Genomic DNA, 70578 nt, shown 5'->3' with positions numbered 1-70578 from the left:
TGGTGTTAAGCTGACCACCAGTTTTTAACCCAGAACACAGTGCACCTTCCCATCTTCTGCCCAGACGCACATGTGGTATAGACAGACAAGCAGAATGCCCAGATCCAGTCTAGGCAACAGGTGTCTCTGCGGAGGACCAGAGGAGCCCTCACCTCTGTGGGAGCTCACTGGGAATTGGTACTGCAGGAGAACTCCTCAGTTATCTCCACACATCCTGCTCATTAGCTACTTACGACGCCTCCCCGCCTGATGCTCACCGAGACAAAGCCCTTCATTTCTCCTGAGCAGCTGTGATTGCCTCTGTCCCCTCCTGCTGTAACTTAGTGAAAGCTCCTCAGAGCTCCCACTCTGGAGAGGACCTCACAGCCATTCCCAGGGGAAACATCACGCTGGAGGCCGAGGAGGGTACATGGGAGGCTGGGGCCAGCTGTTCCTGGTTGCTGGGTGACTACAGCTCACACACCTGCAGATGGACAGGACTGAGATCACGAAATGACAGGGCCAGTGCCTTTAGCTAAGGACCATCTAGACACCAGACCTAGTGCAACTCCATCAAGCCCAGAGCTAAGCGTTCTTGTTAGATGGGTTCGCGCCAGGCACAGCTCCTGCCTCTTGGCCTCCACCGAATGTCACCCTCTCGGGATCTGAGGAACTTTCTTCCGGTCAGACTGATTTGCCCTGCACACCAGTAGTGCAGCATTGCTGCTGGTGCACTCCTCAAGTGCAACTTTTCTCTTGTGCACACAGCTGAGCTCTGTGGAGGGCACACGGTGCACACGTGCACCTCCTGAAGAAGCGGGATGTGGTGCTCAGGACACCACTTCTGCCTGATGTGAACGCTCCGTCTTCCCAGCAAGGGATCGCAAAAGGGAGCTGCTCAGGAAAACCTGGGTGGGCAGCTCCCTGCCGGACACTGCAGGGCAGGGACACTTGTACTCCCTCCCTGTCACCGTGGACTGAGCCATCGCTCACGTGGCCGCCCGCCTCCCTTGTAGGAAGCGTCTACTCACCCGCCCACTTCTCAATGGGCATTATGAGAGGGAGTGTTTAAATCTCCACGGTTGCTAAGAGACTGAGGTTTAGTGCTTGAAAATTTTCATCTTTATCAGATGTATCATTTTTCCCATGGCAGACAAGACCCAGAGATCTGCCAAAAGGTGCAAAATATGACTTTTATACAGAGAAGTCGTACAATGCTCCCTCTGCATGGGAGTTCCTCCTTGCTGGATGTATGACTCTAGCAAATCTACCCCACAGCACTGTAGAAAGCACGCTCTCGGTGGTTAATAACAGTTATTAACTGTGTTTACTGACTGAATATTTAACAAAAGGACGAGCTAAGTACTATCCAACACTTCCCACTGACGCTGCACAAAATACTACCTGCAGTATCATGTACGCTCAATCCTTCACAGAACTGAATCACATCTTTATTTCCCTGTGAAGATGACGTAAAACCTTTCCGGCTGCCGCCTATGGGGCGTGCAGATCACTAACGCACTACAACGCATGGTTCAGTCTGCTCACACTGTCCATGGCACAGGGAAGCGGTACAGGAAAGGACCTCTGCCGGCCATGGTGGCTTGTGCTTGTCTCAGTGTTCCGGGAGGCTGGAGGAGGAGGGTCCCAAGTTCAAGCCTAGCCCGAGCAACTTAGCGACTTAGCAAGATCTCATTTCAAAAAAAGAAAAGTACATTGCAAAATGGCTGGGGTGTAGCTCAGGGTGAAGGCCCAGGGTTTAATCTCTGGTGGACGACGGGAAAGAAGGAGGGGAGCACGGAGGGAAGGAGGGAGGAGGAGGCAGCACGGAGGAGGCGGAGACAGCAGCTCCACCCTCTTGCTTATGGTCAGCATGAGCCTAGTCCACCCACTGGAGTTGAGGCCTGCACGGCCACACGGTCTACGTCCAGGGCTTGGTGGCATGTGAACCAGCTGCCAATAGAGAAGCCAGTCAGCCTCGACGGGGGAAGTGCAGAGCTGTGGATGTGCGGGCAGGAGCTGCCGCCAAGTGCATCCTGTCCGGGTCCAGCTGGGCCGCAGCTCCACAGGCCTCCGTGATCTGATGCCCACAACCTCTCCTGGCTCAGCAGCTCCCTAACCCCAATTCAGAAAATGAGACAAGTGAACAAACTCCAAGAATGACAACCATGGCTAAAACCAAGGCAAGAAATATAATAAATATAAAGTGATCTCTGCACTTATCAGTGTAATGGCCAGCACCACTCTGCAGGGTCCTGGTCACTGTCATCAGCACCGTCTTCAGGTGCAGTGCTTCTGGTGGGCAGGGCTGAAGAAGTGACATCTGATAACACAGCCTCCTGCTAACTGCGAACCTCGAAGGACCGCGCCTGCTTTGCCGGCTCAACATCCTGGCGCCGGCCTCCTCAGGAGAGCGTGGCTCGGGCTCCAGTGCCTGCCTCGAGCACTGGACATCACCCGCAGTGGAGATGAGCGTGCCCCGGGCTCACTGCTGTGCACACTAACCCAGGTGCAGCCAGCCACACACGGAGGAGGCTGCCGTGGGGTGCACGCAGAGGATGCAGTCCGGGCCTCCTTGGGCCATGATGAGGGAACAGCATGAGGTCAAGTCAGGAAAATGGGGCAACCCCGAGACGTGCTCCGGGCCAGGTAGAGGACAGCGGCGGGACAGCATGGCAGACTCTTACAGTAAGCGGGTTTTCTCTCCCTTTCTTCCATGCTTTCTTTGTTCTTTGCCCTCCCTCGCCCTCTCCTCCCCCTTCCCCACCCCTCCCCTCCCCGCCCTGCTCCCTTTGGTATCTGTCAAACCCCAGGGCTGGTGCATGCTAAGCCCATGCTCCACCCTGAGCTCCACCACCAGCCCAGAGAATGAAGGAGTGTAAAGCAGCGAGAAAAGTCAGCAAATACACAAACCGGTGACCCAGCGGTCTCTACAGTACTTCGGGATCCCGGACCTGACCGGACACAGCACGTGCGCTGCGTTTCACACACCTGCCGTGCAGAGGGTTGGTTCACACGGTCACCCCCTCGCAGACGAGCACAGGAATGATGCTCTGCCCTGCAGTGTCACGGTGGCGATGACTCCACCAGGCAGTGAAATCCCCAGCTCCACCACAGCTTCATGGACAGCAGTTCCTGTGCAGCCCGCTGCTGACCAGGCTTTACCTGGAATGTGCTAACCCTAGTCACGGACTTGTAAGTTTTCCTTTTGACTTAAGTCATTGGTATCACACCCAATTCTTCGTAGTGTGCTTCTCCTAATATCCAGTAAAATCCACCCAAAGCTTGTAGAGGTTGAAAGTCTCCTGTTTGAGGTGACAGCTTCCTCTGTGGACTCAGCTGACGCAGTGGCTGAGAAAGGGTGACATGGGGGCAGCTAACCTCAGCAGGAAGACCAACGCAAAGACAGAACAAGTGGCGACTTCCTCTGGCGACACTTTAAATGAGAAACACGGGCACCTTTTAGGCCAGGGGTCCTGGGCTGCTCCATCACACAGAGGCGAGGTCAGTAAGGCGCAAAGAGCCAGCGGACAGTGGTGGGGGGCTGCGTTCAGGAAACAGCACATGAGTTAGGGTGCTCTGCCTCACGGTTGGAGCGCCAGGCAGCCACAGAAAGGGCAAACCAGCACCGCACTGCGCAGAGCAGAGCAGAGCAGAGCTGGAGATTTCCTCGCCTAGGAAGTGAGGCACCAGAAAAGCAGCACCTTGGGGTTGCTGGGGAAGTTCCAGAGCAGCCCCCCGCAATCTAAGCACATTTGGAGTCCTCAGAAGAGGTGTAGCTCGGAATAGAGATGAATAAAAACGCTCACTATTCTTCCAAAATGATGAACGCTATGAACACACAGGAAAGAAGTCCCGAAGGTTCAGTCATGGTCTAAGGGAGGGAAGCCAGTGGGCACAGGTCAGCAGGGGCCACGTGCTCAGGACACAGCTCACAGTGACCGCGGCTCCTCCTGGGGTTCCCAGAAGCCAGATGATGGGAAAGCCAGGAAGCGCTGTGGGGGAAGCCAGCTGCAACCCACACCTAGAGAAACACTTCTAAAAAGTAAAACCAAGTAATAGTTTTTCCAGGTAAATCAATCTGACTTCATCTCCAGCACAGACAGACCAAAAGAACGTAATAAGTAAAGGAGCTCTGTGGTTAAAATAAATAAAATTACATGGAAACTTGGCTCTACAACAAGAAAAAATCCAGACATGGTAAATATATAAAATAAATATTAAGGTTATTTTTTCTCAATTTAGATTTTTGAAAAGATAATTAGCTATTAAAAACAGAAATATAACAATATTATGAGGCTTATGGCATGCATATAAATAAAGCTCAAACAACAGGAAATGAGGCACACAGGATTGTAGAGGTCTTCATGTGCAGAGTTACAATATTTAAATGTGTATCTCATTGAGTTAAAAGTGCAAGGACTCTTAAAAGTAATTAAAAAGAGGTACAATAAAATAATAATGGAGATAAAGTGGAATAATAATAAAAAATTCAAAATAAAAAAGATATAAAAATACACAGGGAAAAACATACAAAATATATCAATATGGTAGAGTTAAATCAAGCAATTACAAGAGTTATATTAAGTATAAGTGAATTAGGCAACAAATGTAAAGGCAGAGATTATTATACATGATGAAAAGCAGTTCTCAAGTATAAATTATCTTTAATAAATAGGTTTCCAAAATGAAACAGAGCTAGGTTAAAATGAAATGACAGAAAAGGGTAAACAATGAAAAAAACTAAACACAATAAAGTCAAAGTACAAAGTGGGAATTAGAAATAGAAATGTCATCCATAAAGAAGGAGATGCAAAAGAAGTTTCATAAAGTTGAAAAGGCCAATTAATTGAGAACACACAGCAGTCTTGAATTTGTACATGCACAATAGCAATGTTGAAATAGCTGAGGTGGCCCATGCCAGCTGTGTTTAGAGAACTGTGGAGTTCTAAGCAAGCAGGCGGACACCCACTTTCCCCGGAGCCCAGCTTGTTTGGGACCTTCGTACCATCTGGGTGCAGTGGAACAGTTAGGCGTGTCTGGGACGCCGGCATCCACCTCACCATGTGTTTGGAGGACTGTGGAGTTCTAAGCAAGCAGATGAGCTCTACCAGTTCCAGAGGCCCAGCGTCCTGGGGTAAGTGCCCCATGCACTTTCCCCTGAGCCCAGCTTGTTGGAGACCATTGAGCCTTCCGGGTGCACTGGAAGAGTTAGGTAGGTCTGAGGCACCTGCATCCACCTCCCTGTTCCGGCTGTGTTTGGAGAACTGTGGAGTTCTAAGCAAGCAGGTGGGTGCCCACTTTCCCCAGAGCCCAGCTGATTTGGGACTGTGGAGTTCTAAGCAAGCAGGCAAGTGCCACCGGTTCCATAAGCCCGGCAGCCGGGGGGAACTTGGTGCCAGAGTCCCAGGAGCTGTGGGCATAGAAGTGGATTTCCAAGACCCTGAGGAAGCTTTCAAATAACACTTGAAACACAGAAATATAGGAAAATGACAAAGCAAAAGACAAAATTACAATCTCAAACCTCCAGTCCATCCAAAGAAACCTTAGGAGCGATGTATATAGAAGAAAATATATGCCATACACCTCAAATATCAGACATAATAGCCACTGAAATAAACAAGCAACTCCTGGAAGCTTTAAAGGAATTCAACTAGAAATAATCTCCCAGGTAAAAGAAGAAATGATAAAAGAAATGAAAGAGATGCTGAACATATCTAAAGAAACACAGTTAAAAATTGGAGGAACTAAACAAAAAGAATCCCTAGATGAGCAATATAAGAAACAAACAGAATACATAAAGCAGATGCACAGAGATATACAGGAATTCAAAAATTCCATTGAAAGCTGTAAAAACTGCATCAATGAAAGTGAAGATAGAATTTCAGACCTTGAAGACAGGATTGCAGCTAGTGAACAGGAAAGGAAAGACCTTTTAAAAATAACAAGGAATCAGGAAATAATTCAACAACTGCAAGATGACTCAAAGAAAACAACACAAGATTGATAGGGATTAATGAAAAAGAAGGGGACAACATGAAGGATGTCAAGAGGATATTTAGAGAAATAACAGCTGAAAATTTCCCAAGCATGAGATCAGAAACTGACATCAGGTTCAGTGAAGCATATAGAACTCCAAATAGTCATAAGCAAAATAAAACTATACCCAGACATACAAAAATCACCATCCCAGCAATCCAACACAAGAATAGATTATTAAAAGCTGTCAGAGAGAAAAGACAGATCACTTATAAAGGAAAACCTATCAGAATCACAGAAGACTTCTCAGCACAAATAATAAAGTCAAGAAGAGCATGGAGTGGAGTATTCCAGATACTAAAGGAAAATAATTTCCAACCTAGACTGATGTACACTGAAAAACTATCCTTCAAAATCGATGGTGAAATAAGATACTTCCATAACAAAGAACAGCTGAAGAACTTCATGATCACCAAGCCAACCCTGCAAAATTATTGAAAGACAGTTTAGATACACTTAGGAAAAAACCACTAAGCAAAGCAGATAATTAAACAGAACAGAAAGATAAAGATGCAACAGCAGAAAGATAACATGTCAACAATAAACCAACATATAACAGTTATAACCATTAATGTAAATGGTCTCAATGTACCAATTAAAAGAAACAAATTGGCAGAATGGATCAAGAAACAAAATCCAACCATATGGTGTCTACAAGAAACCCATCTAACCCAGAAGGATACTCACAGACTGAAAGTCAAAGGATGGAAAACAATACTTCATGCAACAGGAACCCCAAAAAAAGCAGGGGTAGCCATTCTGTTTGCAGACAATGTGAATTTAAACCAATAATGACAAGAAGAGACAAAGAAGGTCACTACATACTCGTTAGGGGAAAACTTCAAGAGAAAGAGATAACTATCTTAAATATATATGCACCAAATTCCAGAGCACCCAGTTATATAAAACAAGTATCAACAGAAATTAAAAGTCAAATTATCAGTAACACAATTGTAACAGGAGACCTTAAAACACCATTGACACCAAGGAACAGATCTACCAGACAGAAAATCAGCAAAGAAATAACACAACTGAATCACACATGTGAACAAATGGACTTGATAGACATATACAGAGTATTCCATCCAACAACATTAGAATACACATTCTTCTCAGCAGTACATGGGTCATTCTCTAAAATAGACCATATATTAGCTCAGAGAACATATTTAAATAAATGCAAAAGAGTTGAAATTATCTCTTGCATGTTATCAGATCATAGTGCTTTGAAATTAGAAATTAATGATAAAAGATACTGCAAAAATCCCACAAACACATGGAAACTGAATAACACACTCTTGAGCAATCAGTAGGTCACAAGAGAAATTAAAGAAGAAATTAAACAATACCTACAAGAAAATGAAAATACAGATACAACTTACCAGAATCTGTGGGATGCAATGAAAGGCATCCTCAGAGGAAAATTTATTGCACTGAGTTCCCACATCAGGAAAACAGAATGAATACAAATAAATAACCTGATGCTACACCTCAAACAGCTAGAAAAAGAAGAACAAGTCAAGCCCAAAGCCAAAAGAAGAGAGGAAATTATAAAAATCAGAGCAGAAATCAATGCAATAGAGACTAAGAAAACAATCCAAAGAATCAATGAATCAAAGAGTTGGTTCTTTGAAAGAATAAATAAAATTGATAAGCCTCTAGCCAACCTTATTTTAAAAAGGGAAGAAAAAGCTCAGATTCATGCAATAAGAAGTGAAAAAGGTGAAATCACTACAGACTCTGTAGAAATACAGAAGATCATCACCACCTAATTTGAAAACCCCTACTCTCATAGGTTTGATAACACAGAAGAAATACAGATTCCTAGAAACATATGAAGTACCAAAGCTAGATCAAGAGGATGTAAAACTGCTGAATAACCCAATTTCTATTAATGAAATTGAAAATGTAATTAAGTGCTTACCTACAAAGAAGAGCCCAGGCCCAGACGGATTCACTGCAGAATTCTACAAGAAATACAAAGAAGACCTAATGCCAACGCTCCTCAAACTCTTCAATGAAATTGAAAGGGAAGCAATCCTTCCTAAGTCATTCCTGGAAGCAAATATTATTCTAGTACCAAAACCTGAGAAAGACCCAACTAAAAAAGAGAACTACAGACCAATCTCCCTAATGAACACAGATGCAAAAATCCTCAATAAAATATTGGCAAACAGGATACAGCAAATCATCAAGAAGATTATACACCATGACCAACTGGGATTCATCCCAGGTATGCAGGGATGGTTCAACATGCGTAAATCAATAAACGTAATCCACCATATCAATAAAGCCAAACGTAAGAATCACATTATCATTTCTGTAGATGCAGAAAAAGCTTTCAATAAGGTCCAACATTCATTCATGATAAGAACTTTACAGAAAATTGGAATAGATTGTCTTTACCTCAACATAATAAAGGCCATGTATGACAAACCAACAGCCAGCATCATACTAAAATGGCCAAAAATTGGCCTTTACTTTAAAATCAGGCACAAGACAAGGATGTCCTTTATCACCACTCCTATTTAATATAGTACTGGAAATACTAGCCAGAGCCAACCAAAAAATGAAACATTTAGTAAGTACTCTTATGAAAGAAGTGAAAGACCTACACAGGGAAAATTATAATACACTGAAAAAAGAAATTGAAGATGCTGTCAGAAAATGGAAAGACATTGAAAAAATAAATTGAAGATGATCTCAGAAAATGGAAAGACATCCCTTGCTCATGGATAGGAAAAACAAACATTGTGAAAATGGCCATTCTCCCAAAACTGTTATACAGATTCAATGCAATCCCAATGAAAATACCATCAAAATACCTCATAGATCTAGAGAAATCACTCCTAAAATTCATCTGGAGAGAGAAGAGACCTAGAATAGCAAAGACAGTTCTAAGCTGCAAAGGCAAGGCAGGAGGCATCACAATCCCTGACTTGAAGTTATACTACAAAGCAACCGTAGTAAAATCAACATGGTACTAGAATCAAAACAGAGCCAAAGATCAATGGAATAGATTAGAAGATACAACCACAACTACAAACACACTCAACCACCTTATCTTTGATAAAGGAGCCAAGCAGGTTCACTGGAAGAATGACAGTCTCTTTAATAAATGGTGCTGGAAAAACTGGCTCTCCATTTGCCAAAAACTAAAGCTAGACCCATGTCTATCACCATGTACTAAATTAAAATCTAAATGGGTCAAAGATCTGAATATTAAAACAGAAACACTAAATCTATTGGAAGACAAATTGGGTAGAAACCTTGAAGACGTACGGGTAGGTAGAGAATTCATGAACAGGTCTCAAACCGCACGGGAAATACTTTCCAGAGTCAGTTACTGGGATCGCCTCTTATTAAAAAGTTTCTGCATGTCAAAAGAAATATCCAGCATAGTGAAAAGAAAACCCACAAAATGAGAAAAAAATCTTAGTGAACTGTCCCTCAGACAAAGGACTTCTGTCTAAAACATATAAAGAGTTAAAAAAAATCAGACCCCAAAAATTCAAAGATCCAATTCAAAAATGGACATCTGAGATGGAATACACAGTTCTCAGATGAAGAAATACAAATGGCAAATAAATACATGAAAAAATGTTCATCATCATTAGTCATTAGAGAAATGCAAATTAAAACCACACCGAGATTGCATCTCATTCCTGAAAGAATGGTCAGGATCAAGAAAACCACCACCAACAAATGGTGGAGAGGCTGTGGGGAAAAAGGAACTCTTCTGCACTATTGGTGGGAGTGTAGACTGGTACAACCATTTTGGAGGTCAGTCTGGAGGTTTCTCAAAAAGCTGGGATTGGAAGTCTCATTTGTTCTAGCTATTCCACTTCTAGGCATATCCCCAGAAGAACTGAAAGCATTATACCACAGTGATATATATGGCACCTATGTTTATAGCAGCACAATTTGTAATCACCAGATCTTGGAAACAACCCAAGTGTCCATCAACTTAGGAATGGATAAAAAAGTTGTGGTATTTTTATACAATGGAGTACTACTCAGCTATAAAGAAGGATCACATTGAGATATTTATAAATAAATGGATGCACATACTCATAAGTGAAATAAATCAAACTCACATGTATGAATATTGAATAGTTTCCCTATTGTAAGAAATGATTCAACTATATAAAAGTATGTGGTAATCATGATTTCCTATTATGTGGCCTTGAAGCCTTATAAAGTTTTCACTTATTAATTGGAATGGCTTTATTTTGGGCTGCTTGATGTTATTGCCTGTGATGAAATGAACAGCTATTTTGAAGAAAACAAGACATCATAAGAGCTAGTGCTGATTTAATATCATCGTTTTGAAATCCCATCAAACTATTGCTCTTCTGTCTCCATTGATTTTATCATGTTGTATCTTACTGGATTTTATTATATGTGATAGTATAAACAAAAATTTTTATAGGCAAAGAGATAATATAGAAACCATTGGTCATTTTCCATTAGCTGAATACCTCGTAATACTTTCATCCACTTAAGTGGTTTCACACTGTCTTGGTATGTTTAATGCTATATTATACAAAGTTATATTCAAATATTTCAAGGAAAGAGACACTTTGGTAACTACTATTAAGTCAGGTTATCTTGTGGTGAAGCACTAGGTTGCTGAAATTGTCATACTTTGACCTCTATTGTTATGTTGTTATGTTCTCTTTTATCTCAATCTCCCCCTTATTCATAAAAAATTTATTTATTTATTATTTTATTATTTTTTTAATTAAGGGGAAAAATCAAAAACATTACCAGTATATATTATAGTAACTTTTTTGATTTCCTATTAACTTGATTTGAAATCCTGTATTACTCCCACTATCTTGTTTTGACTGATTAGACTCTGTTCCATTCTGTTTGATAGTATCAAGTTTGAGGGTATAGGCAACTACTTTGAAGGCAATAAGATTCACTGTGATGCCCATTCTGGTTTGACTATTATCTTCTTTTGAAGTCCTATAATGTTTCCAATGTTTAGGTTTTATTGGTCTTGTTCTGTACTGTTTTGTTCAATTTTATTATACCTAATGACATAGGCAATTCTTTTTAAGGAAGCAAGAGGCATTATGGTAACCATTGTTGATAACCTTGTATTCTGTTTTTACATCATGTGCTATGTCTATACTTTGTTTTGACTGACTGCTTTGTTTTGTCATATTTGGTTTTATTCTCTTCCCAAAAAAGTAATAACTACTATGGTAGTAATAAAACCCAAAATATGTAAATTTTGTTGTAAATAAGAGAATTAATTTGATTTTTCCCCATAAAAATGTGCTCTAAAGGATACAACTGCAAGTGTGTTTAGGTGTGTTAAGATAGATGACCATATTACTGAGTTTTTGTTGGATCATTGAACACAACTGTTTTCAGTCTCACTGTTTGAATGTCCACTTTGTGTGCTTTAATCCTGTAACTTGAACAACTATTTCTAAGATGACAATATGTAATCTATTAACTAGTGATTTCTTACCGTTTTTTGGGTTTTTTTTTTTTTTTTTTTTTTGTAATTCTGTATTACTTGTACCCTTACACTATTTTGGGTTTTTTTCCCCTTTAAATAAAAAAAAAAAAAAATAGGTGAGGTGAAAACAGATGGAGCGGAAGGAGGAACAGATATTCCTCAAGTGTAGTTGGTGAAATTGAGGCTACTGTCTCAGTAATTGTCAGAACAGTGAATGGAAAATTAGTAAGGTGCAGAAAACTTAAGTTGTGTCACCAACCAACTCAATAAATGACCTCGATAGAATCCCCAGCTTACAATTCTAGCATGGACGCCCTCTCAAGAGGACCCAAAGGCTCTAAAGTAGAGATGTAGGGAGCCTGGAATACGTTTCCGTGAGTGTGTAAGGGCTGTGATTGTGCAGGGTGTGAACTCTTACAGAAGGCACAAAGTCATAAAAATAGTCAGTCAAGCACCTGAAATTATGTAAAGTGCCCTTGGGTCAGATAAGACAGAAGGAGCAAAGAGACAACAGAAAACATTTCAAATTTGATAAAATTAAAATGCAAAGTACAGCATAGAAAACTGCAGACTCCAATTGAGTTTAGAAAGAAATTTATAGATGCTTATAATTGTATCAGAAAAATTTAAAGTCAGTACTCAAAACTTCCATCTTAAAAGGGAGGAAGACAGTGACCCGGGAAGGAAGGGAGGGAGAGGAAGGAAAAAAAAAATCTCAATAAAATCACAACAGGAGAAAGAAAAAGTGAAAAGTAGACCCGAGATCAATGAAACAAAAAAAAAAAAAAAAAAAATGAAGACGAGAATACAATAACAGAAAAATCAATAAGACCAAACACTCAAAGTTCAATAAAATCTATAAATTTGTGGTTCACTGAAAAAGAAACACCAAGAAAGACAAATTATTGGTATGAGGAACCAAAGAGGAGCATCACTACAGACCCCACAGGCCTCCAGCAAGGCGTGACCTGAAAGGCCTCGCAGTCATTTATTCAAACGTTTACGTAACACGGAGACATTTGAGGGGGGATACCAGATAATATGAATAAAAATCTTAATAGTACTATACCCATAGCAAGATTAAATTCATAATTCATAACATTTCTACCAGGAAATTTCCAGGCCCATGAAACTTCAACAAAAAGGCACTTTAGAAATAAATAATTAATATATAAATCTCTTTCTCCAAAATTAGAGGGAGAAAGTGCTTCTCAATTTATTTTGTGGGGTCAGAATTCTCTTTGTATCCAGTTATCAAATCCAGGCAAACATATCAAGAAAAGAAAACAAGAGGTCAAATCTATCATGAATAAAAAGATAATCCTTTTAAAAATTATTAGACAATTTAATCCAGTAGTATGAAGACAATATACTATCACTGAATAAAATTCACTTCTCAAGTTTAAAATGAACTTAGTTAACATAATTCACCAAGAAAACTAACGCTATTACAGCAGGACCGCATTCAACAAAGAAGCAACAAAATGCAACACGCGCTCAAGATCGCTTGACGCCCTATGCTGAGCTCTCGGAGGGGAGAGAGCAGCCGCAGCCACCCAGGGCCATCTCCAGGGAGCCCACAGGTGACAAGCCGGCCGGGCCAGAGAGGAGGAGCAGCCGCCTCTGCACTCAGAGACAGAGTGGGGCTGAGGGCCCAGGCCCTCCTGGGGAGCAGAGAGCTCGGGGCTCTCTCCAGTGCCGTAGACAGGAGAAGGAGGCAGAGTTAGCACAGTGCAGGGAAGAAGGACAGCTGTCTTTGGAGACAAGGTCCTCTTACAGACCCGAGCCCTGGTGAGTCTGCAGAAGCTGCAAGGGCTCGAAATGAATGTAGTAAGATCAGACGGGAACAAACCAGCACTCGGTAATTGTATTTTTGTCTGCTACCAGTGAGCCACTGGAAAATGAAAATTTTTAAATATTATCAGTAACCTTGACACCAGCAATTACAATAGGAATAAAAATGTCAGAATACACGCCAGGCCGATGCACAGGCCAGGGAACACTGCTGCGGGGAGTCAAGGAGACTTAGAGGAGCGGGAAGACCGGGGTTCCAGGCCAACAGCTCCTCCTGAATAATCAGCGGATTCACTGGGACCAGGTCAGACCCCAGCAGCCCTTTCAGCGGATCATGGCACGCAGACTCTGAAACATGACAAGCGAAGGCTCTGGCGTGAACAGAGCACGGGACTCTTGTCCTGACGTCCAGGTTCGTCACTAGGACACAGTCAAGCCAGGTCAAGGCTGCGTCAGCTGCGAAGCCTGCATGCAGGGTGACAAGACGAAGCCGACAGCCGCGGATGGGGCAGTGCAGGCGGTCGGTGGGTTTGCTGCGGAGATGCCAAGTCCAGAGAGCTGGGCAGGTGACTCCTTAATAAATGAATGAAAACTCAGCAACAGCAATATCAATAGCAAAGCACACAGCCAAGCTGATACACACAAACATACATATACACACACACACACACACACACACACACACACACACACACACACGTGAGTGCACATCCACACACAGAGCTCAAGCCGAAATGGATCTGAAGCCGAAGTGTAGCAGCGCACTTGGAGAAGGCCAGTCAGGCCAGAGTGGCCCACACCTGTCAGGCCGCTCTGGACAAGATGTCAGCTGGAAACCCTGTGCACATATCGACATGGCTCAGAACTCTCCAGGGCAGGGGAGCCTCAGTCAGGACACCACGCAGAAAGAGGAGAGTGTCCAGGCACATGGGAGGCCAGGAGTGGGCTTTGGTGTGGACAGCCGGGCAGCACAGGGCCGTGCAGCGCACGGTGGGGTAACAGGGTCCCCAAAGGCAGGGGGACAAAGCCAGGATGGGGGAGATCCCTCCCCATCAGCGTGGTCCTCGGTCCCATGCGGGCTCTCCCAGGGTTTCCATCGGGGTGTGGCTGCGTGGCCCCACGTGACAGATTCAGCTGGGCACATGTCCTCACAAAACCTCCACACCCCAGGAAGTAAAGGGGTGCTGGACAGTAAGGCCAGCCATGAGGCACTGAGCAGGACACCTCCCAGCATTCCTTGTGTCCTTGGCTTTGACAAGGGATGGGGCCCTGCAGACCTGCATGCAGGCCAGGTCACCACCAGGGCTTTGTGGGTCGGTGTGTGCAGTTCCAGCACCTCCTCTCCGAGAGGAGCCCAGGGCCAGGCCCAATGTCCTTCTTTTGTTTATTCTTCTCCACTCACAACAGTATTTGCAGGTGCAGGCCTGGCAGAGGGCCCTGCAGGGGCTTCTATTCCAGTGCCAGGGCCACCGTGGCACAAGGTCAGGCCCCAGGGGCTCAAGGACAGAAGTCTGCAGCCGCGTGCTCCGGAGCCCGGAGCCTGAGACCAGGTGCAGCTGCAGGGTCCTCCCGGGCCTCTCCTGGGTGCACAGATGCTGCCTCTCCCTGCGCCCCTGCCCTGAGGTCCCCAGTACTTTTCTGTGGCTTCAGCTTCTTTGGTTATGAGGCCCCTGATCAGGTAGGGTCAGACCCCCCTGATCTTCATCAGTCACCCCTTCCTCTGTGGCTTTCCGTGGCCCTCTAGCAGAGGGGACGGTGAGGCTGTGCCCCAGTCCTGGAGGAGGAGGAGGACTGGCTTCCCAGGGTAAGCAGTTCTCAGCCAGGCATGGGACTCCGAGCCAGGGACAGAACAGGTGACGCTGCAGGAGGACGTGGAAATGGGGAGTCAGCCTGGGCAGCCCTGGGTGTGGAAGGTGGGACAGACAAGCCCGCTGCAGGAGAGCAGAGCCACAGATAGAACCCAGGAACAGGACACCTTGCAGAGCAGCCAGAGGGTTAGAATGGGACCAGAGGCACCCAGCAGTGCTGCCAGTCGGGGCTTGGGACCCAGACCAAGGGAAAGCCACACAAAGACAGGCAGAGAAAGGGCGGGAAGCACCACAGAAAGAAGAGACCTGGGCAGCACCTGGGGAGGATGGGGCTGGGCCTGCAACTCCCTGTAGGTGTGTTCCCCGGGGTTTGCTCCTCTGCAAAAGAGAGGAGCTCAGAACTCAGAGTGTGCTGAGTGTGCTGTAATCCCAGCACACAGGAGGCTGAGACAGGAAGATCACTGAGAATCTGAGGCCAGCCTGAGCTGCATAACGAGGCTCTGTTCAAAAGAAAGAAGAAAAACTCTCAGAGCAAACACAGGGCTAGGGTGTCTCTGGCTGGTGGAGCAGCTGGTTGAGGACAGAGTGCCCGTGTCCCCCTTCCAGGTCGTCCACTCCTGCCTGGTGAGGCGATACGTGCTTCTCTCCTAAGTACAGTAGGCGTGAAGTACTGTGCCATTAGACCACGCAAGCAATGCCTGGAAAAGGGGTGAGATTAGACCCAGCTGGGCCTCCTCTGGGCCTAAGGGGAGCCCAAGGCAGGCTTTACTCCGGCCCACGAAAGGGGACCCCGGGCAGGGCAGGAGGAGTGGGGAGGGGATGGTGGGAGCTGCCAGGTCAGGGTGTGGACTGGGACCACCCTGCCCTGTTGACCACACCTGACTGGGGCAGCTGGCCAATGGCACAGAGAGCTCCATGATCTCTGTAGCTTCTGTAAATGTGAAATCATTCCAACATTAAAAGACAATTTTTAAGATTCAGAGGAAAATTTTCATTCTCAAATTCTAGTGCTTGTTAAGTTATCAATGGAATTGCAGGTGAGGATGAGCAAATTATCAGACTCCTGAAAGCTCAAAACCTATTTCCAGGAACTCCACTCTGGAGGCCAGGGGAGGACGGAGAGTGGGGAGCAGGGACGGGGAGACCCAGGGTCCCGGGAGGACGGTCCAGAGCTGAGGAGAGGAGGACCTGGGCTGCCCATCCACCCACTGCCCTGGAGCCCAGCCTGAGCAGGGTGTGTGGGGCTGAGCCGTGGCCGAGGACCCGGGGTGCAGACGAGGGCCCGTTCGGCTAGGTTCAGACAAGTCCTGGGTTTATCAAAGCCAAGCAGATGCAAAGGGACGTTTGCTAACTGCACATGCGGAGGGCTCATGTGGGGGCGACCCCACTTCCTCATCAGCGTAACATGACAGTGGGGTCGCCCCACCCGCTCAGCCCCAGCTCCTGGGGAGGAGGACGTGACGGAGGCAGTGCGGTCACCCCGTGCGGGCCGCAGGCAGTGGGACTCTGGGGTCTCGGCGGGCACTGGCCTCGTGCTCAGCACACGCAGGAGCTGCCGTGGCCGGAGGTGGGAAGGGAAGGACGCTCCTGCCCGTGTGCAAGTCCCAGATGCAGGTGGATGCCCTGGCACAGGGCTGGGGTGCAGTGAGCCCCAGCCGGAGAATGTCACAGGAGCCATGGAGGCCCCTCAGACCTCAGACCTGGGGGAGAAATGTGTTAGCAGCTCGGGAATCGGTGGTGCCTGTGCATTAAGCTAAACCCACATGAATAGCGTGGCTGTAGGAAAGAAAGCCTAAGACAGAGAGGAAAATACGCATTTATTTCACATTCTAAAATCAGTGTCATTAGTCAATCAAAAGGTCGTAACACACCAACAGGTTCTACTATTAAAATAGAGAATTTATTCAAACTCAGAGCTGTTTTAACAGACCTGAAACAACGGGCCGAAGGGAAATTACCCTCGGACGGACGGAGGCAGTCCTCCTCTCAGGACCAGGACGTCTCCATCAACGGCAGAGATGCGGTCCCATGGAGGAACATCGAGGGCCCCAGGCGTGGGCAGCTATGAGATGAGTCTGTGAACTGACACCCAGCCCAAACAGAACAGAAACCAAGGGCCCTACAACAAACCTCCACACAGTCACCGCCTATCAATCTGGAGACCATAAAGTGATTCGTGGCATGGATTTTTGCCAAGGATTTTGTAGATAATCACAGTACCACATATGTAAATTCTTCAATGAGTATTCAACTATTGTTTCAATAAATGCAGAAGAAATATATATTTTATTAACTATGATATAATTTAAATACAAGAAAAACCACTACGCTCAGACATTAAGTGTGGAATTGGTATTTTTTTAAGTCAGTCACAAACCCAGGTGGTCACAACCCCATCGACACACAGCACTGCACCGTCCCTCCTGTCCCCTGTCCCACCCTAGACAACCTCTGTGGCCTTTCCCAGAGCTGCAGCACCGTGTGGGTGGAATCACCCAGCTCACACTCCGGTGTGTCGCTCGCACATTACCTCGATGTTCACCCACGTCCTGCGTGGGGTCAGTGCTTTGGCCCACGTACATGAGAAGACCCCGACTTCAGTGTCCACTCACCTGCTGATGGACATTGGGATGATTTTCAGCCCAGCGTGTCTTTATAAAGTGGCTGTAAACATTTGGGCCAGGCTTGTGTCATGCCCTTTTATTTCTCCTGATGAGTATCTCAGAGAAAAACTTCTCAGACAAGCAGTCGGTGAACATTAGGTTGCTGTTAAGCTGCACAAACAATTTCCCAAAGCGTTGGTGTGATTTTGTGTCTCCAGCAGTGAAGTTTGGGATCTCGGTTGGCCCACTTCACTGTAATGCTTTAACTCAGTCACGTTAATGCATTTGTTCGGCACATAATTGTGCATTGAATTTATATTTTTCTTATTATTGATAATCCTAACAAGTTTAAAGTACTTACTGGTCATTTTGTATTTTTCTTTTTGAGAAGTATCTAAGACTTGCAATTTTTTTGCTAAGCTTATTATGTTCATACCAAGGTTTAAGAAGAGTTCTTATGTTCTTATATATATTACCATACTGTATGATATTAAAATCACATTGTACACTAGAATATTATATTCTTGCATATAGTTATTTGTCTTTATTATAATTTTCATTTCCATTTTATTTTCCACATTAAGAGAATATTTTTAGTCAGTATATGCCTTTTTCCTGTTATAGGACTCTAGTTTGGGTCTCAAGAAAAGCCAGAGAGTGAGCTGGGCGATTCCACCCACACGGCTCTGGCTCAGCTCTGCTCCAGCCTCCTCCTTCCCCAGAATCACACTGGGGAAATCACTGCAACTTCAGAGCAGGCAAGAAACCGAGCCTAAGCGCCCGGATCTGCTCTCTTTTTCTCGGGTTGCTTCAGTAGTCTTCCGTAAACTTCAGAAGTGCCCCACTGGTTCCTACAGAAATGCTGACTGGCCCCTGAGCAGCACCGCAGGATCTGCCTAGCAGCTGGGAGCCACCTCAACCACGCAGCGCCTGAGTCCGGACTGTGCCGTGTCTCACGGTGCAGCGGCTGATCCACTGTGTCAGCTTGAGCGGTTCAGGAGCTTCCCTGAATGGGCTCAGCAATTCTACACCCGGGGTGTAGAAGACCCACCCTAGGGTGGCTCATCGCAGGATGGTGTGAAAGGGAAGGAGCAAGGGTGGACAGGCTTCCGGTCTTCAGAGCAGCTCCAGTCCTGGCCTGCAGCGTGGACACCATCTCCTGGCTTCCAGGGCAGACTCTTGAGCTTCTTCCTTGGATCCTTCAGCTTTCAGGTGTAGACTCCTCAGCCTTCCCTCGCAGACCCAGCAGCCTCCTGCTGGACACTTGCAGGGACCCTGCAGTGCGCTCCAGTCCTTGGGCTGGACCCTTCAGCCTCAGCGTGTGGACATCCTCTGCACGCTCCCTCATCCGACTCTGTGGCTGCCCACCCACCGTCAGCCGATCTTGTCATTTCTTATACATTTGTGTATCTCGTGTTGATCTGTTTCTCTAGAAAACCCTGGCTGATCCGCACGCCACATTTAACTCCTTTAGCTACTCTCCACGTCACTGTGAAGTTTTCCATGTGATTCATGCATCATAATTGACTTCACTTATTCCTGTTAGTTTAATATTTTTTAAAATACTGCAAAACGCATTTAAAAATAAAATGTCCTGTTATGCATTGCCATTTGGTAGAAATATAGTTGAGCTGTTTCATCGCTGGGCTTTGTATCCTATAATCATGGCACATCCACAGGTAATCCTAGCAGACATTTGTAGCCTCAGGATTTTGCATAGATTTTGCATAGGTGATGCTGCTATCTAGGAAACCTCCCTGGACTCCGTCTGGTTTTTCCTGTGCTTACTCTCTGCCTCACTAAGACCTCCGGTCCAATGCTGCTCAGAAGTAGTCATCCTCACTTCTCCCAGCCGTGACCAGCATCCACAATTGCATAATTAACAACGGTGTCAGCCATAGACGTCCCCCTGGCAGCCTCTGAAGTTTGAGAAATTCCATCATATGCAGTTCCCCAAGGTGTTCTCAGTGAAGAAGCTGTCCATCTGGTCAAAAGCATCAGCCGAAATGGTAGGTAGATTTTTCTCCTTTACTCGGCTACCTGGTAAATTACATTGAATGATTTTTCAAAATTCCTCTAAGCCCATGTATGCACTGTGTGCTGTCCTTTGATATATGACTGAACTCAGTTCTCTCCTATAACAGAGAATCTCAGTGTCTGTGTCCATAAGAGAGACTGACCTGTAAAATGGCGATTTAACCAGTCAACAGGAGTTAATTCCAGGAAAGCAAGGCTAACTTAACATTTGAAATCAATTAATGGCACACAGCATGATAGGAGATTTAATTAAGAAAAAGGTTTATCTCAGTAGATACGATTTCCCAGAAAAGTGAAGCTGCATTCGTGACAAGGCTCTTGGGAATCAAGGGTGAAGAGGGCGATGTTGGCGCTCAGCTTGCGCAGCAGAGCAGTGTCTTGGTTACTTTTCTCTCATCGTTGAGATAAAGTATCTGACGTCCAAAATTAGGGCGGGAAGGTTTATTTCATACAATCTTGGCAGTTTTAGTCAGTCCACATTCCGGTGGTTGCACGGCAGGGTGGTGCGGCCGGGCTGCCGTTCATGCCCACCGCAAATAGCCAGAGTGAACAGAGCAAAGCAGAGAGGCCGCACGTCTTCCCGCCGGACACTACGCTGGCTCCGCCCCCGGGCGGGTGCAGCACTCACACCACCAATCCCAGCGTTAGTCAACAAACCAATCACAAGCGCTAGATCCAGCTGCGTTCAGGATGGCATGGGGGACGGGGGGTGCTTCTGAACAAAACCCTAAGCAGACACGGCCCAGGCAGCGACAGAGTCAGGTCGGCCCACAGCATGCTGGCATCCGGCGAGGGTGGTGGGCAGAAAAGGCAGAGGAAAGGAAACAAAACAGAAAAAAGAAAGATGAATTCCCCCATTCACACACAACACCATCACTTAAGTAGACATTTTTGCAGATCTACAGAAAGCACCTTATCTTCAACAAAGGGGCCAAACGTGTTCACTGGAAGAAAGACAGGTGCTGAAAACACTGGCTTTCCACGTGCAGAAAACTAAAACTAGACCCACGCATATCACCATGCACTAAAGTAAAGTCACAGTGAATCAAAGAGCTAAACACTAAAACAGGAACACTAAATCTACTGGAAGAAAAAGCAGGTAGAAATCTGCACGCCAAAACAGTAGACAGAGAGTTCATGAACAAAAGTCAAACTACATGGGAAATACTTCCCAGAATCAACAACTGACATCTCATCTTATTAACAAGTTTTTCATGTGAAAAGAAATCTCTAATAGACTGAAAAGAAAACCTAGGGATTGGGAAAAAAACTTAGCCAAATGTCCCTCAGACAAAGAACTTCTATCTAGTATGTATAAAGAATTTAAAAAATCAGGGCTTCCAAATTCAAAGACCCAATCCAAAAATGGGCTCCTGAGATGAATACATACTTCCCAGATGAAGAAATACAAATGGCAAATAAATATATGAAAAACATTAAAAAATAAATATATGAAAAAATTTTCAGCATCACTGATCACTAGAGAAATGCACATTAAAGCAATGCTGAGATTCCTTCTCACTCCAGAAAGAATAGCCAAGATGAAGCGATCAACCATAACAAATGCTGGGGGGGCTGTGGGCAAAAAGGAACTCTTCTCCACTGTTAGTGGGAGCGTCTTATAACCACTGTAAAAAACAGTGTGGAGGTCCTTCAAAAAGCTAGGATTGGAGGTCCCACTTGACCCAGCTATTCTGCTTCGGGGCATTTTCCCAAAAAATTAAAAACATCATAGCACAGTGATATATGTGCACCCATGTTTATAGAAGCACAATTTGTAATAGCCAGATCTTGGAAACAACCCAAATGCCCATCAACTAAGAAATGGATAACAAAGATGTGGCATTTTTATACAAGAGTACTACTCAGCCATAAAGAAGGATCACATTAAGGTTTTCATAGATAAATGGATACGACTTGAGACCATACTCATAAGTGAAGTAAACCAGACTCACGTGTGTAAATGCCATATTGTCTTCTTGTTGTAAGAAAATTAAAGACTAGATAAGATTCAAAATCGGCAATAAATAATGTATAAGAGCAAGAAATTGCTCAAAGGGGAAAAATAACTGAGATACGTGAAAGGAGAAAAGAAAGAAGGGGAAGGAAACGGGTGGGGATTTGTATTTGTATGCACAGGACAGCCAAGGTGATTACACCACCAATGCTGTTAGTTCTTGGAAAAGAACAGTTAATTCTCATGTGGTTCGATGAATGTAGTGTGTCTGTATCTGGTAACCTGAGCAACTCTTCTGAAGATAACAATATGCAATACAACAACCATCATTAAATTCCTACCATTTTGTTTTGAAAGCCTATATTGTTACTGTTTGGGATTTTTTGTTGTTGTTTGTCTCTTTTGCTTTCTGTTTTCTCTTCTGTGTATTTTTCTCTTTAAAATAAAAAATCTACAGAAAAGCTAATCTAATAAATAACAGAAATTAGCAACATTGTAGAACATATGGTTAATATACAAAAATCACTTGTACATTTATATATTCACAATCAGTAATTTGAAAATTATTACAAACATACATTTTTAAAAGCATAAATAAGTAAATGAAAGGATCACATACGGAGGAATAACTTTAATAACTATGTTCAAAATCCATCTACTAAACCAGAAAGCATTCCTGAGAAAAATGTTAAGAAATAAGAAATGTATACAATCGTTACAGATTACAGAGGTCAGTATTTTTAAGAGAGTATTCTCTACAAAGTGTTATGTTATCAAGTAAATGTCAATCAGACTTTTGAGCAGGCCCATCACAGAAATTGAAAAGCTACTTCAAAGGACTTGGAATTTCCAAAATAATTTTATAAAATAAAAATAAATGATATAATATGGAAAAAGTATAAAGTCTAAACCTGATCACACGCCTTAAACAAAATATTCCAGGGGCTGGGGATTTAGCTCAGCGGCATAAGCGCCTGCCTTGAAAGCAGGCAGTCATGAGTTCGATCCCCGGTACCGATAAAAAGGAAAAAGATTAAAAAAAAAAAATATTCCAAAGTTTTGGATACTCATGGACCTAAGTGTAAGACTTAAACCCAGAATACTCTGCAGGTTACAATCGGGAAAGTCCGTGTGCCTTGGCAAATACTTCTTAAATGGAATACACACATTTACACACGGTGAAAGGAAAGACTTTGTAAACCAGGGTTTGTCAAAATTGGACATTTTGCTTGCTGAAAAACTCCACGGATGAAACTGAAAAGAGATCCTGAATACCAACCAGAGATCAGGAGAAAGTCTGGTAAAGCACGGATCCGAAAGGAACTGAGACCATCGCACAGCAAAGCTCTCCCGAGAGAAACCAGGGAAGGTGCCCGAAAGTCACCAAGTGGCCCAAAGGAGGAGCGGAGTGGGCAGAGCAGGCGCTGGACGGCCAAGGAGCCATGAGAAGGGCAGCATACTCATGGGGTTAGATCAATTTAGCACATCGATATCTGGTAATCCAAGCACCTCTTTTGAACATAACAATATAACGAACATTGCTGAATTTCTACCATCTTGTTTTGAAAGCCTATATTGTTGCTGTTTTGTGAACAGTGGGAGATTTTGTGGGAGCTGTGAGCTCCAGGGTCAGCTGCAGGGTCCGGGGCCAGGTGAAGCAGCGCCCGCCCGCCCGCCCGCCCGGGAGAGCAGTGCCTGGAAGTGCCGCTGCTCGCTCCTCTGGAGGACAGCAGGGTGGCCAGCGGCCCACAGGAGCCCAGTGCTGGCAGGGGCCTAGCAGGGGACGCAGAGACCCAGCCTGCACCAGGATCCCTCAGGACAGGCAGGGCACTTGGCCGCATAGACGGGCTCCCCGGGGTAACAGCTGCTAGTTCTGGGCCCCGGCATGGCCTCTAGATGCCCGGAGCAGGGGTACAGGGGCTGACTCTGGGCTGGGGAACTGAAGGGTTGGAATATGGGGTCAGGTAAGGGGTGGCTGGGGTACAGACTTGGTGTCACCTGGTCTGCCTGTGAATGACAGGCTGCCATCTGAGCCAGTGCTCCCTGTCGCAGTTCCTCGTCCTGGGAGGGCAGCTGTCCCAGGCAATAAAGCCTTCAAACGCCACAGCATCACGGAGACACAGCAGCCTGGGTGGCCCTATGACAAGCGGGGGCCAGACAGGTCCAGGACTAAGGAATCGCAGCCAGATCTGACCCGACGCCCACCAGGACAGCTCGAGCTGAGGAGATCAGCAAGCGGAGAGCAGCAGAGCCCCGCCCCAGTGCAGGGAAGGGGCACCCACGGGCTGCTGGGGACACCACAGGAACTTCTCCAAAGGTGACACCCACAAGGGGGGTGTCAGATGAGTGGGTGGAGAAAGGGCAGCACAGAGGACGGAGCAGGTAGGAGCCGCGTTAAGCAAGGTAAGAGCACGGCTTCACTAACAGGCAGATCAAAAATGCAAGAAGCACAGGAAGAAAGGAGGAAGGAGGGGGGACGTCGTGAGAGCAGAAGCCAGTTACGGGGCTGGAGGCAGGCAGGGGACGGAGGACAGGAGGTGGAGGCCGGAAGCTCGCAGGGGAGGCCTAGTGGTGGAACCTACTACGTAGTTTGCGCCTATGAAACGCCACAGTGAAACCCAGGTTTCAGAAGCTAAATGTACACTTCTCTGATGCTTGGCTGTTCCACTCCTAAGTCCTCCAAATGAGTGAAACGTTGTCAAACAGGGCTGTTCCTCATGGTCAGAAGCAGTAATTTTTTTTCAAAATATCCAGTGGGAACAGCATAAACGTTGACCAAGTGGCCAAAGGACACCCGGAGCACGGCTGGCCCACCGGAAATGCTGCTCCGTCCCACAGTGACAGCCCAGGGCCAGGCTGTGCCACGCGTACCTCCCAGACAGCAGGCGCTCTACAAAGACGCCCAGACCTACGCCTAGCAAAGCCTCTCTGTCCTCGGAACAGGGAACTACACGCTTGAAACTGAGGGACACCTGCGTTCAGTTGCGTGCTTTTTGGTGACTTTAAAACTCACGCGTTTGGGAGTCAGGAAGCTGAGCTTCTAACCTCCTGCTGCGTCCGCTGTGCAGCGCCCCTCTGAACTGGGGTCATGGGCACTGGGCCGCCCAGCTGCTTCAGCAACACAAGGCTGCTTTCCGGGGAAGCACGGGCTCTGAGCTCGGGCCTACACAGGTGTCTCAAGGGCGGCTTCCTTGGCACCAGGGGACCAAAGGCCCACTCTGCTCTGTCAGTGCCGCCGCAGGGGTCTGAGCACGTGTCCTTGGGAGCTGCGGGGCTGATCGCCCGGGCCAACCTCCCCTCTGCTCCCACCGTCCCGCGCCCTAAGCCACCCTGCTCTGCACCTGTCAAAGCCCCCAAAGCCTGTCCTCTCTGTCCCACACCTGGATGTACGAAGAAACTCTTTCTCTTTGACAGACGCCATTGCCTCGGTGTTACCCGGGCGCTCTGGCCCCAGATGCTTTTCCACCATCATCAAAAATGAACGGGGACCACCCTGTGGGCCCAGCAGGCGTGCAGTTCTGGGCTCAAACCCAGACTCTACGAGGCGAGTAATGGGCCCTTGTGAACGCTGGTGACCCTGAGCTGTCCGTCTGTCCTGCTGCCCTGGGTCTCCCTCTCCATAGGGCCCAGGCCTCTACACCCACAGTACACCTCAAAATCAGGTAGCTGAGTCCCCTTACTTCTGCGGCTAAGCCGTCTTCCAGGTCTCTGAGGGCTCTGCTTTCCGGTTCTCACTCCGGAATAAGCTGGTGCGCGCATGCTTGTGGCAACCTGGCTGGGCCCCAAATTACTCTCTAGTTTCTGTACCGCACGCCCACTCTGGAATTTCCTTACGGAAACTAACCTCCAAGTTTGGTTTGCCTTTATTTCAGCTTCCTTTCCCCAAATTTCCAGCCAACACACACTCATGCCCTCCATCACAGCTGTGTGTGGGGCGGGTGGCCACGGGGACCCTCGCTGTCCTCCCAGGACGCAGCTGTGGGCTGATTCCCAAGCTGGAAATTTTGTTCTAGAGTTAAGCGTTACTTTGAATGTATGTATCTCTTGCTCTTGAAACTTCGGGCTGCTGGGGACGATGTGCTTGAACTGGCTTCCGTGAGGTCCACTACAACTGTCTGGGTCACCTTTCTGTCACTGGGACAGAAAATTCCACAGCCACAACAGCGAGGAAAGGGCTATGCTGGTCTACAGTGTGCAGAGGGCCAGTCCACCATCGCTGGCTCCAGGGAAGGGCGCAGGGCAGGGGGCCTGCGGGGGAGCTGCTCACAGTGCGGTGCTGGTGAAGCAGGGTGGGAAGGGTGAAGCCGCAGAGGGCGATGGCCCCTCCAGACCACACCCCACAGACCTGTGTCGCCTTCCAGACCCCTCTCAACAGCAAACCAGCTATCACCCCGTAATCCAGTGGCCTCCCAGAAATCCCACCCAAGCTGCTATGAGACTTTGGGGTCATCTAGAAAACACTTAGAGACCCCAACGAGGCCCAGGTGAGGAGAGGGCTTTGGAGCAGCAGGGACACAGGGACACAAGGACGAAGGGACGCAGGGCAAATGTCCCTGCCGTTGTAGCTTCTCATCCACAGCCCTGCTACTACTCCTAGAAACAAAGGTGAGTTGCAAGAGGCAGTCACACGTGCCCAGGTGCCCATGGTGCCCCAGGTGTGCCTGGAGGAAGGCGGGACATGGAGGGACAGCCAGCGCACCTGGAAGCCAGCATCCCCATGGTAGCTGCCACAGCAGCCAGGAAGCACCAGCACAAGGGTCTTGAGGTCAGGAGCCGCCAAGGAGGAGGCGCTTGCCCGGGAAGGAGCCCACTGTGTGCAGGCAGGAGGGGTGGCGGTCAGGTGTCCAGCACAGGGAGCAGGGGGCAGGAGGTGACAGGCTGCAGGCTGACCAGGGCCTGGAGGAGTGGCTCTGTGGGCAAACAGAAGCCCTGGGCACGGGCTGGTGCAAGGAACAGCCCTCCACACTCCACCTCCGGTGAACAGGTCAAGAAGCAGGGTAAAGACGGAGACCTGTGATCCCTACCCAGGCCAGGCCCTGTGGCCTCTCCACTGTGCAGGGACCTCCAGCACTGCCTGCAGAGCCCCCATTTCTGGGCTGCAGTGAAGGCAACTTGGGTGCAGGTGGCCCAGAAAGGCCTCATGCTCCTGTCTGCCAGTAGGCAGAGGCAGTGTGGCAGGAAAGGCCTGGGCCCGGGTGTCCAGCAGAGACCGCCGGCCAGCTCTCCTGTGTGCCTCGGTCTCCCCTCCAGGCCTCGCTGGCCCTCCCTGGCTCTCTTCCCACCTTCCGGTCTCTCCACAGTCCTCGCCTTAGTGGGCCCCCGAATCTGCCACCTGAAGTACGTTCAGGAGGCACAAAGAGCTCTGCACACAGGCAGCCACCTGGTTCCTATCCCTAACCTCCAGCCTTCTCACAGTAGAGGAATGGAGGGGAAATAAACGAGACAAGTGGTTGAGGAGAGGAGAGATAGCGGTATTTTCCATCAAGTTTCCCGAGCTGGCATATTATACTTGTGTTTATGTTTCTTTTGAAAACCAGCACTTACTACTTTTTTTTTTTTTTGACACAGGGCCTCACTATGTTCTTCAGGCTGGCAGAGGATGCAGGCACTCCTCCTGCCTCAGCCTCCCGAGTGCTCGGATCACCCACGGGCACCACACGCCTGGCTGATGGTACTTACTGTTAATTTCTAAAACCACAGGAAAGCGGAGTGCTGCAGCCCCAGGCCTCTGGCTTTGCAGTGACAGCGGCTGACATCAGACACAAGCCCAACTCACACAGCTGGGAAACAGCCTGGAGGCTTTCAGCCGCCAACCCGCATCCTGCCCACTGCCAGCCTCAGCACTGTCCGTCTGCGTCCCCCTCCCTGGACTCTCACCTTCAGGACTTGTTTGTGTGGCGTGGGTGACTTCTTCCCCACAGCTGGGGCACGCTCTGTGCCACAGGACCATGGGGGAGGGGGGCAGGAGCTCTCCAGCCCGCACCGCTACATGCCGCCCTTCACTGGCAGCCAGGAGCCCGTGTCCCCTGAGCCCTAGTGGCCTCTTCCTGGGGGACAACAGCAAGGGACTGTGGAGCACGGCAGCCCCCACGAGGGCTCTCTCTGGTGTGCCTGGTTTCTGTGGCAATCTGGGCTGCCACAGCTTGGGGTGCAGGCTCTGTACCTCAGTGAATGTGTGGTTCATTTCCTGGCAGGGGTCTCCCCAGCACTGGTGAAACCAGCATCTTCCCAGCACGAGTGGAGGCTCTGCGTCGGGGAGGGGCCCTGCCTGCCCCCACCCCCCTTCCCTAGGGGCCTGGACTTCCCTTCTACCCTGAGTGGGAGATTCTGCATGGTGCCAGTTCCTGTGGGCATGCACACAGACATCTCCTCCATCCCAGCCGGCAGCTGGCACCTGTCCTACTGAAGGTTTTACTTTTAAGGCAAACTATCTTTTAAAAATGTATTTCTACTCCCCATGTGGAGTTTTGAAAACAAACAACAACAAGAAACAAATCTCCTCTACCCTGCCTGCACAATCTTAGACGTGTAAAAGCTGTGGGGAGTCTGGGAGAAGGGTGCATGATTCCAGTTCAGGCAGGGTGAGCTATTTCAGGTAAGCACGCCCAGTAAAGAGGTGGCCAAATGCAGCTCGGTCCAGACAAACATGAGAGCCTCCACTGACTGTTTAATTAAAGGACAGCTTCCAGGGGTTTCCTAGAGCAGAGTCAGTCCTACCAGCAATTGGCTCTGGTGACCCCTCGGTGGCCACAGCAGGGGCGCACTGCTCACACAGCTGGCCAGCACCGAGGTGCGCTCTGGCGTCAGGAAGCAGGAATGCACAAGAACTGCTGGCGGGTACAGAGCTAAATTCCCCCAAAGTCTGTCTTGCAAAACATTTTAACAACAAACAAACAACAACAACTCCGGATGACTCCACTCTCAAAGCAGCTCCTGGGAGCTCTGTCCAGGTCTGCAGGGGGGCTCTCTACTTGCTGAGGAGGGCACAGGCACAGGCAAGGGCCAGGACCCAGGCCAGCAGTCTTCAAACAAAGCCTGCTGGGAAGGCTGGGCTTCCCGCTTCTAACCCACCCCTGGAATTTTCTGATCCACCAGAACCCCAGCTGTCCATTTCCGTTGAGCGTCCCCTCTCAGCCCTTCTCCGTGCGTCGTCCTCGCTGCCCACACCTTGCTCCCCTCCCCACAGCTCACTCCTGGCCTGGAGACCCCCTCCGCAGATGGGTGCGGGCCTGCACCCCAAGATCGCAGGAAGGAGGGACTTGGACAGGCTGCAGGTTTTCTAACCTTTGAGGTGGGGAAACTTCGGGAGACGCCGCTGCAGGCACCTCAGAGGATGAGACCAGTGCTGCCACTGAAGGACAGGTCAGCAAGGGGGAGCCTTCACAGTCATGGGCGACAGCAGAGAGCTGGGTACCTGAATGCTGCTGAGTGGTCACAGAAGGGAGCTGCAGTGGGCCCAGGGATCCAGGCTCTTTGCACCCATCTGGGCTTCTGGCCGTGGGCTGCCTTCCCGGTGTCCCACGGTGCGGCCTGGAGGCGCCCAGGCCCATCCAGCAGAACCCAGGCAGGGCACCACGGGTCTTGGGGTCAGAGCTTTGGGGATCCCTCAGCGTCCAGGTTTCTCCTGAGCATGGGCTTCACTGAGGACATACAGCTTTAGGGGAATATTTGGAAGCCCAGAGACATGGATGCTGGGATATTCAATACGACGGTCTCCTAGGAGGGGCAGCAGCTGGATTTAGAGTTTGCACAATTTATAACGCTGGGTTTCAGTTTTAACAAACAGAAAGCAAACTGCACAGCCGCGTGCATCTTTCCTCCCCTCCCCTCTTTCTTTTTTGCTGTTTCTTCCTCCAGGCACCGCCAGGATCCGGGCACCAGGGGATCCCTGGTCACAATGTAAGTGTGATTGGTTCACTTACGGTTTACACGTTCCTTCATTAACAAGAGCCGATGCAAAATGTCATCTTTAATCTTAATTGCTCACAAACATTACACATCCAAAATGGTGGCTGTATTTCCACCGACCTCAAACTCCACGGAAGACCAAAGTAACAAAGGGAAACGGATACGCGCGGCCTGGTTGAAAGGCCCCTGGGTGCTTTCCTTTCTCCACGAGTGAGCCCCGTGTGAGCAGGGCCAGATCGCTCCTCGTGCAGGGACGCCCGCCGCTCCTTGCTGGCTGGGGGCAGAGCCAAGGCCACCATGGCTGAACCGAGGCCGGCAGACGCGGGCCACAGCGCCCCCTCGCCGCCTGCCGCGCACTCCGGCCCGCGTCGCCTCTGCCTGGAGCGCGACCCGGGAGTCCCGGAGCACACGGCGGTCTCTGCGGGCGCCTGAGCCTGCGCGGCCGGCCGCGCTCCCGGGAAGCCCCGGCGCCTGGCCTGCACCTCTGCACGCCCGGCCTCGCCAGAAAAGCCCAGCTCTCGGCCACGTGCACGTCCGCGACCTGCTCTGTGCGCTCCGCCACTGTCGGGACAAGAGACAAAACAAGGCTGTGTTAACTTTGTTTTTTAAGCTGTCACGCACACACCAGTAACCGAGGAGGATCCTCGGCCAGCCCGACGCGACGCACTGCGCGGTAACTGCTGCGGGGATCGCGCTCCAAGCAGCTGCGCCGTGGCCGGCTCCTTCACCACGCTCGGAGGCCTCAGCCATGGGAGCTCAGAACCTCACCTGCCCGACACGAACCCCCTCCCCAGCCCTCAGGCGTGACAGCTGGGCCTGCTGCACCCAAGGGCGGCCGCGCGCCCCAGGTCCCCTCTGCTGTCCGCACGGCCTCCGGTCTCGGGGGACCCGACAGCCACCCAGCCAGGCAGCTACAGCCAGGGACACTGCATGGACTCTGGTCAGCAGCGTGCTCCCCCTCCCCACACTCATTGTTTTGAAATGCTTAGGACCAACCAAGTCACCTTTAACCTAAGCAAAGTGATTTTTCAAACAACAAGGAGCTGACTGCAAGACGGAGTTTATACACCCTGGTAACACCGAGAAGTGTTACTTACTGCTCCTGCGTGGGCATTTTAATTTGCTACAGTCACTACCAATAAAAACGGCACGCAGCACGATTCGACTGTTTAATAGCGCAAGGTAGAAACAGGCAGCAGTACGGAAAATTTAGATTTCAGCGGAGGAGCGTTAATTGCTGCGGCGAAAAACACACAGATCGGAAGAGGCCGCGTCCCCAGCCTAGCACCGAGGAGGGCAGGGCCAGCCGGGCTTCCGAGGAGACCCCCCCCCCAGTCACGTGCGCCTGTCTGGTTATATCCTTAATTGATGTCAAAATCGACAGCTGCAGAGCCTTGCTGGGGTGTGTCCCCAGAAGCGGCAGGGTAGGCGGGAGGAGGGGAGAAAGGAGAGGGGAGGAGCCCCGGCGCTAAGGGGACCACTGCAGGGAGCCTTCTCCAGAAATGAAGGCCGGCGACCCTGCCAACAAAAATTAAAGCCTTAAAAAGCAAACAAAATCTTAGAGGGGGGGGGGCTGGACGGCTGGCCACGTGCTCCGGGGCCCTCTGCCCTCTCAGGAGCGCATCTCACCTCGGGTGCCTTCCTTCCAGGAAGGCCCCCTTCCGGGGAGGCGATCTGCCGCCTTGGGGGGGCTCCACCTGGCTGCGGGGGGCCGGGTGTGTCTCTGCCTGGTCTCTACCCTCCCTCCCCCACTAGATCTACGGGAATTGACTGAAAGCATCTTCCCTGGAATGAATTAGGATACCCGAAGTGGGGTCCCAGCACCCGGGTGCAGACTGCTGGGCCCTCCTCCTGGCGGGTGGGAGAGGGCTGGGGGGGGAGACACTAGATGGGGGGCGGAAAGGAGCCGGAAAGCACCTACCAGGAGTGACTAGCGGCCAGCCCGCCCGAGGAGGTGGAGGAGGTGGAGGAGGAGGAGGAAGAGGAGGAGGAGGGTCCTTGTCAGGCTCCGGGCTGCAGTTTGCTACTAGTTCCCTGGATGCGGGAACCGGAAAATGCAGCTCGACCGGCAAAGGAGCCCCGCGCTCCTGCTCTGAGGCCGAAACCCACCCACGCAGAGGCCTGGGAAGAGCATGGCTACCCGAGACCACTAGGCCCGCCAGTTTCAGCCCCGCGGGATGGCCGGGCCGTGGCAGGCCCAGGCTCCACTCCGGTGCGCAGATCCCCCCATCGGCGTCTCTGTGGTGGCTCTCGGGGAAGACACCTGTTGGGTGAGCCACCCGAAGCCTGCATACACCTGCCCCCCTCCGCTCTCCCCAAGCGTCCCCATTGGTGACCCTATCAGGCCGGATCCCCTCTCCTGCCAGCCCCAAATGAAGAAGCCAAAGGGCAGAGAGGGCTTTAGGGGCTCGTGACCCAACCGCCGCCAACCTCCTTGCATGAGCCCCGCGAGGCGCCTCCGGAGCCGACGGCAGGTTACCTGAGCCACCTGTGATGCGACTGCGTCAGGCCGCCAGCCGGCCGACTGCCCTCTAGTCCCTTCCTGTGGTGGCGGCGACGAGGTTCATGCCCAAGGAGGCTCCTCCGCTAACGTCTTCCCCCCAGTCCGAAGGAGGCGTCAACTTACGAAAACCAAAAATCAAAACTCTGGGGAGGAGTTTTCCCCAGCAAAGTCCTGGCAGCGCGCTCCTGGAGAGTCCCAGCACCAGGGCCTGCGACTTGGAGACGGAACTTCACCGCCAGGCGCTGCCAGCAGCGGCACACTGAGACGCCCTGGGTCCGAGTCGGCGCTTGGCCGGGCGCGGGGCTGGGAGATCAGACCTGCGAGGCCACACGGGAAGGCAGCTCGGACGGCAAGTCACTGTACGGAGGACCCGGGCCACGCGTGTCCCCGTCCTGTCCTCCGGCCTGGACACCCGAGGCGGGGCGCGGAGGGGCGCGCAAGAGGGACCAGGGGGCGGGGCGGTGGCCGGTGGGCCCGAGAAGGGGACAGCGGTGAGAGAGGTGGGCGGCTTGTAGTACGTGCGAGTGGGAGGGGTGCGTGCCCGGGAGCGCAGCTAAGCCAGGCCCAGCTGCAGGGCCGGGACCGGGGCCCGGCCGGGGCTGGGCCGCGCGCGCGAGGCGGCTGCGCCACAAAAGCCTGCGCGTCCCTCCCTGCGCCCGCCCCTCTGCCCGCCGCCCCTCCCCGCGCGCTTCCCCGCCCCTCCCCCGGCCGTGGCCCGCGGCGGGAGCGGGCGGAGCAGGGGAGGGGCGGGCATCCGAATATGCAGATGAGCGCGTGACGGACAGCTCCGCGTTCCAATGTCCCTCGGAAACTCGAGCGCTCCTTCCTCAACTCCTCACTCCCTACTCCAGACTCCCCCAAACCCCGACCGCCGGCCTGGCGCGCGGCTGCGCCTACCGGCTCCGCGCCGCCGCCGCCGTCGCCGCCACCGCCACCGCCACCGCCACCGCCCGGCCGATCCCCCGGTCCGCGGCCGTCCGGCGAGTGTCTGGACCAGCCAGCCGCAGCCCGCGCCTCGGTGCCCGCCGCCTCGCTGCGCCCCGGCCGGGCGTGGATGGAGGGCGCCGCGCGCGCTGCCCGCTGTTCGGCGTGACGCGGGCCCCGCGCCCCGCGCCCACCATGTCCTACCCGCAGGGCTACCTGTACCAGGCGCCCGGCTCGCTGGCGCTCTACTCGTGCCCGGCCTACGGCGCGTCCGCGCTGGCGGCACCGCGTAGCGAGGAGCTGGCGCGCTCGGCGTCGGGCTCGGCGTTCAGCCCGTACCCGGGCTCCGCGGCCTTCACCGCGCAGGCGGCCACCGGCTTCGGCAGCCCGCTGCAGTACTCGGCCGACGCCGCTGCCGCCGCCGGCTTCCCGTCCTACATGGTAATCGCGCGGGGGGACGCGGAGGAGGAGCGCCCAGCTCCGGGTGCGGCTCGGGCGCGCGGGCTGGTGGAGGTCGGCGGCGCCGGCCCTGGGAGGAGGCGCGAGGAGCAGCCGAAGCGTCTGAACCCGCTTGCGGTGGGAGGCGGCGCTGCCGGGGTGCTTTGCTCGGCTGCCGGGAGAATTTTCCGCGGAACCTGGAAAGCGCGCTCGGCCAGGCGAGGGTCTGTCCCCGGCTCTCCCTGGTTCCCCGGCAGCCTGTTGGGTCCGGGCGAGCCGGTGGTTCTCGTTGACCTGAGCACGAGGGTGGGTGCAGGGCTTCTGGGCCGCGCGCAGGGTGAGGGAACAGGGCCCGGGATGCGGCTCTGGGGCCAGACCTGAAGCCCCTGGGCTCGGGCTCAGTCTGTCTCGCAGACCGAGCTCTGGAGGGGCGTTTTGGCGGTCGCGGGTCCTCCGTGAGCCAGAAGCGGCGCCTGCTTTGACGATCCAGTGGGCTCGCGCGCCTCGGGGACACAGCCGGGGCCGTGGCCACGCACTTTCCTAGCGATGGAGGTCATTTGGGGGCTGTCGCCGCTGCCTCCCTCGGTAGAATTCCTGGGCAGCGGGGGAGTAGCGGAGGCCGTGGAAAACGCTGCAAATGTCTTGAATTTAAACGTTAAAGCCTGAATTAAAATGCTAATTACCACGTATTTGAAGAATTCGAAACGGTGACTGGCTTCTGAGTTGCAAATTGGATTTAGAGCTTTAGTGCAGTGAATAGCAGAGTGGGGGCTCTAGGTTGTTTTTAAAAAAACATAAGGGCGGGCAAAGAGGTGGGAGGTGGCACTGCAAGCTTCCGGGGAAACTCAGAGCAAGAAAGTACCAGGAGGCCGGAGCGCGAGGCGCATATGTTTGTGTACATTGCACGCGCGACTCCCAACATTTAGGAGGAGCCGTGTGGTTTTAGAAAAGTGAAATAGATCGTAAATTCGGGCATAAAATTGCAGTGCTTTTGTGATCACCAACTAGCTGGCTAAATCACCCGCTGCTTTTGTTGATCTTTTACTAAGGACAGCGCCACCAGAGCACGGGAGACCCGGGACTGAAAAGCTGTGGCGGGTGGGAGGCAGGGTCGCCTCGGGGATGCAGCCGGGAAGGTCCCCGTGCACGCACTCACGCGCTGCTGTCCGTTGCAGGGCGCGCCCTACGACGCACACACGACCGGGATGACGGGCGCCATCAGCTACCACCCTTATGGGAGCGCGGCCTACCCGTACCAGCTCAACGACCCGGCGTACCGCAAGAACGCCACGAGGGACGCCACGGCCACGCTGAAGGCCTGGCTGCAGGAACACCGCAAGAACCCCTACCCCACCAAGGGCGAGAAGATCATGCTGGCCATCATCACCAAGATGACCCTCACGCAGGTCTCCACCTGGTTCGCCAACGCGCGCCGGCGCCTCAAGAAGGAGAACAAGATGACGTGGGCCCCGAGGAACAAAAGCGAGGATGAGGACGAGGAGGACGGCGACGCAGCGCGGAGCAAGGACCAGAGTCCGGACAAGGCGCAGGAGGGGGCGGAGACTTCGGCAGAGGACGAAGGTGAGCGGGGACGCGGCTAGAGTCGGGAGCTTCTCCCCAGGCGGGAACGGGAGGACGCGGCCGGTGCGGAGCCCAGGTCCCGCCCGGAAACGCGATCGCCCAGCGCCGATCCGGCCCGTGCGACCTGGCCTCGGGGCCAGGGTGCTTCGGGGAGGCCTGGCTGCTCCGTGAGCGCAGTTCGGTTTCGGGTGAGGGGGGCGCCGAGTGCGGGGTGGCCTCGGAGCTCCAGGCGCCGCCGACCGTGCCGCCCGCCCCCAGGGATCAGCCTGCACGTGGACTCGCTCACGGATCACTCGTGCTCGGCCGAGTCCGATGGGGAGAAGCTGCCTTGCCGCGCCGGGGACCCCCTGTGCGAGTCGGGCTCAGAGTGCAAGGACAAATACGACGACCTGGAGGACGACGAAGACGACGACGAGGACGACTGCGAGCGGGACCTGGCGCCGCCCAAGCCGGTGACCTCGTCGCCGCTCACCGGCGTGGAGGCGCCGCTGCTGAGCCCCGCGCCAGAGGCTGCACCCCGCGTGGGCGGCAAGACCCCCCTGGGCAGCCGGACGTCGCCGGGCGCGCCACCGCCAGCCAGCAAGCCCAAGCTCTGGTCGCTGGCCGAGATCGCCACGTCGGACCTTAAGCAGCCTAGCCTGGGCCCGGGCTGCGCGCCCCCGGGGCTGCCCGCTGCTGCTGCGCCCGCCTCTGCCGGGGCCACCCCGGGCGGCTCGCCCTACCCCGCCTCGCCGCTGCTCGGCCGCCACCTCTACTACACGGCGCCCTTCTATGGCAACTACACAAACTACGGGAACTTGAACGCGGCGCTGCAGGGCCAGGGCCTCCTGCGTTACAACGCGGCTGCCGCGGCCCCAAGCGAGGCGCTACACGCGGCGCCCAAGCCGGCCAGCGACGCGGGCAAGGCGGGCGCGCACCCGCTGGAGCCACACTACCGGCCTCCGGGCGGCGGATACGAGCCCAAGAAAGGTAGGTGGCCCGGGCCCTCGGGGCGCTACGGGGAGGGGCTGGTGGGCTAGAGACGGAGGAGGGATGGGCCGGCCGGGGTGAGGCTGGGCATTCCCGGTTGGCAGAAGGAGCCACTCCTGGGACTCGGAATTAGGCAGAAGTGAGCTGGGGGAGAAGGGCTGTGAGTGAAGTGGAAGAGGTGGAGCCTGCCTTTTAGATCTACCCTGTTATTATTTACTCTTTATTTAATTGATGATTAATATTATCATCATAACTGTTTGGGTTTTGGCAAACACCTATTGCCACAAAATGCCAATTACAGCCCTGCCCCCTGCGGATGCAGGCCAGGCCTCTCCTGATCACTGCCTCTGGCAGGGTGGTGAACCCGGGTCTCAGCCCAGTCCCCCTCTGCCTTTGCATAGGAGGAAAGGAAAGGGTCTCGAAGAGGCCTCTTCCCTTTTCTGGTTGTCTCTGTTGTGCATAATTCGGACCACCTAGAAGGAGTTCAGCGGGGAGGAAAGGAAAGTGAGCGAGCAAACAGGGCTAGACCCGGCAGTGTCCACCCTGAGCTCCGTGTGCTACGCTGGGCTCTCCGGGTACCTGTCTGTTGGCAGCCTGCACGCGGGTACAGTTCTCACTCACCGCTCCCTCCCCCGACAGATGCCAGCGAGGGCTGCACGGTGGTTGGCGCAGGCGTCCAGCCCTACCTATAGAAGGGCCATGCTCAGCGGTGCAAGTAAGTGGGCACCCCGTGCTGCTGGACCCGGGAGGCTCCTCCAGTTGTCAGCTTGCTGCAAGTGCTGTGGAGCCACCTCTCCTGGGGTCCCCCTCCCTTTAAGGTGGGGGAGTATCTGCTCTGTTTATAAATTCCTTCTTCTGCTCAAATTCTGCATTGAAAAATCACCCTCACTGCAATGTATATGACAACACTGCTATTGTTTTCTCTTTGGAAAAATAGACGATTAGAATCTGGGCATTTGTGTGTCCTTTGGAGCAGCTCTCACTGTGCTAGAAATGTAGCAGACACCTGCTTTGATGAGGAAAGCTTCCCAAACTCAGCCCAGAAGCCTTTGTAGATAGATGTTGCCAGCGGAGCGGAGGAGGCCCAAAGCAGTGGCTGTTAGCAGGCCTGCGCTGGGCTCCTGTCCTGAAGGCCCAGACCAGGCCCTGCATTTCTCCTGGCCCTTTAAAATGCATTCCTCTACTGCCAGACAAAATTACTGATCCCGAGTCTTGACCAGGGGAAGGGGAGGTGGAACTGTTATTGGTGTGGGGCTGAAGGATTTGGGAATGCTTACGGTTTTTCCCTTGGTCCACAGGTAGGTGTCACAATTGCTTTGGAAAAAAAAATCAGCAGGCCATTCTGTCTTCCCAAGCTCATACATACACAGCTAGAAACACCAGGTCTCTAGATCCCAACTGTACCTTGTGCCACTGTAAAACCGAAGGCCCAGCACACACTGTCAGCCACAGAACCCAGGACTGCAGCCCACTGTGGTGTGGACATGTGTGTGTGTGTGTGAACCTGTCCGCATAGTGTAGCTTCCCCCGTGTACGTGTGACTTTTGAAAACAATCTGTTTTTTCTCAGGATATCTTGAATTGATCACTTCATTGCCACGGTATATATTCTATAGGTGTGATAGGATTTACTGTAAAATTTATTTGTAAAAGATGTACACAGTAGAAACAAAACGTGATTGAAGAACTTGAGTACTTCACAAGTGGAAACAAATTTGATATTTATTTTTATAATGATATAAAGCTTCTAGTAATTTATGCAAGTTGTATTGCAATGGAATCTAAACTTTTGTAAATAAATTCTGCCTGGTTTTTATTTGAACATTGCTGGTTATACAATCTTTGTTGGTTGTTTAACATGAATTCTTTACTAATTTATATCTTAAATTGTAAATAAAAACACACTAGCCTACAGTAGTACAGTGTTTGGGGCTCATTTTTCCAGAAGAGAGGTTGGAATCTGGAGCCCTGAGGCTGGGATCCTATGGGTGAGAGCAGCTCTTCTTTTTAATGAAAAGCTGGGTGAAATAAACTCACGTTTCTTGCCCGCTCATAAAGAAAAGAAAACACAGGCAGATGGAAGAGATCTACATTAGGGAGATACATGTGGTTCTAGAGTATTTATATACAAATGTATTGCAAAAAAATTTTGTTTTCTGAATATGCAAAGTTCCTTGTTAGTGTAAATTTTTAAGACTTGGAAAATAAAATGATTTGACACTCTTGTGCATTATATATTTATTTGTGAGGCTGGCTTTGGAATTTCTTCAGCAAACTAAGCGAGAAGTGCCATTCTATTGATGATGGAGAGTTCTGCCCCTAGGAGAAATTGCTGGTGGAAAGAACATTTTCTTAGCCAGAATCACCAAAATTAACATAGATTATTCAGATTATTTGAAGGTCCCCGCACTCTCCTTTCACACACCTCCATCTAACACCAGGGGGGAAGGGGAATAGTTTCCTTTCAAAGGTGCTCACCCTGACCCTCGCCCAAGGAAAGTTTAAACAGCCATAGATTATTGTGTCTTTATTGTCCTTAACTCACCTCCTAATTATAGGACAAGTCCAAAATGTGCAGCCAAGGAATGCATCCTCCTTCACTGGAATCATGAAAGCAACAACCCTGTCACTTTAATTTTCAGCAAAATTATGTGGCTATCCATATAATATGATTTCAGAAAGAAATGAGCAATCATTTATTTCCTCTCCAAAGATAAATTGAGTGAATATAACTTACAGTTATAAAACAAGAATAATGGGTCCTTAGATTGCCCTTTAATCAATCATGCACTTATTTTTCAAGAGGTTCACCTATTTTATGCCGTGATTAATAACGGTAGGGGTGAGAGCGTTATTGGATCCCAGCGGGGGAGGTCTCCGGTGCTCTTAGCTGTTTCGGAATGGTCAGTTGGGGTTCATTATGGGCTGAGATTGAACAATTTATAAAATCTTGTCTAAACATCTGCCAGCTCCGATAGGCCGATGTGTCTGAGGATGGGAAATTGCTGGAGCGGTTGATATTGACAAACGGATCTCTCTCCGGTGGCTTTTTGTGCCATGGAAATTAGTGGCCTCTTGCTGGGGTCTTGTTAGAAAGGGTATTTGAAAGTAATCTTAGGTACTTGAGGAAGCCAGGGGACTGTGAGCTGGACGCCCAGGGGGAGGGCGCTGTGGGGCGGTGGCCGGGCCTGGAGCGGACAGATAGGTGAAGGGAAGGCTTGCCATTTCCCGTCCTCGTTATGCATTCTGCTGGCTTTGAATACACAGGCATTTGGAGGTCAGACATAACGTAAACCTCTGGGGCACAGAGGTTTTCTTTGCTCTTTTTCGCTCTGCTCTGCTCTGCCTCCCCAGTCATGGAAATGGCAGTGCTGGCGCTGTGCTGTCTGCTGGCAGGAGGGGAGCTTTTTCCCGTGGACCCCTGGCCACCCTGCTTGGCTCGCCTGGCAGCCAGCAAATAGGAGGTCTAGGGAGGAAGACGAGCTCTGAGTGCATTTTCTGGTTTTGGTTTCAGACACAAAATCGTCTTAGAATTTCCATGAAGATCATGATTTTCCCCTCCAGGAAGTATTTTACATTGCACTATCAAGGGATCAAGTAGTTCACTAATACTAGCTTTATTTCTTGAGTCCACGGGGAATAAAATGCACATGACAGCAGTATCTCTGTGCAATGCACTGTCACAATGTAGTGAGGCTGTTTCAAGGGCTTCCGGGGGAAAGAGGGAAAGTTAGCGATGGAAACCAACCCTAAGGAAGGTGTAGCGTGGGGGCCAGTTGTCTCTGAAAGGCCTGGGGGGGTTGGGGGTGGGGACCTCGCGCCCGAGCTGATCTTCATGCAGATGTCCAGAAATTGAAGTCTGAGTAGCAGTCTAGTAGCAGCCACCTCCTCCGGGATGGGGGTGATTGCTTTACCTGGACACGCGGTCCTGGCCCCTTCCTGTGCACACCCAGCAGACCCGGGGAGGTGCCCCTTTCAGTGGGTGATCGCTTAGGGCAGCCGGAGCCCTGCCCAGCCTGGAGAAACCGCTTTGGTGTCTCCGTGCCCAGCACTGCTTGATTTCCCTAGCTTACCCACCTGCTTCCTGACCTGGCTTTCCTTTTGAAGAACTTGATTTTTAGATATTCACTGAGAACATGGACCCAGGCTGATGTGTAGAGGGATCTTGTCAGAGGTGTTGCATTGCCGGGGAACTTAGGCGCTCTGCTCTGGTAGGTTGTTGGGAGAAGGGCAGAGGAGACAGGGAGACACGCAGACCCTTGCTGGGGAAAGCAGCTGCTGGCTGAGATTTACTTGTGCTTTAAAAACTTGTTAATCAAAAGTGACTGCAGCCAAGACGCTCCTTTGCAGCTGCTGACTAAGATGGGGGGAGGAACAGAGCCCTGGGCCGTGGCACAGGGCTTTGGGGGCTTTGGCCTTGCGGTGGGGACAGGCCCGGGCGGCTGCCTGCTCCTGGGCCCTGCGCCCGCGCTCAGGCCTCGGCAGCCCCCTGCCCTCTGGCCTGCAGCTTCATTAGAGCTGATTTCCCGGATTGGCACCTTAGTCTCAGGTGGGCCCAGGGGTCGGGTGCTGCGGGGAGCCCGGGGGCGCTGCCGCCCGCGCCGTCAAATGTCAACATTTGTTCCCAATAAAAGCGGTATTGTTTCTGCGAAGCTGCCCAGCGACTGACTTTGAAACTTGTAAAGAACTCCTGCCTTTGTCTTCCGCAGGCTGGAGAGGCCGGCGGCCCGAGGAGGGAGCCAGGCCAGGGGCGAGGGGTGCGCCTGGAATCGGCCTCCAGGACACCCCCTCCAGCCGCCCGGAGGGCCTGGGGGTGGAGGTCTGGGGTCGGTGCTGTGAGGAGGGTCAGAAATCTGCAGGCTCCGGAGTTTCCAGCCCCAGAAGACCAGGCTTGGAACAGCCACCCCACCCCTGGGGTCAAGTCCAGTTACATTTAAATATTTATTAAGAGGCTGAAAGTAAAGCAGACCTTTTCCTTTTAAAGTGATAGAATACATACATGTTAAACTACAGTGTTGGAACAGAGACGTCAGTTGGGGGAAAAAATAGTTTGAACTCAATTTATGATCCAGTCAGAGGCAAGCCTTTTTGAATTCTTATAAGAATAGGAATTATTTCCAAGTTTTTTCCAAATAGCACACAATGATTATCACCATATGCTTTTCTTTAAAGAACAAGGACAATCCCAAAGAAAATGTTCAGTTAAAATCCAAATTAAAGATAGAGGGTAGATATGAGTTTTTAAAATACTTTTACATAAACAGCATTTAAGACGTTTTTAAAACGTGTTCACTGGAGCGGTGATCTTGGGAAACGCAGACCGTCTGTGATAGTGGATATTATGATTAACATGATTTGAATTTCTACAAATCACAAGGGGGAGATGTCCCTTTGATGTATTTTCAAACCTTTATGCAAGTGACAAATCCTTACGGATATTTTAAAGGCTTATTTTAAGGAGAAGTAATCTATGACAATATAATTTTCCAGCTGCAGAAAATGACTTTCTATTGGTCACGGTGAAGGGCTCTGCGCCCTCCCCTCTACCCTGGCGGGGGCCGGGCACCAGCATCCCTACACGCTTGGACCTCAGCCCCTGGGAGGTCCGGGGCTGCACACCTAAGCCTGGACTCGGGGTTTGACACCATCTCAGCAGGGACCTCTGTCCTCCGCCCTTCCCGAAGGGCACAGGCTGTCCTTCCTTCCCGGGAGGGCGCAAAGCTCTTCCTTCTAAGAACCCAAACACGGAGGGCGCGGCCGGAGCGCGCGGCGCTGTAATCCGCGGTGACTGGAACGGGGTGTTCCTGCACTCCCAGGTAAAGAGGAAGAATCAGCCGTTGGTTTAAATCTGTCTCCACGATCTCAAGGAAATCCTCCTGAACGCGGCCCAGGTCGCGGTGTTCTCCGAGCGGCTGACAGCCGGTTCCTCCTAACCCCGCCAGAGGACCAGAGGGCCGGGGTGCGGGGGGGGCGCTCGCAGCCCTGCCCTTCCCCGGAGACCGCCGGGGGCCAGGCGGCCGCGCGGTGCGCGCGCGCTTTGGTGGGGAGATAAATTGACAATTTATTGTGTGTAACTCTTGATCAATTATTAATCGTTAGTGTCAACAACAGGGTTATAATTACCTTCGGTTATTTTAAGAAATATTTGCTTTTTCATTTCCCTGATATGGTAATTAGCTCAAGCTCTGGAGTAATGAATTCCAAGAGCTCCCGGCCGCCCTCCCTCCTCCTCCCTCCGGCGACCTTTCGGGGAGCCCGCGCCCTGCTCAGAAGCCCCCTCTTCGCCTCCGTCCACCGCCGGCACTTTTTAGTTTTCTGCCATAAATAATGATTTCAGAGGAAAAGGGGGAAATGACAAACAAATCGAGCGCAGCTGGAATTAATAAGGCCGATCAAAGTGAGCCGGCGAGCTGCCTGCCTGCCTGCCGTGCGCCCTGGCCGAGAGGCGCAAGGCCAAGGTGTCCCGGGCCGGCGGGCGCGGAGGTGCCGGGTTCGGGTCCTGCGCGCGCAGCAACGCGGAGCTGGGGCTGCCGGGCGCGGCGCCTTCGCTGGGCGCGGGTGTGGGTCCCGTGGGTCCCGTGGGTCCCGTGGGTCCGGTGGGTCCCGTGGGTTCCGTGGGTCCCGCACCCCGCTGCCGTCCGCAGGGCCAGGCGCGGAGACCCGGATGGCGGAGCTGAGGGAGTGCCTGAGAGTGGGGCGCGGGAGCAGGCGCCTTCGCCTTTCGGAACCGCGGTCCGGTCCCAGGGCCTCTGCCTCCCCCCGCCCCCGCAGCCGCCTCTTTCCGGCCCCTCCGGCCCTTGCGTTTGGACCTGAGCTCTGCCCCAGCAAGAACCCTCGCCGCTCCTAGAGCTGAGGACTCCGGGTTCCCCTGCCCGTGTCCTCCCACAGGTCCTCTGACAGTGATCCCCGGGCCAGGCGACCAGGTTCCTCAAGGGAAAGGGCTTCCTGAAGGAGCCGCAGCCAGGGACCCCGGGAACCGCTGGACACCCCAGCCCTCTCCCCTGGGATCCACGGTGCTTGTTGTTTGGGACCCTGCGCCCAAGCTGCCCCGTGTGTGCTTCCCCTGCCCTGGGCCTGGCCAGTGGCCCTTTAAGTCCTGTCTGCACTCATCTGTGCCCTGGGCAAGAATCACTGTGTCCCAGCCTCTGCCTGAGCCCGGGGTGGGAACCACGTGCCCCCAGTATGTCACCTACATCAAGACCCAGCATCACTGCCGCCCCAGCGCCTTCAGCCAAGGCCCACACCCTCGGCGTTTGCTCCTTGCTCTCCCCCTTGACCAAAGTCCTGATGCACCTGGGGACTCATGGAGGCTGTGACCAGGGCCATGGGGCTCCTCACTGCCTGTGGCTGGGAAGGTGCCAGACCATGAGCTGCAGGGGAGAAGGGGTCTCCAGCCCTGCCTTCAGCACCGGGATTGCTTTCCTGTGCTGCAGTACAGGGGCAGGTGGTGACCTTCGACCTGGCGCAGCCACCATGGTTTCAGCTTGGGGAACCTAGGAGCCCACACTAGCTCCTGCAGAGGAAGGGAACTGGCCTCACAGCTGAGAGCTTACCAGTGGCCCAGAGCTGGGGAGATCCCAGCCCTTGGCAGGGACAGACGGGGTCCTCCAAATCAGTGCTCTGTAACTTTGGGGTCCTGCCTTGTTGGGGTTCTGGGGGATGTGGTGGTCCCACAGTAGGCGTCTGCAACCTGGACCCAGGAAGGTGGCACTGACTTGCCTGGGAGAGGGTGGACTGCAGGATACATGGGCAAGGCCAGGTGGGGGACAGCTACGCCCAGGTGGGGGCAGTGCAGAACAGGTGCCTCTGACTAAGGAGCAGGGACTTGGGGATTGAAGCTTAGCACTGAGCTGCCTCCAAGCCCCCACCTCCAGGTCTTGCCAAGTCAAAGTTACCCAGGTCAGGCCTGAAATTGTGCTCCTCCTGCTTCGGCCTCCCAGAGTGCTGGGATTACAGGCCTGCACCACACACCACAGAGCCTGATGACTCTGGTTTATATAAATAGGAGGCTGGGAAGAAGACCAGAGACTCCCTCCCTGCTCCGAAGCAGGGGGAAACCAGCTGCTTCCTAATGGTCATATGATTTGCAACAGTCCCTCAGATGAGTGGCCTGGGTGGTGACAGACAGTGGTCAACAGGAGGGACAGAAGAAGGCATGGCCCAGCCCAGGTCTGCAGTGGAGGTGAGCAGGGGAGAGGCAGCCTGGCCACCACTCCTGTGCCCTCCCTATGGAGGGAGGCCTTGTTGCAGGCCACCACAGCTGCACCTCGACTCTGCCTCTGTCGTCTTTAAACAGCAGCACACACTGCGTCCTTGAGGCGCCACTCTGCCCACCTCTGTCCCCGTTCCAAGGAGGCCTGGCTGCTGGTGCCCACAGGGGCAGTGCCCAGCCAGGTACACTAGGGTCCAGCTGCCTGGGTGGACAGCCTGTCTGTCAGCCTGTTAGGGACCATGAGTGCCCTGCAGCTCCAGGGTGGCCCGATCAGGACAGACTGCCAGGTCCCTGTCCCTAGCTGTGTTCCTGCTGCATAGCCAGCTCTGCACGCAGAGCCGTTTGCTACCTCAGTGGCAGCTTCCTGAAGATCATCTGTCAGCGCCTCCTCCAGGGCCCTCAGAGTACCCAGCACCACTCGGGCCCTTGTGCATCAGGGTCCATCACCGAGGGGTGCCTGTCATGGCAGCAGGGCGCAGGGGCAGCCAGGAAGGAGGCTGCATTCGTTCTGATCTGAAGAGGGCTGTTTGTGAGGTCGGCTTTGCACCACAAGGGGCAGACAGCTTCACCCTCTAATCCCCAAGTTCCAGCCCCGAGCCCCTCCATCCCTGAAGACCTCAGGGAGCGCGGCTGAACAAGGCATGCTGTGCGTGGAAGCCTGGAGTCAGAGATTACCTGCGCCTGCGGGGCCTGGATCCATAACGACATACACACGGCACCGTGTGCACGTTCTGTGTGCTCTATCGGTTCATGTGCGTGCGTGGCACTGGGGGTGGAACCCAGGCCCTGCCCACTGAACTACCTCCCCAGCCCTTTTCTAATTCTGTTTTCTTTTTCTTGAGATAAGGTCTAAGAACTTTCATCCTCCTGCCTCAGCCTTAGAGAGCGTTGAAATCATAGACGTGCTGTCACCGCCACCTGTCAGCTTTTGCATACTGCAATCTCTCTTTATCTGGGAGTCATCAAGATTTTCCACACACTGTAATCTGCTTTACCAGCAGAAGTAATTCCACAAATTAAAAAGTAATTTATTCAAAGCTTGTGTTTAAATGCCATTTTCGTAAAAATATACTGCACATACAGTAAACCAGTGAGTGAAATAAAAAAAAAAACAAATGATGGTTTTCCAAAAAATAGATTTCTTCTAAAATGTTTGATGTTATCCATTAAAAATGACAGGCAGAAGGCACATAGGAGCTTATAAATATCTTAATTTTAAAAATTTTAAAAACTTTAAAAATAAGATTGAATTGTTTTAATTTTTAAAACACAACCCCCGAGATGAGAGAGGTTTGTAAAGAAGCCCGTCAGAGGGGTGGGACGGTGGGGAGCGCCAATCTGAAGCACCCACTGGGGCCGCCTCAGTCTCCCTGTCTGTGCATGGTGAAGGCATGCTGCCCTCGGGGTCATGAGAAGATTGGACACCCACATGGGCCCTGGGCACTGGGCAAGGACAGGGCTGGCATCCACAGCAGGGGCTGCGGGCAGCAAGGATGGCAGCAGCTGCTGGACACTGGGTGTGAGCGCCCCAGGGCCCAGTGCTGAAGGCCTGGCCCCTAGGTGGTGCTATCACATGTGCGTGGATCCCTTACGAGGTGGGGTTCACGGGGCTCGCTGGTCATCCAGGGCGTGCCTTGTGCCTGGAAGGGGTAGTGACCTGTGGCCTTGCCTGTGCTCTTCCGTCTGCTGTCCCTATTGCACCCCTGTGGGAACAGTTTGCTTTAGCAGAGTCTAGAGCCATGGAGCCAGTGGGGCAGAGGGTCAGGGCCGGAAGCCTCCCAAGCCGTGGCCCTCGGGAAACACTTCCTGTTAGAGCCCCAGGATCTCGGGCACATTATCACAGCAACGGAAGCCGCCTAACAAGGAAGCCACAGCCTGAAAGGAGCAGGACAGTGTGGATTGCGGGCTTCTCCTGAGGTGAGCAGCCGCGGCTTCCACACCCCCTCAGCCTGCAGCACACGGACTCCGGAGCGTCTCCCGCTGAGTGGCTTGCAGGCATCTGGCCACCTGCTCTCAGGACAGGCTTGTCCCTGCTGCCTAGCCCTCGGTCCCTTGGGTGTCCTTGTAACTTTGTGCCCTGGAAGCTCGATTCTGCTGACCTCAAACACAAAATCTGATCCGTGCGCACGTGCACATGTTGCATGTTTGCTTTTCAAGTAGATTTTATAACATGGAGCAGGTTCAGGGTTACCTAACAGCTTCACGGCAAGCTAGGACTTTGCTTGTATGTTCCCTGCCTGTGTGAGCATCTTGTATGGGTACGGTGAGGGGCTCGGCTGGTGAACTGCCCTAATTGTTTAATACACCAAGACAACAGTCATGGCTTAGAGTCCTCTGTGCTGATCACTTCATGGCTTTTGGTTCTTCTGCAAGACAAGAGTAACCCACTTCCGGCCAGGGATTTAGCTCGGTGGCATAAGTGCTTGTCTGGCAAGCTCAAGGTTGTGAGTTCCATCCCCAGAACCAAAAAAAAAGTAACCCACTTCCTGATTCACAGCTGTCCTTTAGAAGTCTGAGAGAAAAAGGCACAGGTACTGACCACATAACAACAGGGATAACACAGCACACAAACAGAAATATGCAAATAACAGAATTAGTAAGTACAATACCTCTGGCTAGACTTGAATTTTAGGGAACAGTGGATAGTTTGGACAGCTTACTCTAGGAAGTGTCTTTAGTTATCTGATACTGACATGCGGGCAGGAAACCAGACAGCACGGCTGCTGAGAAGATCGACTAAGGAAAACAGCTGCCGGGGTGGTGACTGAGCTGGTGTCAACTGGATTGGCTTCGGAGCCACCTAGGGGACTGCAGAGCAGACTTCTGGGTGTGTCCAGGTGGCTTCTAGAGGTGCGGTCCTGGGGACTCTATCTGGTCACCCTGTGCCTCTCCTTTCTGGTGCTGTCCCCTCTCCTCAGCTTCCCAGCTACCATGAGCCGAGCAGCCTTCCTCCACCTCACCCTCCCACTGCGTGTTTCTGATTGGAGCACCGGCCATGGACTGAATCCTCAGAAACCATGAGCCAAATCAAAGCTTTTCTTCCAGGTGTGATGTCAGTGCTGTGTCCCCGTGACCAGAGCACTGACACACTCCAGGTGAGACTTTTCCTCCTCTAGATCTTGGGGCTCAGAAATGAGTGTGCAGAAGTCAAGCTGGATTCACTTAGCAGAGCCTGAAGCATCTCCGGGGAACACGGGTGTTGGCATCGGACTGGTGAGGTAAGAGTTGAAACTCATAATACAAGTAAGTTACTATACGACTGTAAACACAGAGCACAGAGGTTTCTTAAAATACTCCTGGCCTGAAGGGTGGCAGTAGTGCCATGGGCACTGGGAAAGGGGGCAGTGGCAGGGCCTGGGCCTGTGCTGGACCCAACAATGCCATGTGGTGCAACCTCACTCCGTCCTCTGCCCCTTCCTCGTCTCCACCCTGCGTTCCTGCAGAAGTCACTGGGGTGGCAGGCGGGATCCTTTCCAGCAGGGACCCCTGCTCCTGGTAGGCAGAGCTGCAGTGAGAGGGACGCAGGTGCCACCAGCCACTGTCTCTGATAGAACCAAGTGTTTCTGACTCCATGGTTGTGGTAGAAACACAAGGTTCCAGGAGCCAACGTCCGTGGCCCCCTCTTCCTGGGCCCTGACTTCCCCGGGCCACCTCCACCCCTGGCCTCCACCAGCACAGCCTCCCCAAGCCCAGCCCCAAACTCCCCCGAGGCAGAACTGGGCTCAGACCTGCTCACTCAGGCCACAGGGACCCCAGCCTGCCCAGACTGAGCCAGGACTGGGCTTGCGAGCTGCGTCTGGAATGCCCACAGCTCCAGCTGCACACTGCTGGAAAACACACCTTCATGCTGGGCCCAGGGAGCCAGCCAGGGCTGTGTAGACAGTCAGGGCAGAGGGCTATGTAGACAATGAAGTAGAGGGCTGTGTAGACAGCACACAGGGCCGTGTAGACAGTCAGGGCAGAGGGCCATGTAGGCAAGGCAGAGGGCCATGTAGATGGATGCTGGCCGCAGACCCTGGTGTGGACACAGCCTACTCGAGGCCGTGGACTCTCCCAGGACAGTTCTGCGTCTTCCATCACGGAGAGCTGACTCTGCCCCCTCAGTACCCTGAGGTCCTGACCTAGTAAGTGTCCTCTGATCCTTCCTTCCCAGAACTCCAGGGGACTTGTAGGGTCCTTCAGACCTCTGTCCACCAGGCAGCCTGGCATGCACTCAGCTGCCCTAAATTAGATGCAGGTGCTGAATTTTATTTCAAATACCCATCCTTATTAAGTCTTTGCAAATGACCAGGGGTGCTCAGCACCTCGATTAGAGCATTTGCAAGGCGAGGACAGAGCAGCAGGTACTGTCCAAGGGTGGGGACAGCAGCAGGCCCAGAGCCCTCGATGCGAGCTGACAGCTCCTCAGAACTAATTAACTGTAATTAACTCTCCCTCTTCCTCTGGGGAGTGGGCAAATCGTGTTTTCCTAGCCAGGATGAGATCTAGAGCAGTTCTCTGTCTGAAAGACCTCGCCTTCATTGGGCAGGCGCAGCAGGAAGGGAGCTGACTGAAACCAGCCTGATGAGACTTCCCGTGCCCGCAGCCTCCTCTGCCGCCACAGAAGTGAGGGCTGCTTCCCGGTGACATCAGCCATGGTCACAATTTGCCTAGAAATGCACCAGGTAGGTACTGTGCTCCTCAGTGTCAAACTGTGTGGAACAGTGTGTGCACACATGTGCAGAATGTGCATGTGTGTGCATGTGTGTACATGCGTGTGTGTGCATGTGCAGGGGTGAGCGTGGCTCTCTGGGGCAGCAGGTCTTTGCAGCGCACAGGCCTCAGCAGTCAGACATTCTGATAAAGTAGGAGCCTCATAGATGAAATAGAGCCTCATGAAATTCAGAATCATTTTCATTAACACTAACTGCTGTTAATTTTAATGAATGGCCTTGACAAGAGAAGTTAAATCGGCGAAGGCACCTGAAATTTCCCTCCCGACTAATGTTTTATTTCTCTAATTAGTGGCTGCTGACATCATTTGCATCACAACACAGCAGTGTGCTGGAGGCCTGGGCAGTAATAAAGTAGAGGGCACTTCCGGTTTCTGCCAGGGCTCTGCGAGAATGCCCCTGTCAGGACCAGGAGGCAGTGGGCAGCTCCAGTTAGCCCAATGCCGCTGGTGAGGCCCCGAGACGGGATATGAGGGAAAAGCCAGGGAAATCAGGGCATCCTTTACGGTGAGCCAGGATGGGGCACTGGGGCTCCTGTTCCCTGCTGGGGCGGACCACGCCGTGGGGTCAGCTCAAAGCTGCTGGTGCAGGATTCCAAAGTTCCTTTGCTTAGTGGATCTTCTTCAGTGTGGACCAATCTGCACACTCATGATGGAGCTGGTCTTCTCCTTGTCACAGTGTAGCCAAATGATGGCATAGACTTCAGGTGATGGAACTAAAACTTGTAACTTGCCTAGATTTGCTCTGGATTCCAAGGCTGGGGAGATAGAGTGCCCAGGGACAGAGATGGCCACGCTCTGTGCCCCTCAGCGCCCTCTCCCAGCCTGGCTCCTCCTGCCCTCCATGCCCAGGAAGTGCGGCTCAGGTGCTATGAGTTCGGCAGCCCTGTGGTTCTTCCCCAGGCAGTGCCCTCTCCAAGGCTGCTGTCCCAGAAATGCCCTTCAGGATCCCGTGGACTGGCTTCCTCTGTGCTTCACGTGGAATTTCTATGCGAGGATTGGAAAGGAGCACCCTTTCCTGCTCCAGGCAGGATCCCTCTAATACAGTTGTTCTCCTGGTTAAACCATGCAAGATTTGCACACATTAAAAGTTTCAATATTTGCAAAAACAAGTTGCATGATACATTCACTGCCAAGTAAGGCAGGGCCCAACATCTGGGTGAGCTTCACGGCCATGGCTCCCAGGCCAGGCAGGCGGACAGATGCTGGGGGGGGGGCACACCTGGGACCCATGCCCAGCAGCCATTAGGGCCAGCTTCTGCCCTGGTGCACTCAATCGGAAGCCAAGTCCCAGCCCTGGTGGCTTTCCTGAGGGCAACATCGTCTTGTGATTTCATAAACTGGCCCTTGTCTATATCTGTGTTATTTACACCTGTATGTCTGTTTGCAGGAGGTGTGATAAAAATCACCTTGAATATTTATTTTTAAAAATGTGTTACATTAAAAGACACATTGCCATTAATCCCCCTTGCTTCTAGGAGAGTCGGTGGACTTGCCACCTGTTAGCAGTTTTGTGCTGTCCTGACTGCCCTGATGTCCTGAATGGACCCCAAACGTCTCCCTCTCGTGGTCATTTCCACCGGGGAGGAGCCAGCAGCACGAGGTATCTCTCCACTGGATTCACTCAGCAGCAGCGTTCACTGTATTTTTTTATCACACCTTGTAGTCATCAAGAAAGATGCCTGGCGTTGCTTCTGAGTGGCCAGAACACTGGGAAAGTGCGTTCAAAGCCAGGGAGAACGATTTGAGGAGAATTAGTGGGAACATGTCTTGCTGTAATAATTTTTAAAATTTGAGCATTGACTGTGTATTTTGGTCACCTGGCTGATGTACATTTCATTACCGTATCATGATGATCCACGCCTGTGCAGTGTGTCAGCATCTGCGTGATCCCTGTGGCTGTCTCTCCTGTGAGGTTAAATTTATGGGAACAACAGAAGTCTGAGTGGGAGTTGACGTACCCTGCTGTGCCCCCTGCAGACATGTCCTAGAATGTATGATGTGCCCTGCCCGACCCTGCCCACATCTGCCAGCACCTGGATGGAGACCGAGTGGAAGGGACGGCCACACCGGCACAGTGCTGCCTGCCTTTACCACTGTGGACCAAATATCTCTGTGTCTGCTGGGCTTCCTCAGCTCTAACGTTAGTTGAAGTTGGTTAATCCCTAAATGCCATGCACAATACCTTTGTCTTTTGGTTGGACACACGTGCGTAGGCACACATGTGTGCACACACACATGTGCACACATACACACTTGGTCAAATGACTCCATTCCTGGAGGACACCACGGGTTCCCTCAAAGGCATACCCCATCTCCTGCTTTTCATCCCTGCCTTGCCCGCAGTCTAATTTTGGAGCAGTGATCATGCCCCGAGCTACTTGGCGTGGATTCACAGCCCCCAAGCAGACACATCACATTGACCGAACATTTCGGGAAGATTTAGGGTTTGTCAGTCATCACCCATCAGCAGCTTGGCACCTTCTCCCTGATGCCAGTTGCTAGGAGAACCCTGCGGGCGTGTGCGCCCTTCTCCTCACGTCCTAATAAGCTGTCCTTTCAGGTCGATGGGGGCTGAGGGCAGGCCTCCTAGTTTTGGGAGACAGCGCTTGCTGGTGTTTGAGTGCAGATAATCCCTTCTGATTTAGGACAAACAGTAACATGCTGCTGGGGAGTAAGCAAGGGAGTGGGTTGTGGCCGAGTAGGAGAAGCTCGAGTGTGGTGTCCTGAGGTATTCCCTGCCACCTCCCCATGTGTGGCCCAGGGCTGTGCATGGAGGCCATCTCGCCAGCTTCCTGGAGCCCTGGAAAGCTGTCTGCAGGCCCTGCTGACCCTCCAGAGTCCAGACACCAGGGAGGTATCCCTCTGCCCCACTGCAAGGATCCATGGCACAGCACCCATGCCAGTGTGTCCTGAGGGGCCCCTGCGAGATTCGGTCTCTTCACAAAGGCATCGCCGGTGCGTTCAGGAAGGTGCTGGTAACCTTCGAGGGACAGGAAAAGTGCTCGTTCGGTCCTCCACCTTCAGCCTGGCCGTGGCCTCTGCTACCCATGCTCTTGCTAAGGCTGGATCCACAGAGACTTGGGGTTCTGCTCCTTTGTTGGTTTAGGCTACCAAGAAGCCCAATAAAACCATAAAGAAACCAGAGTAATATGTTTATGATCAGAAAGGAAGTTTGTTTTGCTGCCGATATTCCCAGCTTCAAATGGAACGTCATGGGAACAAATTCAGAGTGTTTCTCTGGGGAAGGGCACGTTCAAACTGGAGCACACGCCAGGAGCGCAGGAGCCGGAAGACGCGGCTGCAGTATTAAACGCGTTCCTCCGCTCACACAGTGGCGCTGGCTCCGTGGTGCCCCTTCCAGAGCGTTTAGCCCACAGGCTGAGCAGCCCCAACCGTAAGCCAAGGGAATAAGTAGGCGGTGAGCATCTATCTGTGGATGGGACCCCAGGGCTGCAGAGAGCGCTGGCCAGAGAGGGCAACAGACATCCGGTCACCATGGGGGCGGTGGGGGAGGCAGAGAAGAAGCAGCTCTCGGGTCATGGAGGTGAGACTTGTGCTGTTGACCCATAGAGACTCAGTGGCAGCCGTTTCCCACCCCATTTGCTGTGGGTTCCTGCGTCGGGCAGGGCATCTTCTGTCCTCACAAATGCCAGGCGTTCAAGGGAGACCAGAGAGCAGCAAGCCTCAGGCCCACAGCGGTGGCTGCAGGGCCCTCTGCTTCCCAGGTGCCGTCCGTCTTCCTGTTCCTTCTTCACATGCTGTCAGCACCTGGGAGGCCGAAGGGTCCTGAACCCGAGGCCACACAGCCCAGGGTTCTCTGTAACCGTCACTGTGTCACACAGCAACAGTCCTAGGACTCAGGAAACAGAGGTGCGGTGTCCGTGCGCCCCTAGAATGGAGTCTAGGGTCGGTGTGGTTACTCTGAGGTTGAGAGAGGCTGACCCCACGTTGGGGGACAACACACATGTCTGGGGCGCTCTGAACCAAAGCCAGGCCTCATGTCTCCTTTAGAAAGAGCCCTCTTTTTCCTTCTGGATTGCGCAAGCTTCACAGTATGATTGTGAAGACGAAGTCCTTTCGCTCAGGGTGACACGGGCCGTCTCGGACACCAGGCCAGGCAGTTCTGCTAGGTGAAGGGCCGCCAGGCAGCCAAGACCACTGTCTCTGTGCTTGGAGTAAGGAAGGCTTTGAAAGTCCCTCAGAAACCTTTCGCAGGGCAGCAGGGGTCAGCGAGGCGAGGAGCGCTGTTCCAGCTCTGAATGAAGTTTCTTTATCGGAGCAGCTGTGGGCTCCGTGTGCTGGCGGACAAGCAGCAGTCTTCATCCCAGACTCCCAGCGTCCTGCCCAAGCCCGAGCCCGAGCCCCAGTCCCCAGGTCCTGATTCTGTTCAAGGACTATCATTCAAGACTTCCATTCACAGCTCCTCACACCCACTCGATGCGCCACTGAAATAACCACCCATGTCAAAAAAGGAAAACAGCCCAGCTCTGGCGGGACTGCAGGCTGCCTGCCACGTCTGTCCTGTGTGCGGTGGCCTTCTGAGGCCACAGACCCCTGCCATCTCCTGTCCTCCTCTCTCAGGCTGATTCCTGGGCACAGATTTGTGTGAAACACTTCGGGATGTCTGTTCCTCTCCAGTCCAACCTCACCAAGAGGCAGCATACGATGAGACGAGGTCTGCGTGTGGCTTCCCCTGAGCCCACGTGGAGTCAGGGACTCTGCACCATTGCGAGGGTCCCAAGAGAAGTGAGCCTGATGGCCGGGTGGCCTGGGAGATGCTGGGTGCCGGCTCCTGGGGTGGGTGTGATGAGCGTTCTATACACACACGCACACAGAGAGACACACACAGAGAGACCAGCACACACAGACACACACAGACAGAAACATACAGATGAGACACAAAGACATACACAGACACACACGAGAGAGAGAGAGAGAGAGAGAGAGAGAGAGAGAGAGCGCCGAGGGCTCACCTTGAGAAACCAGTGACCAGAAGCTCAGCTTTCAAGCCCCACTTCTCCCGGCCACCACACGTGAGCGTGGACTCGAGCCTTGGGTGCCTTCCGGCTGTCTTCTTTGGAGAAACCTCCGAGGAATATTAGTCACTTCTCATTTAATCACCCGTGGGAGCCACTCAGGGCTCTCATTAAAGGCACTCAAGAATTCCGGCCAGCTGTGTCCTGCTATAGGCGGAGGACGAGGTGGGGACGGGCAGGCGGCTGTGTCCTGGGCCTCCCCAGCCCCGTGTTCTGTGCGATCCTGCCTCTGTCCGCTTCCACAACCCCGCTGCCAGCTGTGGGAGGGGGCCTGCGACCCGGGCTCAGCTCTGCCGGGCATCAGTGCACGAGAGGCTCAGGAGACCACCAGAAGCCCGGGGAGCCCAGGCTTTGTTTTAAGGAGGACATTGACCCTGAAAGCTGGACAAGCACCCCGACCCGAAAGGTAGGATCGCTGGGGACGGCTGCTGGTCCACACTCATGTCCAGCCACCTGTGTGGCTCTCTCGGCCTTTTTTTTTTTGAGGCAGGTCTCACTACGTCGTAACCAGCTGGACTGGAACTCACAGCAGTCCTCCTGCTTTGAAAATGGGACCACTTTTCCTCAAAGGTGTTGCGGTAGTGTGTTGCGCTCACTTTGTCATGGGAAATAACCCCAAACCCCAAATTCCCGGCCAGCCACCCGAATGGCTTAATAGGAAGTTCTGTTGTTATTCTGGTTTTGGTTTTGCCATTTTTTTTTGTATTGGGGATTGAACGCAGGTCTTTACTAGCGTACATCCTCAGGTATTTCTTCTCTTTTTCTCCTTTATTTCTTTTCCTTTTTTATTTTCTTCCTTTCTGGATAAGGTCTCACTAAGATGCTAGTTTACCCAATCTGGACTTGGACTAGTAATCCTCCTGCCTCAGCCTCCCTGAGTGCAGCGGTTTACAGGCACGCACCACCATGCCAGCTTCCCTTGCAGGACCCACAGGCAACCTGGTTCCCCGTCTACTGGGGACACAAGCACCCAGCCTTCCCCTGCAAGCTTCCTTCCCACACAGAGGGGCCGGAGTCCCTGAACTGCACAGGAAAAGCCTGACCTGGCCGTCTCTTCTGGGCAGGCCGGCGTCATCTTCCACATGACACACCCACAGCTCACAGAGTGACCCAGGCTCTTTGCCTTCTACCTGGCCCTGCCCACTTCATCGAGGCCACGGTCAGACCCAGCCAGGGCTCCCCGTGGGTCCCAACACCTGGCGACATCAGCACGGTAACCTCCAGCCAAGCCAGAAAAGAATGGCCAGGATCCTCCCATTGTCTCTGTGTGGCTTTACATTTTCTAATTGTTGTTTTTAAAATGTCTTTTAAAGTCTGAATTAGACAACTTCAGATGCGAGCCACAGTGCATATTTTGCAAAATGTTCTTGATTAGAGAGATCTGTCCCTCAGTTATCCATTGTTTTACATAGACTCAGTGGGTGTGATACAATTTTCATTGTTCCATGAAGCCTGGATGATCAGCGGGGAAAGCTTTTCAGGAATTTTAAGAGTCCAAAACAAGGCAATCATATTTAAGTAAAAACTTACCTATAAAAAGTATCTGCAACTAAAAACCTCCATGATTTCAGGCAGTGATTCGGGGTGGGGTGTGGACTTCTGGGTGCCGGAGCTGACTCCAGGGGCTCTGGGTCAGCTATGGTCCTGCCTGGACGATAATCCACAGCTTCCTGTCTCCAGGCCAAAGCCTGCTCCTTGTCACGAGGTCCCTGAGACCTGAGCCACCCCCCTGGCTGCAGGGGGACGATGCATCTGTCCTCTGGGGTCTCCGGCCTCTCCCAGGGAGGTGAGGACAGAGCTGCCTTTGCAGTTTAGGTCTGGAAGCCCCTCATGTGTGTTGGAAGAGGCTCATGGCTGCCTTGCGTTAGGAGGTGGCCCTGGCGAGGTGGCTGCTGGGCTGTGACCCAGAGGAGTACGCACTTGTTTCCTGCTCTTCTCTTTCTCTGCTCCCTGGGGGTAGTGCGGGGAGCGGCTGCCCCAGTCCACATCCTGCTGCTGTGATGATTCCACCCAGAGCCAGGAGCTGTGGGCTGAGCGAGGAGCCAGAACCCACCTGCCCTTAGAGGCAGGCATGGGGGTTTTCTCCCAGCCAGAAGAGCAGGTGAAGGCCATGCTTGTCCTGCTGCCCTGAACGGGAGGTGGACGACCCCTTCTTCTGGCTGGGCTGGCTGGTGGTGACTCATCTCTGGAAGTCACTGCTCTGGGGAGGCGGGGCCCTGTCCCTCCAGGTACAGTGTGGAACACAGCAGTCTCCCCTGTTTGTACCGTCTGGGGAGGGTGTCGGGCACAGGGTGAGACATGCATGCATGGCTGGGGGTGGCAACTCAGGGTCCAGGGGCACAATGCCCACCAAAGCCTGCCCTACTTCAGCAGCACCTCCGCCCACTTATCTCCAACCCCACTGCCCACAGTTCCACAGTCATGGTTCAGGGCCACAGGGATCCCTCCACACCACAGTCCCTGAGGTGGGTGGGGAGGCCTCTGCCACTGGGACCCCTGGAAATCTAAGGGGCTGCTAGGTGGAAACAGCGGGCAGGTGGTGCTTTGTGCATTAACCCTGTCGTCCACAAGCCTGTCTTGTCTTTTTATCCCAGACAATGCACATCCTGACTGAAGAGTTTGTGATATAAAAGTAGTTCCTGGAATTGCCCTGCTGGAAACCCCAGAAGCAGCTAAGCTCCTGGCTCTAGAGCACGCCAGCTTCAGCCCCAGTCATCCCCTACAGTTCTGCTCAGTTCAGAGCAGCCCCATCTTCATAAGAATCCAAATGTGCAAGGTGACTCTTCCCATGGGCTGGCCCCAAGGATGCCTCCTCCAGGCCGGGCAGAGTGGACACACCAGGGTGGAGCCACCACTCTGCTCCCCTCAGTTCCATGCAGAGTGCTTGGGAGCTGGAACCGAGGATGCGTGGGACCCTGGGGCCACTGTCCTGTTTGTGCCTGGCCATGCAGGCCCAACCAGAGGCTGGGCTCCCCAATGGGTCCCGAGCACCTCCAGGTGGCCGGGCCCTGCAGTCACCCCAGGAATCCTGTCTTCACTGCCTGAAGCATCACGGTCCCCTTGTGTCCTGCCCGCTGAGAGAGAATTTGCTGAAAGCTGGAAAATATGATGGCTTCTAATTTTAAATGCACAGGCGGAGATATTCTTCCTTCTCAGAATGATTAAGTTCCAGCATCTCTGTAGCCACAGGATTCTGGGATAATTCTAAAATTATAAAGTGAAGTGTATAATTCATTTCATAAATGTGTGTATGGAGATGCTCAGTCGAATGTATGAATATTGCTTTAAAATATCTATTTGATTTTTTGCGTTAGCAAATAAAATATAAATATACATAATCACATAGTACTTGTATTCCAAATTAATCTTGTTAAGGATTAGCAAATGGAGGGCCTTGGTTGTGCCGTTCCATTGCAACTTGTCTTTACTTCTGGAATTACATTGTGTTCCTCAAGGCCCAGGAGCTGCCCCGTCCCTCTTCCCCCCTTCCCCGGCCTGTCCTTGCTGGCTGCAGCTGGCTTGTGGTCTCCAAGGCACCCCACCTGCTCGAGGGTCAGAGCACCTGCAGCCCCGGCATCTAAAGCCCACGTCATGGTCCTGAGGGTGAGCTGCTGGCCCTGCAGTGTGTGGGATGTCACCTTCCTCTTGCTGCCCCCAGGGACATCTAGGGCTGGTGGCAAGGAAAACTTCAGTCCCTAACACCAGACTTCCCTTCCCTTCCTTGGTGGAAAGTCCCCTCCTGCCTCTGTGGTGGTCATCTATCTCTCCAGGGAACACGGCCTTTTCTCCTCCAAAGACACAAATCCTACAGTGGAAAGCCTCGCCTGAATCTCGTGGCCTGTTTAGCAAAGTCCCCCCTGAGCAGCACCCTCCTGACCACAGCTGCAGCTGTTCCCTGAAGATTTCGGGGGCAGTGGTCTCTTAGCCAGAAAAGAGATGAGAACTAGACAGACATGAGGCAAAAGTGCCAGGAAGAATTCCACGGAACCTAAGGCCTCTGTCTGGACTATGCAGATCCCAGGAACTGCAGAGCTAGGCTCTTGAGTCTGGAAACAAAGTCTGGAGAGGGAAAGGCTTTCCTAAATTGCAAAGCTCAACAAGAAAAGCTGGAGCTAGCAGCCACAGTGCTTGGGCATAGAGATTATCATCTCTCTAGATATACATGTGGTCCACCCATCATTCATCCTTCCACTCTCCCATCCTCCCACGCATGCATGCATCCATCCATCATCCATCCATCTACCCATCATCCATCCATCTATCCATCCTCCCACTCATCCATCCACTCTCCCATCCTCCCATCCATCCATTATCCATTATCCATCATCCATCCATCCGTCATCCCCGATGCTCTCTGAAGGCAGCGTGAGTCCATCCTCTGTGGTCAAAGCTAAACATTCTCATATTGGGGTGTTGTGAAGGACAGGCCAATGCTTCCATATAATTCTTCAGATTGGTGACATGGGCTGGTTACCAATAGGTTAATTAAAGCTTTCATTTACTGAGTAAACTCCTCCAGCACCAACTCCAAGGGAATCACTATGTGAGACTGTGTTTTACAGTCAAGAGCTGAAAGTAGAAAACTCAGGATGAAATATTACCAAATACTAACCTTAAACACAAAGTCTGTAAGGTGACTAATTGTTCATTCCAAACCGGGAGGTATTTTGAGAGTGGGGTAAGGATTAGATTTCATAGCATCCTATAATGAGCTGAGCAGAAAGAACCCTGAAGAAATGTTTTCAGACTTCAAGACTTAAGCCCTTTAGAATCATTTTTTAAAGATAAAATTTTACTTTATGGAAATCATAAGCTATGTTACTACAAACCCAGTTTAACCTACTGCGTACAGAAAGGCATCACCTTGCCTCAGGTAAGAAAATAAAGTTTACTATTGAATCACTCTAAAATATTCATCTGTCAGTACTTTGTCAACCGTGCTTTTGATGGCATTTAAATTGAGTTTAATATAAATTTAAAGGCGTCTCCATTTGATGTAATGAATACTGTGGTCCCATGGTCAGCTTCCATTTTTATACCTTAAACGTACGAAGTTCCAGCTGCCCAGTGTGTCTGCAGTTGGGAGTTACTGCTTATAATATATAGAAAAATATATTTGATCATTCTGTGATTTTAAATTTGCAAACAACACTGAAGCCAGAGGTGGACTCCAGACTTTAGTGCCGGCTCCGAGGGGTCTCCGGGGCTTGGGCAGAGTCTTGCCCTGGGCGGGGGACAGCTGAGGGCCGAGGGGCGCTCTGCAGAGAATGACTGTAGATCAACCCACGGCGGCAGCTGGCAGCTCGGCACGGCCCAGGGAGGCGGGAGTGCTCTCACCCTTCTCATGTGCTCTCTTCTGTTCTGTTGGTGATGTGCGGTAGCTGTTTTGCAAAGTGGGAGTGGGGTTCACCTCTCCCGAAGGGGCCTGCTTGTGGCTGCCCGTGCAGTGAGAACACAGCTGCTGGTGTTGGTGCGTGTCCATCGTGGCTTCCAAAGGGAAGGCTGCTGGAGGGTGGGAGAGAGGCGAGCCCAGCCTGCAGGGTCAGCAGTCACATGTGCAGATGGTCTGGTGCTGCCCGCGGGCAGAGACCCTACAGGCGGAAATGTGCCGCCCAGGCAGTAGCGTGCATTCGGATCAGAGCTCTCCCCCGTGGTGGCAAGGCGGGAGCTCCCCAGCACATCGCTGTGTCCCCCTCAGTGTAGAGCTTCTCCATATGCGATATGATCAAAAACAGGGTGAACGCTGCTGCTGAGTACCATCCAACAGAACGGCAGGCTTCCGAAAATGTGACGGAGCCTCCTGATCCGCGGGCCTGCTGCTGTGTGACTTCGGCTCTTCCCCAAAGTAACAATGATCATGAAATGGAAACACTTTGGATCCAGTGGGGAAATCAAGACAGCTATGACAGTGCAAATAAAGACACTCATGAAAGAGCACATTCAGAGCTGCTTCAGAAAGTAGCGAGAACGGTGGGATGTGTCTGAAGTCAGGAGAGTGTTCTGATGCGGATCTTGGCAATGTGTCTTCTGGAATAAAACCTTCTGATTTAAACACTAAGCGTATTCTTGATTGCACAGACTGCATCTTCCCCAATGTTCCCTTCTACTGTGGGAAGACATTTTTAGTTCATTTGTTTTAATTTTGTGAGCAGTCACCTGTGAATGCCCTTGCTGGGCAGCTCCGGGTGGCAGTGTCTTGTGTCACCTGTGTGTCGTCTGCCTTCCTGTACCCCACTGCGGTGCCCTGGTGCCCTGGTGCCCCGCAGTACCGGCCTGAGCAGCGATCTCTGCCCTCCTGGAAGAGACACAGAGGCCCTGTGACGAGGGCCTGGGGAGCATGGAGCAGCCAGCGTGCTGCGGTCCTCTGAGCACAGAGCCCTGGCACACCTAGCAGAGGCCAGGAGGCGGAGCTGGCAGGTGTGTGGTCCAGAGCGTGTGGGCTTCGGTGTGCGAACCCAGAAGTCAGAGTGCGAAATACCGGGCAGCTGGAGGGAACAGTAGGAGACTCCAGGGCGTACAGTGAGCCCCCAGCCCTAGTCGGGGCCCCTGATTCCAGCCTCTGAGCATCGGGCTATGCTAGGTCACCTGCAGCTGGCCTGGCTGGAGAGCAGGACGTCAGCACTGTCAGGACCGCTGCCCATTTGACCAGAAGATAATTTCTTCGCTCGCCGGGAGAACAGCAGGAGGGGCAGCTGGTGGGGCCGCTGCCCCCCCCCCCCCAAGCCAACACCTATCACCCACAGCCCTGGGGCTCAGCCGACTCATTGGAGGACAACCGAGTCCTGTACGTATAGACGCCCTTAGCTTACAGTGTCATTCATCAAACGCTCCCTGAGCCCGCCTTTAAGAAGGGGCGGTCTGGAGCCCTGTCCTGCTGGCCTCACTCAAGGTTGTCTCGGCTGTCAAGATGGAGGAGTATGGCCATCAAGGAAAAGGAAGCGGGAGCATCAGACAGCACCAGGTCTCCCACCTACGCCTGGGCCACCACTGACCCCCCTGGGGGGTGACCCACTGGGACCTACAGGCTGAGGTCAGAAGACGAGTGAGGTGCCCCCTGCAGCCTGAACACCCCGCTGTGTTTTCTGTGGTTTCTTTTCCCAGTGCAATGTCTGGAGGAGCTCATTCTGTTGGGAGTGGCTGGAAATTGTCTTCTAATTTAAAACATGAGCTAATTAGAAGTACACCCAGGACAGGAGAGAAACACAGTGAGTGTTTTCTCTTGACATGCGGGGTGATTTGGTGCAAGAGGAGGGGTGGCTTCCTCAGCGTGAAAATCCAAACCCACCTCCTGTCCCCAGGCTGTGCTTGGTGACCTCCCTGCCCTCCCTCCTCCCAGGACTTCCGTGAGCCGAAAGAGCAGGGGTTTACTGGGACCCAGGTCCCACCCGAGCCCCCATCACTGTTGTCTTCTCAGAGGCCTTTTGGAAACGGTCCCTCCAATCTTTGTCCCTGACCAAAACACACTGGTGTCACCTGTCCCCAGTGGCTTCCCAGTGAAGGCTTTGGGGTGAAACGTTTATCTGGAGGGGCGGAGAGGGTGAGGGGGTGCACACAGGAGTGGAAGGCACCCTGAGCTATGCCGTGGATGCAGACGTTGTGAGTCACTTCTGGCTTTGTCTCAGGAGCTGGCCCAAGCTCACCCTGGCCAGGGACACACGGGGGCTTGGTCACCTGCACCGGCCCAGGTCATGTCTTAAAAACGCAGGTGCGTTTGACTTCTGTGTCACCAAACCTCCGCTTTTGAGGGAAGTAAGTTCTATGTCTTGTAGCGCCTGTCCCCTGCTCCCTCCTCCTAGCTGTCCAGTAGGAGGATGCCCAAACCTGTCCCTCCAGTCTGTGGAGGGAGCTTTCCCTGCTGCACATGAAGCCTGGTGAGTGGCCTCTCCCGGGATGCAGCCCGCAGGGATGGGGCGCGTGCCCCACGGCTGTCCTTGTTCGGTATCGGTGGGTCGAGACCTTCTTAGCATGCTTCACTCGTGACCTTTTAAAGCTGTCAGACGAGAATGATTTTCAGTCACTTTGCTCTGAAGTGGATTTAAAATCATGTCCCAAAGGTGGTAGATTAATAGATTAAAAAGGCGAAGTATTAATCTAGGCCCTCGTCCTGTCTCCTTCCCCATAAGATATAGTGGAACTGTCACCCGGTCCTGGCAGCTCTTCAATGAGGCGTGGCAGCCCGGGCAGATCCTCCGACCGCGCCTGCTGCATTCTGAGGTCCTGGACGCCCTCGCAGGACCTGCTCCGGGCACAGCCTCGCCCCGTTCCCGGCTGCAGAGCCTGCATGCTGGATGCAGGAAGAGGGCAGGTGTCCACCCTCTCTGCTTTCTGGAAATCAATGATTGCCCTGTGTTGATTCACATCGGGCTCCAAGAAAGGCCAAGACTGATTCAGCTCTGCACTGCTCCTCGCCTGGGCCCCACTCCAGCGAGAGCGAGAGCACTGGGGTCCTTCCTGGTGCACGGAAACACTGACTTTGCTGAACTGGGGCTACTGGTGAGCCCCGTCCCGATCCTTCTCTTGCACTGTGTGACCAGTACTCAAGTTCTGAGCAGAGCAGGGTCAGGACTGCGTAAGGCAGAGACAGCCCAAGCCCCTCCGCTGGAGCCCAAAGCCCTGTTACCAAGTAACTGTGAGGCAAGAGCACCCTGGAGCCCAGAGCACGTCCGCCAGAGCCCGAGCCTGTGTCTCCAGGTGACACGGCAGGGCCACGGTGTGCATTTCTGCAGCAGCTTGGGCCTGTCACACCAGGCTGGAGGACAGCAGAGCATCAGCCTGCAGCCCTTTCCCAGTTCTGGCACATGCCATGCCTACAGTAGGAGCTCAACACATGGTCCGGGCACAGCAGCGTGTTTGGGTGAGTCCCCACGCGTGGCTTCTTCCTGCACACTGGCCTGCAAGGCACCGCCCCGCACCGTCCAGACCCTGCGCCCGACTTCGCCCTCAGCTGCCCCTCTCAGCCTGACTCCCCCTACACTGGCGCAGCGCATGCCCTCCCCCAGCCAGCCGTGCTCCGCGCAGAACACACGGGCTCCGTGCAAACTCGGGCAGGAATTTTAATGCTGTTGGCAGAGGCTCCACTCAAAGAGATATTTTCCTCTTCTGAAATTTCAGAAACAACAACAAAAAAATCCTCCAGAAGCGCCTCAGCGATCTCACGCCCTAAATCATGAAGATGTCTGAAATTTTGTGTCACCGAGACCATATTTTCTATGGGCTTCTTTCAACGCGTGTCCCTGGAAAAGTACTTTGGGAGGCTGAGTCTGAAAGCCTTAGAAATTATTATTATTTTCATTGCTCCGCGAGGCAATGGGGCGGAAAGGCCCAGCGGCTGCCTGCCAAGCGTGGTCCTGTCTGCAGGGGCCCCGCAGCTGGGTTGCCTGGGGACGCTGGGCTGGGAAACGCCGACCCGGCTCACCCAGAGCCAAGGCGAATGGAGATGCCGGGTGGCACTTGTGCCACAATGGCGGGAGGACACCCAAGGCTGTGTGCCCACCCCATCTGCATGGCTGGCCTGGGGCAAGCGGCCCAGGGCTGGACCACTTCTGGTCACTGTGAGGGGCAGAGCATACAGGAAGGCCCTGCGGGAGGAGCCAAGGGTCTGAGCAGAGGGACAGGAGGTTCGGGGTGTGTGCTGGCTGGGGGCTGTGTCAGTGAGCGTTTCGGAGAGACTGCATAAGGCAGAGACAGCCCAAGCAGAGAGAGAGAAGGGTGCCTTTGTTCGCAGTGTGAAGTTTCCTGTTCCGGCCCACGCTCCATCGGCTCTGTGGCCCTGGGCAATGCTGAGGTGGCCAGAGAGAAGGTGCCCGAGACCTGGCTGGCCGCTGGGTGCTGTGTGTCCGGGGAAAGGCCTTCTTGGCTTCTGCTTGTGCTGCCCAGGGAGGTGCACAAGTGTCCACCAGCCCTCAGAGGCAGGTCCGACCAGCTCCACCGCCCACCAGGGCTGTGGGCACAGTGTGACCTGGGCCTTTGGGTGCCAGGTCCCTGGGACACCCCAGCACCAGGACGTGGACTCTCAGGAAAAATGATGCCACTGCATAAAACCCTGAAGATCCCCGAGGCAGCACAGCTGAGTCAAAGGTGTGTTGCCTTAGTTCTGAGGACAGAAGCCCCCATCCTTCTGTGCCTCTTCCCCGGACTCCTGCACCTGCAGCCCATGCCTGCGGCTCTCAGTCCCTCCTCACACAATCGCCTTGCTTCTGGGTGGCACCAGTGGGCGGTGGCAGAACCCAGAACCCTTGAGCCTCTGAGGTCATCATGGCTGTGCCCTCAGAGGGAGCTGCAGGTCCTTGTTGACTCCTTCTGGTGGCCTTTGATACAGAGAGATGAATCCTGGCTGCCCCTCCTGTCCTCCAGTGGAGACTGAGTCAGGGACATGCCAGGCACCATGGTGGCACATGGTGACACAACCCAAGGACGGCCAGGAGGGGTGGGGCCCACTCTTTCTCCTGAAGCCATCTTTGAGCACAGTGGGGGAGGCCAGAGAGGAGTCTGAGGGGCAGAGCAGGCAGCATTAGGGTCCCTTGAGGATTCCCAGGGAGACACAAGCACTCAGCTTGTCCCTGGGTTCAGTCAGACTTGGGGTGACTGCTATCCTCCAGGAGGCACAGGTACCCCCAAAAGCCTAAGTGAGAATGTCCTGAGAAACAGAGGTTTCTGTCTCCCTCAGGTTTAGGCATCTCAGAACAGGGATCTCAGCTCTGGACCCCAGCCGGTCCAGAAGCGTGAAACTCTCTGGCGGTGGGGATCAGCTCCATCAGCGTCTCAGGAGGGAAGCAGGGGGCTGGGTGTGACCTGCTCTCTGAGTCCGTGCACCTCTCTTTTGGGTGGGAATTAATAACACTACAATGAAACTGGGGCATCAGTGAGTCCACCATCACTGGGAAGGAGGTGGGGCCTCCCCAGGGAGTGATGCCACTCACACAGGACCCTACGCATCAGCCAGGGCTCTGGGGAGAGACAGGACCAGCAGGAGTCATGCAGACAGACGAGGGGAACTTAGTACTGGGATCAGCTGATGGATGGTCCTGGCCGAGGAGTCCAGGACAGTTCCTCTACCAACCAGCGACCCCCTCATGCACAGCCCCATCTAAAGCTGAGGCTCTCAGAGGCAGGAAGCACTGGGGAAACTCAGTTGAGGGGGGAACTGAGGCCCTTGGGAAAGCCTGAAGGCCAAAGGGCAGCAAGCTTGGAGCTCTGGGGCCCAGGAGGACACAGTGAGTATGACCCAGCTCTCCATGGGGGGACCAGTCTCCCTACCCGGTCCATGCAGGCTGCCCCACCAATGCCCCTGGAAGTACTTTGTCCAGCCACGCCTGGGGTCCACCAGGCTCCCAGACTCCCTAATCTCACCCCAGGGTGAGCTGCTGCCCACACTAAGTTCAGATGTTAGGTGGACAAATTCGGATGGGCCTGGAGGTGAGGAGGGGTCAGCAGCAAACCCAGTACCCACCCAGGGTCCCCAGCCCAAGCCCCCAGGAGTGGGGATGAAGTTGGCTGGGCTGTTTGAGGACAAACCCCAGAACACTCTTCTATTCGCTTGTGAACCTTTTGCAGAAAGAGCACACACTGGCTAGGAACATGCAGGCTCTGGTATCCTACTCTGTAGACTTAGGAAGATGCAATCACATGCCTGGCACCATAACTCACTCTTCAAAAGATAAGGCTGACCGGGAAGGCAGAGCTCACTAACTTACTGGTGCAGGTTGATGCTTGCCAGCGTGGTGCATCTGTGGATAATTTCTCTGCACTGTCTCTGCTGGGGCTTCCTGGTTATCAGAGCATCTGTGGACCTTGTGAGCCCAGAAGGGAAGGAGCAGGAGGAGGAGGAGGAACAAGATGAGAAGAGGAGGAGGAGAATGATGAAGAAGAGGAGGAGGAGGAAGAGGAAGAGGAGGAAGACAAAGTGGAGAAGGAGGAGAAGAAAGAGGAGGAGGAGAAGGGGGAGGAGAAACAGGAGGAGAAGGAGGAGGGCGTTCTCGGTGCTCAGCCCTGCTCCCCAGCATCCGGTCCTCTCAGTCCTGATGTGGACGAGCACTCTTCTGCTGCCCCCCAACCTTACCTGTCCATGTGGTGCCGAATCTAGCAGCAGGCAGTGTCCACGCTGCCCAGGGTCCCCGACGGCTGCGCTGGTCCCACCCGGCCAGCGGCCTGCCCGGAGCATGCAAGGCCTGCAGCGGCAGCCTCGGCACCCCCAGGAGCCCACGTCCTCTGCGATCCTGAGGTCCTCCCGGCCTCTCCAGTGGGTGATGAGCAGCCCCGAAGCGTGTTGAGAAATGAGGCAGACAGGAGAGGAAGGAGGGAGGGAGGATGCAGGAAAGGGAAGGGCGAGGAGAAGAGACCGCGGTGGTGTCCGGGACGGGATTCAACCCAGGTCAGTGAGATGCTGTAAGGAAGGAAGGGCGCGCTGTCTGGTGTTTACTCAGCCAGCAGTCAGAGAGCTGCCGCTGGCGGACTAACGCCCCAGAGATTAAGAGTGTTTGCGGGCGGCTGCGAAGCTGCTCCTGTCCGATATTTACCCAAAGTACCAGGGGAGCAGAGAGGACAGGTCAGAATCTGGTATGGACCTGCCATGGGCAGCAGGTACCACTGGCCAGAGGAGGCTGGGACCCAGGCCTCTCCCTGCAGTGCTGCATGTGACGCACTCAAAACTGGCTGCAGAGACCTCTGTGGGCTCCTGCTGGGGATCCGGAGGGACCCCCAGCCACCACACCCAAGCCCCTGTCTGCAGGGTCACTGCCCCAGCCGCCACCTGGCAGGTGTTCCCATCCCTGTTTGGTTCCCACTGTGTGCCTCAGGGACATCATGGCGCTGACTTGGGCTCTCTGGCTGGCTCTGTCTCTCACTGTCTGGTGAGCCAGCTGAGTTCAGGTGGTCCCCGGGGAGTCCAGGATGTCATGTCCCACATGCACAATGCCAAGCTGCTGCAGGTGGGAATCCAAGGTCCTCACATAGCTTTGGGGGTGATGTCTGTATCCACATCCTGTGAACGCTGTGACAAGCCACCTGAGCAGTGTAGCCTAAAGCAGCAGAGCTGATCGTGGACTGCAGTGGGAAAGAACCAGCCTCATAAGAACCCCGCCTGGAAACCAGCACCATGCACAGGCCACTGCGGGAGTGGGGACAGCCACACCCTAGGCGCTCTCCGTGAGTCAGGGCCATCCAAGGACAGTGGTGGGGAGAGAACCAGGCCTCACCAGGAGGTGAACCCTGCCAGGAAACTGTCATTTTCATTGTGTTCTGGGGTTGGGTTTTATCCTCTTCTGTTTTGTTTATGTTAAATCCAATGGCATGAGCAGCTATTTAAAGGACAGAGAGACGTGTTATGGTAGCCATTTTGAACTTACTCTTAGCTTATTTTGAAGTTCTTTAATGCATTCTTGTTTTGTTTTGTTTTTGGTCCCAGGGATTGAACTCATGACCTCGCACTTGCCAAGTAGGTGCTTGTACCTCTGAGCTAAACCCCCGGCCCGGGTCCATTGTTTGGTTTTATTGTTTCTATTGTGTGCTGTTTCATATTTACTATATCTGAAGTTGTCCCCAGCTATTTTGAAGACAAGAAGAAGCATTATGGTAACTGTTGCTGATTTTGTAAGGTTTTGAAATCCTGTATCACTTATACTAGTTTATCTTGATTGGTTTTGTTCTGTTTTGTTTTCCTGTTTTATCTTCTTTTAAATAAAATTTTTAAAAAGTGAAAAAGCATTATACAATCTAAATGACCCCAATTTACTAAAGTTGGGTCCTAGCCGGGGAGTGTGATCTGTAGCAATCTCTAAGGGAACATGAAAAAGTACAGCTTTGCAACTGACACAGGAGATAAAACATGACTAAGTTAGAACAAAAAGTTACACTGAAACCATAAATATTTGAGAGCTAAAGGTGGAGCTCAGGGGTAGAGCCTGGCCTATCACGTGTGAGGCCCTGGGTTCAATTTCCAGCACCCCTCAAAAAATCAGTAGTTCATGTAAAATAGACACTGCAGAACAGGGAGGGAGGATGGCCGGGAAACTAGGAAGAGGGAGAGGAGAGGAAGGAAAGGACAGGAACTCGTGACAAACGAGGGCCAAATGGAAACACAGCTTCTGCAATAAGAGACAGGAAGAGGGTCGGAGGGAGGGTGGGCGTCATGGCCAGTCCTAATCCCGGTACCGAATGTGATCTCTATATGTGCTAAAATTACACTAATAACCTTAGTTAGTAAAAGGCAGCATTTCACACATTGCGCAGTCTTTGAACGTGATTGTACACAACTGCCAGGCTAGGCCTCCAGCTTGTCAGCTCTGTGTACTTCTGAGGTATCTGTAATAAAGGACGTTCTTTAAAAACAATAAAACGTAAAGCCTCTCTGTGCTTTCTGGAGAGGGCACCAAGGTGTGTCCCCAGGCCTGGACAGCCCCCTGCCCACGCAGTGGCCGTGGCCCGCGGTGTTAGGTGGCTTGAGGCCACATCACGGCAGGCTCTGCCTCTGCAGTCTCCGACCCTGCAGCCTGGTCTCCCTCCGCCCTTGCCACCAGGACACTGCACTGTCCTCAAGGTCAGCAGGACAACCTGGGGTCATCTGTCCTGCTCCGGACCGGTGACTCAGTGATCCAAAGCCACACTCGCAGGCCAAGCACCGGGGTGTGGAGACCCTTTGGGGATCACCACTCACTGCCACTGGCGTCCCCACACTGCCGCAGATGTCACTGCTGAATCCTATGTTGTGGGGTCACCCAGACCTTCGTCTCCCCAGAGCGTCCTGAGGCAGGTGGCCACCCCACTCCCCCATGACAGATGCAGCAGAAACCCGGCCCGTCCTCAGCGACCACACTGGCATGCTCCATGTCTGGCGCACGGCCTGGCTCCTGACAGGGGCCCCACAGGCGATCGCCCTCCCATCTCCTCCCACTCTCCTGCCACGGGAGACTCACAGAGCCGCGCCCGGCCCTTCCTTCCAGCTGCCTCAAGCTCAGAAGGGTGAGGGGCTCCTCCGTGCCCACCAGTGTCGCTGTCTGACCCTGCGAGGTGTCTCCAGACTGCAAATCTTCCTGCAGGAGACCAGGCCAGCGCCATCACTGCTGCACGGGGCTGGGTCCCCATGGAGCGGGGACAGTGCTGATGCCCGTCTTGCTTGGCCTGCTCTGAAAGCACCGTTCTGTCACGGCGTTTACCTGTTGCTATTGCTCCTCTGTGAGCACCCTAACATTCAGCAAGGTGAACTCTGCGCTCTGCGCTTCTCGGTGCTCCCAGGCGAAGACTTCTCCAGAACCCAGGAGCCAGGCTGTTCCCCGGGGCTGCTGGTAGGAGACTCTAAAGAGCAGGTGACCCCGAGAATGGGCTGGTGACTTCCATGGCCCGGGGTTTCTTTCAGCCTCTCTTAGAGAGGCGGTCAGGAGGTTTGGTGGCTGTGAGCAGCACCGCAGTCAGCTGGCTCTCAGTGAAGAGACTGCTCCACAGGGCATGAGTGAGTCTCACCATCAGCCGAAAGGAGTGAACGAGGGACTCTGCCATGCCCGCCGCAGGCCCCTTCCTGCCCCACTGCCGTGGGTCTCAGATCTGCACCCTCACGGTCCTTCCCCTCAGCCTCCCGATGTCTCTCTGTCCATCCTCACTTTCCTCCCAGTCCTGCTTCTCTGAAGAATTCCTGTGGCTGCCTGGGGACCTGGTTGCACACTGCAGCTTTGCTCATAAGTGTTGGCCAGGGTTTAGGTCCCATGGCCAGGCTTCCTGAGGGCACACAATCCCCAGTGGCAGAGCTGCTTCTAGGGTTGGCACAGGATTCCCGAGTGCGGGTACCAGTCAGTCACGGGAAAGCTGGGCCACTTTCTGCAGACCAGCCTCTGAAATCATAAATAATCATTCTCTAATTAATTAAACCATTACAAGCCTTTCCAGACTTAGCAAGCAGATAGAAGCTATATTTCTTTTTTTTCTTTTTTTTTTTCTTTTTTTTTTGTCTTTTTCCTTTTTTTAGCGGTACTGGGGATCGAACTCATGACTGCCTGCCTACAAGGCAGGCGCTTATGCTGCTGAGCTAAATCCCCAGCCCCTAGAAGCTATATTTCAATGAGGAAATGTCAAAGAACTCCATGGCTGTCCTTCGTAAAGACTGTGTTAGTCACTTCCCGTCACCAGGACAAAACACCCCGACACACACAACTTAGAGGAGAGGCTTTATTCGGCTCAAAGGCTCAGTCCACGGTTGCTGCTCCAGGCAGAGGCATCATGGCAGCAGCAATTGGAGGTAGAGGGCAAAGCTGCTCCACTGTGGCAGCCAGGAAGCAGAGGGAGAAGCGAGGAGCTGGGACCGGAGCATAGCCTCTCCTGCTGTGCCTCTAGTGAGGGCCGCTTCTGACAAGGCCCCACCTCCCGCCAGCAAACCAAACCCTGCACTCACTCGTTGGTGGGCGAATCTAGGATGAGGATCAGGCCCCATGGACAAATCCCAAAACCCGGAAGCCCCACCTCTAGATACATGAGACTTGGGGGTCATTCTCATCTGAACCACAACAGGACATTGCGGTCTGCACCGTGACCACAGACCCCTGTCCTTCCCTTGACAGCTCAAGGAGCCTGTCCAGCCCTCCAGCAGCAGGTAGAGTGTTGACATGAGAATTTGC

At 52.8% G+C, this 70578-nt stretch overlaps 1 protein-coding gene across 3 annotated transcripts; it reads left to right on the top strand.

Moving 5' to 3' along the window:
- Nucleotides 1-32302: 32302 nt before the first annotated feature.
- On the top strand, nt 32303-38240 carry Irx2 (iroquois homeobox 2). 3 transcript variants are annotated; one of them, XM_063257938.1, is made up of 5 exons: nt 32932-33472; nt 34645-35050; nt 35309-36019; nt 36659-36734; nt 37318-38240. In XM_063257938.1, exons 1-4 carry the CDS (start codon nt 33227-33229, stop codon nt 36709-36711), a joined length of 1416 nt encoding a protein of 471 aa, XP_063114008.1. In that variant the 5' UTR covers nt 32932-33226; the 3' UTR covers nt 36712-36734; nt 37318-38240. The 3 variants fall into 3 exon arrangements, with proteins under 3 accessions (XP_012996266.1, XP_063114008.1, XP_003462155.1); XM_013140812.3 differs by lacking the exon at nt 32932-33472 and adding an exon at nt 32303-32466 and having other exon boundaries at nt 36659-38240; XM_003462107.4 differs by having other exon boundaries at nt 32934-33472; nt 36659-38240.
- Nucleotides 38241-70578: the final 32338 nt, after the last annotated feature.

Source organism: Cavia porcellus, unplaced genomic scaffold (assembly GCF_034190915.1).
Source record: "Cavia porcellus strain 051 isolate PalLab524CR breed Dunkin Hartley unplaced genomic scaffold, mCavPor4.1 scaffold_11, whole genome shotgun sequence".
Lineage (NCBI taxonomy): Eukaryota > Metazoa > Chordata > Mammalia > Rodentia > Caviidae > Cavia > Cavia porcellus.
Note: the sequence above shows the minus strand (reverse complement) of the source record. Positions and strands in the feature narration are given on the sequence as shown.

What these genes read in the sequence shown, in the direction of transcription:
- Irx2 (XM_063257938.1), top strand. Translation starts at nt 33,227, where the DNA reads ATGTCCTACCCGCAGGGCTACCTGTACCAGGCGCCCGGCTCGCTGGCG. An exon ending in CCGGCTTCCCGTCCTACATG is followed by an intron (nt 33,473 to 34,644) that starts GTAATCGCGCGG and finishes TGTCCGTTGCAG; the next exon opens with GGCGCGCCCTACGACGCACA. An exon ending in CGGATACGAGCCCAAGAAAG is followed by an intron (nt 36,020 to 36,658) that starts GTAGGTGGCCCG and finishes CTCCCCCGACAG; the next exon opens with ATGCCAGCGAGGGCTGCACG.